Source organism: Callospermophilus lateralis, chromosome 15 (assembly GCF_048772815.1).
Source record: "Callospermophilus lateralis isolate mCalLat2 chromosome 15, mCalLat2.hap1, whole genome shotgun sequence".
NCBI lineage: Eukaryota > Metazoa > Chordata > Mammalia > Rodentia > Sciuridae > Callospermophilus > Callospermophilus lateralis.
Window position 1 is genome coordinate 3,225,218 of NC_135319.1, and position 72,089 is coordinate 3,297,306.

A 72,089-nucleotide genomic window follows, 5' to 3' on the forward strand; every position below is an offset into this window, starting at 1 on the left:
ATGAACACCGGTCCATTATCAGACCCTATTACCGGCTTAGCTTCCTCCAATGATAGAGAGGCTGAGTCAGCAGCACGGAAATCACTTATAGGGGGTTGTGGGTTAGGGGACAAGGGCAGCGGATAAGGAGGGGGAGAAGAGTCCTTTACAGTCAATTCTTTTGACTCAGGGAGAAAAGAGGGTGGAGAAGGTGGAGGAGGAGAGGGTTTGAGAGATCATGGGGGAAGTAGTAGGAGTGGAGACAGGGGCAAGGAAAGGCTTCACCCATGGAGGAGGAGATTTGCAGAGGTCCTGAGAAGTTAAGATATATCACTGTTTATCCAGATGGCTATGTGGCCCCTGCTGAAAGACAATATCTCTGACTTTTTAAATTAGTGGGAAGTAGAAAGATCCTTCTAGGGGCCATACGACTCCCAAGGTGGGTCATTCTGAAGCACCGAGAGTCTGCCTGGTCCAGCGTTTTACTAAAAAAAAGAAAGATTGTGAGCCCTTAAGCCGATTTTCGTCGAGTGATCAAGGGTCAGGGACAAAGGCATTAAAGTGCTCTGTCCCATAATGAAAGATACACAAACTGTAAATGCAACGACACATGACACAGATAAGACAAGACAATAAAGAACGGCAATGGACGTCCAACACTGGGACCAGGAATGAGTTGCCGGCAAAACCCGATGGGATGGCAATACTGAATCTGAAACAAAATATCACTGAGTCGAGGAGACAATTGTTCCTTGATTTCCCAAGTCCTCTGCGGCGTCCCTCAGTAAGGAGCCCTGTGTCTCTGTGAGATGTCTCTTAGCCACCATCGGAGAGAGCTCAGGCTCTTAATTGCAAGCGATATTGCAAAGCCCTAACATGAAACCTTAAACCAGAAAGAGGCGCCTGACTTGCTCCGAGAGGAGCCCGTTGGGGTCTCTCATCCGCCAGTGCCGGTATTCGGTGCAACCTCAATATGTAAAGGTCGGGCGAGTGTCGGAGGAAGAGACCACCAAGAGACTGTCTCATGCAACAGCAAAGGGTTTATTTGGGGTCCAGCATGCTGGGGCTCAGAGGTCACTTGAATAGAGCAGAGAGCCCTAAGAACAGCTTAAGCAGAGCTTATATAGTTTCCTTGGAGAGGGAAGGGAGGGAAATTTACTGATGGGTAAGGGCGAGTGGGCGGTTTGCGTGGCACCAAGTGAGGGAGTACATTCTGCAGTTTGGCAGTTAGGAACAGTACATTCTGGGAACAAGTTTAGCAAACATTTCTCAAGATTTCAACAGTGTTTGTTAAACAAACAGAAAAAAACAGGAAGTGAAAAGTACCTGTTTTATTAACCTTTCACTACCGACTATCCCTTTTTGACTGGATGTTCCTTCTACATTCAATCATCCAAGGTGTAAGGTCCTATGCCATTGTATATCGATTTATCTGAGACACCTCTGCAGCACGTAATTAAATGCTGTGTATCCCAATCAGGGGCCCAATGCCCTTCTGAGCTTCAAATCATACTTAGATTTCTGTTTTCATACATATATTTCACCTATATATTCTTATACACATAGCAAGTTCCCAAAACCATTATTCATCAAGCAGAATAAATTCTAACTCAAACAGAACATGTTATTAACCATAACCATAAACTCTTCCCTCAATCTACCTTTACTGAAGAGCAGGGAAAGAGTTGATCTTACAATACAGAAATGTAGGGAATCTTCCACCTGCTGAGAACCTCAAAGGTCCATGCAGAAATGATCCCTGGAAAAGATGTAGGCAGCTATGAAGGACCTGAGAGAACAAAAGTCATCTTCCATGGCAAACAACCTGGTCAGGATAAAAGGTTGTGTCTGAATCAGCTTCTCTTCTTAAAGTAGAGATGATGCACCAAACCAGGCCTGTTTGGAGATCTATTCCTGGGTGCCTATGGTTGATATACCATTCTAACTTGTGAAAGTGTCACAGGAAGTAGGGGCAGCCTCAATCTCATGGGACCCTTGAAAGCAACAGTTAGGACAAAGTGGTTGCCAAGACAGTGACCACATTCAGTTCCTGAAGGAAGTGACCTCACCTCACTTCCTTGGTGATAGAACTCTCTGAACTTGGGATCCTGGAAGCCAGGCACCCAGAGCCAGTCCCAGTCCCAGTCCCAGTTGTCTCACTTGTTTGGATTTACAAAGGACAGAGTCAGTCTTTCTTGGTACCTACAGATGTGAGTGAGGCCAAATGCCAGGAAAGCTCAGAAGTGGGGCTTTTCCTGAGAAAGCAGGTAGTGGCTCACCGCTGGCTCCTGAGAACTTCACAGAGTTGGCCAAGGAGACCAGATCTGAGACAGGACAGGCCATTTTGGGGAAACATATTATGGACCACAGGTCAGAGGACACTCCAGATAGTCACAGACCTACTTGGGGGAAAAAGCGGCCTTTTTGGGTGTGGTTCTGGGTTTGTGGTTTTGTCTCATTTTCTGAGAATAGGTAGGAAAATCGGTTTGTTTGGTTCAAAGTGGACTCTTTCAAGTAAGTCGTTTGACATGGCGAGTGTTTCTATGTCTGTGTATCCCACTGTGTCCGTGGTTGTAGACATTAGAAAAGAGAATGCATCAATGGATGTGACGTGTCTAGTAGAAAACTTTTCAGCATTCATATTGCCCTACTTATGAATGGACTGTAGCTTGCCCTATCTATGGGCAACACCTGCTATCTTCCTACATTCCTGTTTTCTTCCTGAATTCTGGCCACTCTCCAGAGTAGGTCCATCATCTTGTGTTCAAGATATGTACCACCTCCAAGCTCTGTGACATAGCCATGTACTGGATAGCTGAAGGGAATGGCGAGCATCTCAGAAAACACAGATATCAGTGTGACCAAGAAAGTCTCAGTGAAGAAACCCTGCTTTGGGCCTTTTGCTTACCTATTGTTCTGTTACTCTGAAAGTCAGGAAGGTCTTTGACTCAGGCCATACCTTTGTGAAGGCTGAAGAAAACAGTGTTCAAATGGAAATTAATGGGCATACCTGTGACTCTTTTCTTAATTGCTTTGGAGAGGGATGTGTCTGAATCAGCCCCTTGGCCCTGTGTGAGGCTGTTGCTTAGATTCTCAGCACCTGATGGATCTAAAGAATGTTCCCATGTGTGCATCCAAAACCAAAATGGCCAAAAGAGCCGTCATTGGGATGAAGTCTCTCGCCTTTCTCTGTTAGGTTCCTGACCTCCATCAAGTGAGAATAGGGATACTTTGTGTCAAATGAGTTCTTCTAAACCTACAGAGGCTACACATAGGTGCTTGCTTTTTCTCATGACTCCAATTCACATAAAGAATCTAAACGTCACAGTCATTAGGCCTCAAATTGGAGAATTGGAGCAGTATTAATGGCAGGCCTATTTAATCACTCCTCGTTCACAAGAAGGGTGTCCAGGCCACCCTGACTTTAGGCAAATGAGAGGCAAGGGAGATTATTTTGGACACTGTCTTGGTCTGCGCCCTTCATGGAAACCTGCAGCCAAGGTTAAGATGAGTGTCTATATGGAAGAAGATGAGGGCTATATGGGAGTGTTTTGGTTTTAATTGCGGTCATTTGTGTGGTAGTTTGAAGAGAAGACTGGGTCCACCTGGGCTTGAACTCTGGTGTGATTCCCCTTAGAGACTGTTTTCTGGAACTGAACTCAGAGAAGTACTGCCATGAATTGTGTTGGGATTTAATTGGTCACGCATGAGAGTCGCCCTTGGAAAGTGAGATCTAGGCCCAGGATGGCTTTCCTCAGAGCTCGGGGATCCTGAACCAGGATATCACATGATTTAATTCTTAAAGACTTGGCAGCCATAGTTGAGAGTCCAAACACACATGGACATCACATTTTAGACCTCACTGTTCCTGGATTCATGTGACATTTTGGCCACGCTTTGTGAAGGCTTGCTGTGAGTGTTCTCCAAAGCTTTCATTGAAATGAGCTTCCTCACCATTTAATGGTTCCTGAATTTATTGAAATCCGCAGTGCCTCCAACCTCATCTTTGAAAAATGGCTAGATAAATACCATAAAATTTTTGAAATTCCCATGATGAGGTGGCAGTGGATAATCTTTGGATGTCCTGTTGCTGATCATGAGTGTACCAAACAGTGCCTTGATTGACTGGGTTTCGTGAAAATGATATAGAACAGAGATGCCAGTAAGTTGGAGCCTGCTGAGTAGTGAGCGTAGAGCAGTGGACAGTAGTTGTGTAAATGAATATTTTTTGTCAGACCACCTGGATCTTACATTGGCTTCCAAAAGAATTGTGACTGACATGGTGCAGGCAGCAGATCCTACTATGTAAAGACATCTTGTTATATGGAGAGGTTTCAGGGCAATGTTTAGAATCAGGTTGCTATAGTCAAGGGAGAAATATATGTGTTATATAAGCCTGATTCGTACATTCTCTTGGAGACCATGATCAACCACACATGATAGAACTCCCTCCAGCATTGTGCCCCAGTTGAACTCCTTGTATTTTGTGATGGCAATACCAAACTCCAAGTGCAGCAGCAAGAAACACTTTGAAAAGTGGAGGTTGACCAAATGGTTTCACAGACCAAACGGGAAGACACTTAGCTCCCAGTGGCCACAGTTTACCTACAAAGAGAGAATTCAGAACTGCTGCCTCATGTTCATTAGAAAATAAGGAACCATGTTCTCCAGGTCACATAGATGCATTGCCAGATTTCATGGTGTCACTACAAATGAAGCAAAATCTCCGGACAATTACATATATTTCCTGTGCCCAACCTCAGAGAAAGTTTCTCAAGAAGTCTTTAGGCCAGCAGAGCTCCATGTTTGTGGAGTGTTTACCCTCTCCCTTACTTTTGGAAACTGCTCTACCACCTCCAGTCTTGTGAACTCCTGAGCGTTTTCCATACCTCATATGTATTCATAGAATTTCTAACTCCTCTCCTCTAATTGTGTCTTATTTTGAGCAATGGTTATTTCAAGGCATTGTTCTGGATGAGAGTGGAAAGATTTTTGTGTAACACATACTTGCATACACATTAGATTCATTTTCTTATTTTCCATTTAAAATACTGAATCCCTGACACTAACCCATACCCTACTAGACTCTGACTACTAATCCTAATATCATGGAGAAAAAGAAACCTAACTGAATAGAAATACAGGCCTTTCAAAGGAAGTATGGCGTATACTTGGATTTGCCTTCTGCTTTATCAAGAGTATATGTTTTAAATCTAGTCAACTTTTCATTGTAATATTTCTCCATGAGTTTTTAAAGTTATCACATATGTAAATTCCTGTCTCCCTTTCTCTGTAGCCTATTCAACACATGCATTTTTTATGCATATATAGTATCATACCTGGTATCACACGTACATTCTTGTGAGCTCAATGACTTTGGAATATAAAAATTGTGAGAAGAGATGACTCCCCCTAAATACTGATGGAACTGAAAATTCAACCTTTGTGTGAGCTTCCTATTGAAAACCATATAGATAAATCCATGTTCAGTAAAATGAATATTTTTGGATATGTGGATGAACTATATTTCATGATGAATTTCGATTGGCATATATATTGCTACATATTAATGTAGGTGTATGTGTGTGCGTGTGTGTGTGTGTGTGTGTGTGTGTGTGTGTGTGTGTGTATATATATATATATATATATATATATGTATTATCCAGATTTTCCAAAATATGAAATATATGTGTCTTATTACCTAAATTCATTCGTATTCATGTACGTGGATTTATAATCAACTTTTCACAAGATTATTCTCAGAAATACTCAACCACCTGAAATACATATTGGTTTCCTACTACTGAAAACTCACTTCAGTGAATGGTGCTTAGGAATCCTAATATTTCTACAGTAACAGACCCAGGTTAACATCAATTCAAGTAGAATCCTATGGGACATGATGTGTATTTGAAGTTCATTTCTATTCAACACTGGTACATTACAATTTCTTCAGTTGATGGACATCAGAGGATATATTTTTTCATCCACAAGTTCACAGATTTATAGGCATTTGGTTCACTTTCAATTACTTACTACTTCAGAACACATGAATTCCTCCATGATTCTTTACTGGTCTTTTCACTAGACTTCTTTCTAAACACATTATTTTCGATTCCATAATCATATTTGAAGCAAAACTCACATTTCATGATAAACTGCAACCATTATATTATCATTAGATATATAACTGGATGGAATGAATGTATATATATATATATATATATATATATATATATATATATATATATATATATATATATGTCAATATAAATTTTCCTATACGTTTTTAGATGCAAATTCAATCCATTATTTAAAGTTGGAACCAGTTATATACTTTATTCACAGTATGGTCTATTCATGCATCATCTCAATAATCATCAACACAGGGTACACCTATTTGTATCCCCAGTACTAATTTATAAGTTTTCAGAATATTGCTCCCCGTAATGGTGGAAGAAATACTCATGTCACCTGATCTACATATACATTTTACCACAGTAGTATTCTGGACACAAAATGTCAAGGTCACAATTATGATTGTACCAAAGCCTAAATGGAAAGTGAGCATGGATTACTAAAAACATCCATGTCCAGGTTGCCTAATGCTCTCAAATGTCAATCCTATTGGTTACTACATATTTGTTTCTTCCTAAGATTATATATTCAACCTCAAGCCTGTTGAAAATATCTAATCTTATCACTCAATTTATTCTTTGCCTGATTCCCTAATGTCCCTATTGATGTCTGCTTTCCTACATATTTTCCCCAGTTCATCATTGTGACTGTCTCTTCACATTTGCTGACATTTATACTCACTCTCCAACTGGAACCCTATTGCTAAAGAACTATTGGAGCAATTCCTAGATTCACTATTCTTCCTAAACCTACTGACTATCTTCCTAATCTTACAGACTATCCCTTTTTGAATGGATGTTCTCTTCTACATTCAATCATCCGAGGTACACTGTCCTATGCCATTGTATATCGATCTATCTGAGACCTTGGTGCAGAACATAATTCAAGCTAAGTATACCAATCAAGGGCCCAATTTTTTTCTGGGCTTCAAATCTTTTCTTGATCTGTGATCTCATACATATATTTCACGTCTATATTCTTATAAATATCACAGGTTCCCAATACCATTATTCATCCAGCAGAATGATTCCTAACCCAAATCGAACATCCTATTAACCATAACCATACACTGTTCCCTCAATCTCACTTTACAGAAGAGCAGGGACAGAGTTGGTCTTACAATACAGGAAGGTAGGGGATCTTCCACCAGCTGAGAACCTCAAAAGTCCATGCAGAAATAATCCCTGGAGAAGTTGTAGGCAGCTATGAAGGACCTGAGAGAGCAAAAGTCATCTTCCATGCCAAACAACCCGGTCAGGATGAAAAGATGTATCTGAATCATCCTCCCTCTTCTTAATGTAGAAAAGATGGACCAAATCAGGCCTGTGTGGAGAGCTGATCTTGGGTGCCTATGGTTGATATACCATTGTAACTTGTGAAACTCTCAGAGCAAGTAGGTGCAGCCTCCATCTCATGGGACCCTCGGAATGAACTGTTAAGACAAAGTGGTTGCCAAGGTAGTGACCTCATTCAATTCCTGAACGAAGTGACCTCACCTCACTTCCTTGTTGATGCAACTCTCTGAACTTGGGATCCAGGAAGCCAGGCACCCAGAGCCAGTCCCAGTCCAAGTCCCAGTGGTCAAACTTGTTTTGATTTACCCAGGACAAAGTCAGTCTTTTTTGATACCCACTGATGTGAGGATGGCCAAATGCCAGAAAGGTCTGAAGAGGGGCCTTTCCTGAGAAAGCAGGTAGTGGCTCACCGCTGGCTCCTGACAGCATCACAGAGTTGGCCATGTAGACCAGATCTGAGACAGGACAGCCCATTATGGGGGAATATATTATGGCCCATCAGTCAAAGGACTCTCTGGATAGTCACAGACCTACTTGGGAAGGAGTTGCCTTTGTGGGTGTGGTTGAGGGCTTGTTGTTTTGTCTCAAGTTATGAGAATAGGTAGGAAAATTTATTTGTTTTGGAGTGGACTGTTTCTAGTAAGTCATTTTACAAGGCAAGTGTTTTTGTGTCTATATATCCCACTGTGTCCGTGGTTGTAGACATTAGAAAAGAGAATGCATCAATGGATGTGTCCTGTCTACTAGAAAGCTTCCCAGTATTTATCCTGAGCAATTTATGAATGGACTGCAGCTTGCCATATGGATGGGCAACACCTGCCACCTTCCTAAGTTCCCATTTTCTTCCTGAATTCTGGCCACTCTCCAGAGTACGCTCATGGTTTTGTGTCCAAGATATGTACCATATCCAAGCTCTGTGACATGGCCGTGTACTGTATAGCTGAAGGGAATGGCGAGTATCTCAGAAAACTCAGATATCAGTGTGACCAAGAAAGTCTCACTGGAGAAACTCTCCTTTGGTCCTTTTGCTTATGTTTTCCTCTGTTGCCCTGAATGTCAGGAAGGTCTTTGCCTCAGGCCACCCCTTTTTGAAGCCTGAAAAAAAAACAGTTTTCAAATGGAAATAAATGGGCATCACCTGTGGCTCTTTGTGTAATTGCTTTGGAAAGGAATGTGTCTGAATCTGCCTCTTGGCCTTGTGTGAGGCTGTGGCTTAGATTCTCAGCACCTGATGGATCTAAAGACAGATCCCATGTGTGCATCGAAAATCAAATAGGCAAAAAAAAGCCATCATTGTGAATGAAGACTCTTGCCTTCCTCTGTTAGGTTTCTGTCCTCCAACAAGTGAGAATAGGGATCCTTTGGGTTAAATAAATTCTTCAATGCTCTGCAGATGTGCTTGCGTTTTCTCATGACTCCAAATTACATAAATAATCTATACCTGACATTTAGTAGGCCTCAAATAAGAGAAACAGAGCGGTATTAATGGCAGGCCTTTTTGATCACTCCTGGTTCACAGGAAGGGTGTGTAGGCCACCCTGACTTTAGGCTAATGAGAGGCAAGGGAGCTTATTTTGGACACTGTCTTTGGTTGCGACCCTCATGGAAACCTCCATTCAGAAGTAATGATGAGTGTCTAAATGAACGAAGATGAGGGCATGTGGGAGTGTTTGAGTTTTAATTGTGGTCATTTGGGAGGGGTTTGGAAGAGATGACTGGGTCCACCTGTTCTTGAACTCTGGTGTGATTCACCTTAGAGCCTGAGTTCTGGAACTAACCTCATAGAAGTATTGCCATGAATTGTGTTGGTATTTTAGGAGGCCACTCTTGATAGTCGCCCTTTGAAACTGAGATCTAGGCCCAAGGTGGCTTTCCACAGAGCAATGGGAATCTCAGCCAGGATATCACATGATTTTATTCTGAAAGACTTGGCAGCCATAATTGGCCCTCGGAAGCAAGCAGGAGTGGCCATACTCATATCGAATAAAATCAACTTCAAACCTAAGTTAATGAAAAGTGATAAAGAAGGACACTATATACTGTTACAAGGAACCATTCACCAACAAGACATAACAATTATCAATTTGTATGCACCAAACAATGGTGCTGCAAAGTTCATAAAACAAATTCTCCTCAAGTTCAAGAGTCAAATAGGCTATAACACAATAATTGCGGGTGACTTCAACACACAGCTCTCGCCATTACACAGATCCTCTAGACAAAAGCTGAATAAAGAAACTATAGAACTCAATAGCACAATCAATAACCTAGACTTAAGCAACATATATAGAATATATCAACCACCATCAAGTGGTTACACGTTCTTCTTAGCAGCACATTGATCCTACTCAAATATACACCATATATTATGCCTTAGGGAAACTCTTAGTAAATATAAAGGTATGGAGATAATACCAAGCAACATATCAGATCATAATGGAAGGAAACTTGAAATCAATGATAAAAGAAGCAAGAAAAAATTCTACATCACATGAAAAATGTACAATATTTTACTGAATGATCAATGGCTTACAGAAGACATAAAGGAGTAGATAAAAAAATTTTAGAGACAAATGACAATACAGACACAACATTCCGGATTCAGTGAAAAACAATGAAAGCAGTTTTAAGAGGGAAATTCATTTCTTGGAATTCTTGCCTCAAAAAAGGAAAAACAAACAAACAAAAAAATGAACTCACACTACACCTCAAAAAACTAGAAAAGGAAGAGCAAAACAACAGCAAATATAGTAGAAGACAAGAAATAATTAAAATTAGAGGAGAAATCAACCAAATTGATTCAAAAAAATTTGAAAAAAATTGAAAAAAATAAAAGTTGGTTCTTTTAAAAAATAAATAAGATCGACAGACCATAAGCCATGCTAAAGAAAAGAAGTAGAGAGAGAAATAAAATTACTAACATATGGGATAAAAAAGGCAATATCAAAACACAAACTATGAAAATACAGAAGATAATTAGAAAGTATTTTGAAACCCTATATTCCAATAAAATAGAAGATAATGAAGATATCCATAAATTTCTTAAGTCATATGATCTGTCCAGATTGAGTCAGGAAGACACACACAATTTAAAAACACCAATAACAAAGGAAGAAATAGAAGAAACCATCAAAAGACCACCAACAAAAAAGCCCTGGACCGGATGGGTGTACAGTGGAGTTCTACAAAACCATCAAAGAAGAGATAATACCAATACTTTTTAAGCTATTTCAAGAAATATAAAAAGAAGGAGTTCTTCCAAATTCATTCTATGAGGCCAACATCACCCTGATCCCAAAACCAGACAAAGACACTTCAAAGAAAAAAAACTACAGACCAATATCTCTAATAAACTTGGATGCAAGAATTCTCAATAAAATTCTGGCGAATTGAATACAAAAACAAATCAAAAAAATTGTGCTTCATGATCAAGTAGGATTCATCCCTGTGATGCAAGGCTGGTTCAATATACGGAAATCAATAAATGTAATGCACCACATCAATATACTTAATGATAAGAACCATATAATTATCTTGATAGATGCAGAAAAGCATTCAACAAAGTACAGGATCCCTTTATGTTTAAAACACTATAAAAACTAGGGATAACAGGAACTTATCTCAACATGGGAAAAGCTATATATGCTAAACCTCAGGCTAGCATCATCCTAAATGGAGAAAAACTGAAGGCATTCCCTCTAAAATCTTTGACAAGACAGGGATGCCCTCTATCACCACTTCTATTCAAATTAGTTCTTGAAATACTAGGCAGAGCAATTAGACAGACAAAAGAAATTAAAGGCATAAAAATAGGAAAATAAGAACTTAAATTACCGCTATTTGTGGATGACATGATAATATATTTAACAGACCCAAAAGGGTCTACAAAGAAAATGCTACAGTTAATAAGTGAATTCAGCAAAGTGGCAGGATATAAAATCAACACGCATAAATCAAAGGCATTCCTATATATCAGCAACAAAACTTTTGAAATGGAAATGAGGAAAACCACTGCATTCACAATATCCTCAAAGAAAATAAGATACTTGGGAACAAACTAACAAAAGAGATAAAAGATTTATACAATGAAATCTACAGAACCCTAAAGAGAGAGATAGAAGAAGATTTTAGAGGATTTAAAAATGTACCCCGTTCATGGATAGGCAGAACTAACATCATCAACATGGCGATATTACCCAAAGTTCTCTACAGATTTAATGCGATGCCAATCAAAATCCCAATGGCATTTCTTGTAGAAATAGATAAAGCAATCATGAATTTCATATGGAAAAACAAAAGACCCAGAATAGCAAAAGCAATTCTAAGCAGGAAGTGTGAATCTGGAGGTATAGCGATACCAGAGTTCAAACTGTACTACAAAGCAATAATAACGAAAACAGCGTGGAACTGGTATCAAAACAGGCAGGTGGACCAATGGTAGAGAATAGAGGACACAGAAACCAATCCACAAAAGTACAACTTTCTTATATTTGAAAAAGGGGCTAAAAGCATGCAATGGAGGAAGGATAGCATCGTCAAGAAATGGTGTAGGGAAAATTGGAAATCCAAATGCAAGAAAGTGGAACTGAATCCCTTTCTCTCACCATGCACAAAAGTTAACTCAAAATGGATCAAGGAGGTAGTTATAAAATCAGAGACACTGCGTCTGATAGAAGAAAAGTTGGCTACGAGGTACATACTGTGGGGTCGGGCTCCAAATCTCTCAAATAGACACCCATAGCCCAAGAGTTAATAACAAGAATAAACAAATGGGACTTACTTAAACTAAAAAGTTTTTTATCAGCAAGAGAAACAATACGAGAGGTAAATAGAGAGCCTACATCCTGGGAACAAATTTCTACCCCTCACACTTCAGATAGAGCCCTAATATCCAGAATATACAAAGAACTCAAAAAATTAAACAATAAGATAACAAATAACCCAATAAACAAATGGGCCAAGGACCTGAACAGACACTTCTCAGAAGAGGAAATACAATCAATCAATAAGTACATGAAAAAATGCTCACCATCTCTAGCAGTCAGAGAAATGCAAGTCAAAACCACCCTAAGATACCATCTCACTCCAGTAAGATTGGCAGCCATTATGAAGTCAAACAACAATAAGTGTTGGTGAGGATGTGGGGAAAAGGGTACACTTGTACACTGCTGGTGGGACTGCAAATTGGTGATTAGACCCAGCAATCACCCTTCTAGGACTATTTCCTGAGGGTCTTAAAAGAGCGCACTATAGGGATACTGCCACATCAATGATCATAGCGGCACAATTCACAATAGCTAGACTGTGGAACCAACCTAGATGCCCTTCAATAGACGAATGGATAAAAATAAAGTGGCATCTATACACAATGGAGTATTACGCAGCACTAAAAAATGACAAAATCATAGAATTTGCAGGGAAATGGTTGGCATTAGAACAGATTATGCTAAGCAAAGCTAGCCAATCCTTAAAAAACAAATGCCAAATATTTTCTTTGATATAAAGAGAGCAAATAAGAACAGAACAGGGAGGGAGAGCATGAGAAAAATATTAACACTAAACGGAGATGAGTGCAGGAGAGAAAGGGAGAGAAAAGGGAAAGCATATGAAAATGGTAGGAGACACTCAATGTTACACAAAATTACATATAAGAGGTTGTGAGGGGAAAGTTGGGGAAACAAGGGAGAGAATTGAATGATAGCAGATGAGGTAGAGAGGGAAGATGAGAGGGGATGGGAGGGGGGATAGTAGGCGATAGGAAAGGTAGCAGAATACAACAATCACTAATATGCTATTATGTAAAAACGTGAGTGTGTAACTGATGTGATTCTGCGATTTGTATTTGGGGTAAAAATGCGAGTTCATAACCCAATTGAGTCAAATGTATAAAAGATGATATATCATAAGCTTTATAAAGTTTTGAACAACCAAAAATAAAAGGAAAAAAAAGGAATTGAATTTCCAATAATTGAGTCATTTTACTACTTTAATTTTCAATAAAATTGGCTTTTATTTGTTATCTTACTTGCTGTTATCTGCCTTTCAGTTTTAAAAAACTATGTACTGTAGCCATTCATCCATGTAGTATATAACAGAAAATTTTGAGTGTCTCCCTATAACCAGATTGGCAAGGCATCAAGGTTTCCTTCACAAACAAGATGAAGGCTTTTCCATAAGAAATTTAATATTCTGCAACACAATCTTTTTTCTTTCCAATTAAATTTCCAAAAAAAATTTTTAAAAAAAGAAGAATCTAAACCCCACAGTAAGAATGCCTCAAAGTGAAGAAGTGGTGCAGTATTAACGGTAGGCCTATTTGATCACTCCTGGTTCACAGGAAGGGTGTCCAGGCCAACCTGACTTCAGGCAAATGAGGGACAAAAGAGCTTATTTTGGGCACTGTCCTGGGCTGCGCCCCACATGGAAAACTCCAGCCAGAGGTTATAAGGATTGTCTATATGGAAGAAGATGAGGGCCATGTGGGAGTGTTTTGGTTTTAATTGTGGTCATTTGTGTGGCAGTTGGAAGAGATTACTGGATCCAACTGAGCTTGAACTCTGGTGTGATTCCCCTTAGAGAATGAGTTGTGGAACTGACCTCAGAAAAATATTGCCATGAGTTGTGTTGGGATTGTAGGAAGCCACACATGAGAGTCGCCCTTGAAACCTGAGATCTAGGTCCAGGATGGCTTTCCACAGAGCACTGAGAATCTCAGCAAGGATATCACATGATTTTATTCTGAAAAACTTGGAGCCATAGTTAAGAGTCAAAACACACATGGACTTCACATTGTCGAACTCAATGGGCCTGGCTTCATGTGACCTTTTGGCCACTCTTTGGGAAGACTTGCCTGTGAGAATTCTCCAGATCTTTCATTTAAATGAGCTTCCTCAACTTTTAATGGTTCCTGAATGAATTGAAACCCATAGTGCCAACAACCTCATCTGTGAAAAATGGCTAGATAAATACCATGAATTTTTAGAAATTCCCATGACTCAGTGGCACTGGAGAACTATTGGAAGTCCAGTTGCTGATTATGAGTATAACAGACAGTGCCTTGATTGACTGGGTTTCATGAAAATTGTGTAGAGCAGAGATGCCAGTAAGTTGGATAGTGCTGAGTAGTGGGCCTAGAGCAGTGGTGGGCAGGTATGTGATAAAACATCTGTGGTGGGGCCATGTGGATCTGCCATTGACTTCCAAATGGCTTGAGACAGACATGGTGCAGCCAGAAGACCCTTCCATATAAAGGCATCTTGTTATATGGAGAGGTGTCAGTGCAATGTTCAGAATCAGGTTGCTATGGTCAAGGGGGCAAGCTATGTGGGATAGAAACCTGGTTGGTGCAAACTCCTGCAGACCGTGAAACACCACACGTGACAGAATTCCCTCCAGCACTGTGTCCCAGTTGAACTCATTGTATTTCATGAAGCAAATACCAAACTCCCAGTGCAGCAGCAAGAAACACCACGAAAAATTGAGGATGACCAAATGGCTTCAAAGTCCACATGGGGAGACAATTAGACCCCAGTGGCCACAGTTATCCTACAAAGAGAATTCAGCACTGCTGCCCCATGTGCATTGGAAAATAAGAAACCATGTCCTCCAGGTCACATAGATGCAGACCCAGGTTTGATGGTCTCACTACAAAGGAAGCTAAAGCTCCTGACAACTACATATATTTCAAGTGCCCAACCTCAGAGGCAGTTTCTGAAGAAGTCTTTAGGCCGGAGGAGCTCCATGTTTGTGGAGTGTTTACCATGTCACTTAGTTTTGGAAACTCCTCTATCACCTTTAAGGTTTGAATTCCTGAGAATTTTCCATTCCAGTTATGTATTCACTGATTTTCTAACTCTTCTCCTCTAATTGTGACTTACTCAGGGCGAAGGTAATGTCAAGTCATTTTTCTGGATGAGACGGGGAAGATTTGTGTGTAGCACATACTTGCATACACATTGGATTCATTTTCCAATTTTCCATTCGAAAAACTGAATCCCTGACACTAACCCCTACCCTACTAGACTCTGACTACTAATACTAATATGATGAAAAAATAACCCAAACAGAATTGAAATACAAGCAGTTCAGATGAGTCATGGTGTATAGTTGGGCTTGCCTTTTGCATGATAAAGTGTAGGTGTTATAAATCTATTCAATTTTTATTTGAAATAGTTCTCCATGTGTTTTTTTCCTTTAATTTTTATTGTTGGTTCTTCAAAACATTACATAGTTCTTGACATATCATATTTCACAGTTTGATTCAAGTGGGTTATGAACTTCCATTTTTCCCCGTATACAGATTGCAGCATCCCATCAGTTATATATTCACTTTTTTACATATTGCTATACTAGTGTCTGTTGTATTCTGATGCCTTTCCTGTCCTCTACTATCTCCCATCCTCTCCCCTACAATCTTCTCTCTCTACCCCATCTACTGTAATTCATTACTTCCCCTCCTTTTTCCCCTTTCCCCTCACTTCCTCTTGTATTTAATTTTGTATAACCATGAGGGTCTCCTTTCATTTCCATGCAGTTACCCTTCTCTTTCCTTTTCCCTCCCACCTCTCACCCCTGTTTAATGTTAATCTTCTTCTCATGCTCTTCCTCCCAACCCTGTCTTAGTTACTCTCCTTATATCAAAGAAAATATTTGGCATTTATTTTTTAGGGATTGGCTATCTTCACTTAGCATTATCTGTTCTAATGCCATCCATTTCTCTGCAAATTGTATGATTTTGTCATTTTTTAATGCAGAGTAAAACTCCATTGTGTATAAATGCCACATTTTTTATCCATTCATCTATTGAAGGGCATCTAGGTTGGTTCCACAGTATTTCTATTGTGAATTGTGCTGCTATGAACATCGATTTATCAGTGTCCCTGTAGCATGCTCTTTTTGGGTCTTTAGGGAATAGACCGAGAAGGGGAATAGCTGGGTCAAATGGTGGTTCCATTCCCAGCTTTCCAAGAAATCTCCATACTGCTTTCCAAATTGGCTGCACCAATTTGCAGTCCCACCAGCAATGTACAGGTGTACCCTTGTCCCCACAACCTTGCCAGCACTTGTTGTTTGACTTCATTATGGCTGCCAATCTCACTGCAGTGAGATGGTATCTTAGGGTGGGTTTGTTTTGCATTCCTCTGACTGCTACAGATGGTGAGCATTTTTTCACGTACTTATTGATTGATTCTGTGTCCTCCTCTGTGAAGTGTCTGTTCAGGTCCTTGGCCCATTTGTTGATTGGGTTATTCATTTTCTAATTGTTCAATTTTTTTGAGTTCTTTGTATACTCTGGATATTAGGGCTCTATCTGAAGTGTGAGGAGTAAAGATTTGTTCCCAGGATGTAGGCTCCCTATTTACCTCTCTTATGGTTTCTTTTTTTTTAGAGAGAGAGAGAGAGAGAGAGAGAGAGAGAGAGAGAGAGAGAGAGAGAGAGAGAATTTTTAATATTTATTTTTTAGTTTTCGGTGGACACAACTTCTTTGTTTTTATGTGGTGCTGAGGATTGAACCTGGGCCGCACGCATGCCAGATGAGCGCGCTACCACTTGAGCCATATCCCCAGCCCTCTTATGGTTTCTTCTGCTGAGAAAAATCTATTTAGTTTGAGTATGTCCCATTTGTTGATTGTAGTTATTAACTCTTGTGCTATGGGTGTCCTATTGAGGAATTTGGAGCCCGACCCCACAGTATGTAGACCATAGCCAAAGTTTCTGTCTCTGATTGACATGAAGCTCCTTGATCCATTTTGAGTTAACCTTTGTGCATGGCGAGAGAAAGGGATTCAGTTTCATTTTGTTACATATGGAATTCCAGTTTTCCCAGCACTATTTGTTGGAGATGCTATCTTCCCTCCATTTCATGCTTTTAGCCCCTTTATCAAATATATGACAGTTGTAGTTTTCTGGATTGGTTTCTGTGTCCTCTATTCTGTACCATTGGTCCACCCGCCTGTTTTGGTACCAGTACCATGCTCTTTTTTTTTTTTTTTACTATTGCTCTGTAGTATAGTTTGAGGTCTGGTATTGCAATACCACCTGATTCACACTTTCTTCTTAGAGATGTTTTTGCTATTCTGGGTCTTTTATTTTCCCATATGAACTTCATGATTGCTTTATCTATTTCTACAAGAAATGCTCTTAGGATTTTGATTGGCATTGTATTAAACCTATAAAGAACTTTTGGTAATATCGCCATTGTAATGATGTTAGTTCTGCATATCCATGAACAAGGTATATTTTTCCATCTTCAAAGATCTTCTTCTATTTCTCTCTTTAGGGTTCTGCAGTTTTCATTGTATAAGACTTTCACCTCTTTTGTTAGGTTTATTCCCAAGTATTTCATTTTTTTTTTGAGGATGTTCTGAATTGAGTGGTGTCCTTATTTCCATTTCAGAGGATTTGTCGCTGACATACAGGAATGCCTTTGATTTATGCGTGTTGATTTTATATCCTGCCACTTTGCTGAATTTATTTATTAGCTCTAATAGTTTCTTTGTAGACCCATTTGGGTATGCTAGGTATAGAATCATGTCACGTGCAAATAGTGATAATCTAAGTTCTTCTTTTTCTATTTTTATGGCTTCAATTTCTTTTATTTGTCTAATGCTCTGGCCAGTGTTTCGAGAACTATGTTGAACACAAGTGTTGAGAGAGGGCATCCCTATCTTGTTCCAGATTTTAGAGAAAATGACTTCAGTTTTTCTCAATTAAGAATGATGCTAGTCTGAGGCTTAGCATAGATTGCTTTTACAACATTGAGATATGTTCCTGTTATCCGTAGTTTTTATAGAGTTTTGAACATAAAGGGATGCTGTACTTAGTTGAATGCTTTTTCTGCATCTATCGGGATGATCATATGGTTCATATTTTTAAGTCTATTGATGTGGTGAATAACATTTATTGATTTCCTTATATTGAACCAGCCTTGTATCACAGGGATAAATCCTACTTGATCTTGTTGCACAATTTTTTTAAATATGTTTTTGTATTGGATTCGCCAGAATTTTATTGAGGATTTTTGCATCTAGGTTCATTAGAGATATTGGTCTGTAGTTTTTTTTCTTTGAAGTGTCTTTGTCTGGTTTAGAAATCAGGGTGATACTGGCCTCGTAGAATGAATTTTAAGTTCTCCCTCTTTTTCTATTTTCTGAAATATCTTGAAAAGTATTGGTATTAGTTTCTCTTTAAAGGTTTTGTAAAACTCTGCTGTATACCCATCCGGTCCTGGGCTTTTCTTAGTTGGTAGTCCTTGGATGGCTTCTTCTATTTCCTCAATTGATATTGGTTTGTTTAGGTTGTCTAAATCCTCCTGACTCAATCTGGGCAGATCATATGACTTAAGAAATTTATCGATGTCTTCACTATCTTCTAATTTATTTGAGTATAAGGATTCAAAGTAATTTCTGATTATCTTCTGTATTTCTGAAGTGTCTGTTGTGATATTGCCATTTTCATCCCGTATACTAGTAATTTGAGTTCTCTCTCTTCTTCTGTTCGTTAACATCGCTAAGGGTCTGTTGATTTTATTTATTTTTTGAAAGAACCAACTTTTAGTTTTGTCAGATTTTTCAATTGTTTCTTTTGTTTCGATTTTATTAATTTCAGCTCTGATTTTAATTATTTCTTGCCTTCTTCTTCGTTTGCTGTTGTTTTGCTCTTGTTTTTCTAGGATTTTGAGATGAAGTATGAGATCATTTATTTGTTGGTTTTTTTTTTTTTTAAGGAAAGAACTCCAAGCAATGAATTTTTCTCTTAGATCTGCTTTTAATGTGTCCCATAGATTCCGATATGTTGTGTCTGTCTATTCATTTATCTCTAAGAATTTTTTATTTTTTTTGATGTCTTGTATAACCCATTGATCTTTCATTAACCTATTCATTCTCCAAGTGATGCATAATTTTTCCTTCCTTTTTTTTATCGTTGATTTTCAGTTTCATTCAATTATGATCAGATAAGATGCCTGGTATTATCTGTACTCTTTTATATTGTCTAAGAGTTGCCCTGTGACATAATATATGATGTATTTTTGAGAGGTATCCATGTGCTGCTGAGAAAAAAGTGTAACTGCTTGATGTTGGTTGGTATATTCTATATATGTCAATTAAGTCTAGGTTATTAATCATGTTATTCAGTTCTATAGTTTCCTTATTCAACTTTTGTTTGAAAGATCTGTCCAGTAGTGAGAGAGGTGTGTTGAAGTCTCCCATGTTTATTGTATGGTGGTCTATTAGACTCTTAAAATTGAGAAGAGTTTTTTTTTTTTTGATGAACATAGCTGCACCATTGTTTGGGGCATATATATTTATAATTGTTGTGTCTTATTGGTGGATGGTTCCCTTGAGCAGTATGTAGTTTCCCTCTTTATCCCTTTTGATTAACTTTGGCTTGAAATCTATTTTATTTGATATGAGTATGGACACTCCTGCTTGTTTCTGAAGTGCATATGAGTGATATGATTTTTCCCAACCTTTGACCTTCAGTCTATGTATGTGTTTTCCTATCAAATGCATCTCCTGTAGGCAGCATATTGTTGGGTCTTGTTTTGTGATCCATTCCACTAGCCTGTGTCTCTTAATTGGTGAGTTTAAGCCATTAACATTCAGGGTTATTATTGAGATATGGGTTTTTCTTTCAGTCATATTTGTTTATTTATGTTTCTAAACATGGTTTGTTTTCCTCTTTGATTATTTTTCAACCCTTTACTGTACTACCTCCCACTATTGGTTTTCATTGTTATTTTCCATTTCCTCTTCCTATAATGTTTTGCCGAGGATGTTGTGAAGAGATGGTTTTCTAGCTGCAAATTCTTTTAACTTTTGTTCATCATGGAAGGTTTTAATTTCATCTTCCTTCCTGAAGCTTCATTTCACTGGATACACAATTCTTGGTTGGAACCCATTTTTTTTCAGTGTTTGAAAAATCTAATTTGAGTATCTTCTAGCTTTCAGAGTTTTTGTTGAAAGACCAGCTGTTATCCTGATTGGTTTACCCCTAAATGTAATCTGCTTGCTTTCGCTTGTAGCTTTTAAAATTCTCTCCTTATTCTCTATATTTGGCATCTTCATTATAATATGTCTAGGTGTGGATCCCTTATGATTTTGCACATTCGGAATCCAGTAGGCTTCCAGGATTTGGGATTCTGTCCCATTCTTCATGTCCTGGAAGTTTTCTCGTATTATTTCATTGAATAGATTGCTCATTTTTTTGGATTAGAACTCTATACCTTCCTGTATCCCAATGACTCCTAAATTTGGTCTCTTTATGTTATCCCATATTTCTTGGATGTTCTGCTCATGTTCTGCTCATGGTTTCTTAACAGTCTTGCTGAGCTGTCTTTGTTCTTTTCAAGTTGAAATACTTTGTCTTCATTGTCTGGTGTTCTATATTCAAAGTGTTCTACTCTGCTGGTAGTATTGTCAATTGAGTTTTTAAGTTGCCTTATTGCTTCCTGCATTTCTAGGATTTCTGTTTGTTTGTTTTTGATAACCTCTATCTTCCTGCATAATTGATCTTTTGCTTCTTAGGGATTTGTTTATGTAATTTATTGTCAAGGTGATCTTTCATGGTCTGATTTTGCTGTCTAATGTCTTCCTTGAGACTCCAGATCATCTGAAGCATATATATCCTGAATTCTTTATCTGACATTCCATCTGCTGCAGGTATTACCTCTTCTAATGTTGAGTTGACCTGCATTGCTTATGGTCCTTTCTTTCCTTGTCTTTTCATACTGTTCGCGTTTCTTTCTGCTTGGTGAAACTGTTGTGTTATTGAATTTTACCCCTAAATATTTATATTGCTCTTGTATAGTTGCAAAGTCTCCCTCACAGGCGCGGGCGGTGGCTCTGCCCCTCCTCCAATTGGGGCAATGTGCCTACCACACCAGCAGGCTGCTGGGCCTGTTCTGCCGGTCGGTAGCAGGTCCACCTACCATGCAGGAGCGGGCAGTGGCTCTACCCCCCTATGGGCACTGGGCCTGTTTTGCCAGTGGGTCACAGGTCCGCCTAACTTGCAGGCGCAGGAGTTGGCACTGGCACTCCACACGCCACTGGGCCTCTTCTGTCTGTGGGTTGCAGGTCTGTCTACCTTGCAGGCACGGGTGGCGGCACTGCCCCTCCCCCAACCGGGGCGATGTGTCTACCACGCTGGCAGGTCGCTGGCCCTGTTCTGCCGGTGGGTCAGAGGTGCACCTGCCTTGGAGTTACGGGTGGTGGCTCGGCCCCTCCCGCAACCTGGGCATGTGTCTACAACCCTGACTGGCCCCAAGGCCTGGTCTGTCGGTGTTCACAGGTCGGCCTACTTCGCAGGCGTGGGGAGCGGCTCTGCCCCTCTGAAGGCCGCTGGGCCTGTTCTGCAGGTGGGTCGCAGGTTCACCTACCTTGAATTAGCAAGGGGCGTCTCTGCCTCTTCGTGTGTTGCTGGGCCTGTTCTGCTTGTGGGTCACAGGTCTGCGGAACTTGCAGGCGCAGTTGGCGGCTCTGCCCCTCACCATCTCCATGTGTTTTTAAAGTTAACAAATATGTGAATTCCTGTCTCCATTTCTCTATACCTTATTCAACACATGTATTTTTATATGCACATATAGAATCTTACCTGGTATCACACGTACATACTTGTGAGGTTGCTGACTTGACAGATACAAATTGTGAGAAGAGATCACTCCTCCTAAATGCAGTTGGAACTGAAAATTGAAACTATGGGTGAGCTTCCTAGTTGAACAACATTATACATAAATTGAGGTTCAGTAAAATGAAGATTTTTGGATTTGTGGATGATATATATTTCATGATGTATTTCGATTGGCATATGTATTGCTACTTTTTAATGTCTGTGTGTGTGTGTGTGTGTGTGTGTGTATATATATATATATATATATATATATATATATATATATATATTTCACTCTCAAGATTTTTCAAATTATGAAATATATGTGTCTTATTTTACACTCCCAAAATTCATTCATGTTTATGTATGTGGATTTAAAATCAACTTTTCACAAGATTATTCTCAGAAATATTCATCCACCTGAAATACATATTTGTTTCCTACTACTGAAAATTAACTTCAGTGAATGGTGCATACAAATCCTGATATTTCTACAGTAAATGACCCAGTTTAACATCAATGCAAGTAGATTCCTATGGGAAACGATGTGTATTTTGACGTTCATTTTTATTCAACACTGGTACATTAATATTTCTTCAGTTTTTGCACATAATAGGATACATATTTCATCCACAAATTCACAAATTTATAGGCAATTTTTTTATTTTCAATTTTTTCCTGCTTCAGAACACATGTATTCCCCCAGGTTTCTTGATTGCTCTTTTCATGAGACTTCTTTCCAAACACATTTTTTTTTCCGATTTCCATAATCATTTTAGAAGCAAAACTCACACACACTTCATGATAAACCATAAGACTAATATTACCATTAGATGTATAACTGGTTGGAATGTATGTATGAATATCAATGTAAGATTTCCTGTATATTTTCAGATATCAAATCAACCCATTATATAATTTGGAACCAGTTATATTATTTATTCACAGTATGGTCAATTCATGCATTATCTCTATATTCATATAACACAGAGTACACCTATTTGTCCCCCCAATACTAATTTATACGTCTTCAAAATATTGTTCCCAGAAATGGTGGAAGAAATACTCATGTCACCTGATTTATATATACATTTTATCACAGTAATATTGTGAAAACAAAAAGCAAGGTCACACTTATGATTGTACCAAATCCTAAATGGAAAGTGTGCATGGATTACTAAAATCATCCATGTCCAGGTTGCCTAATGCTCTCAAATGTGAATCCTATTGGTTTCTACATATTTGTTTCTTCCTGAAATTTCATATTCAACCTCAACCCTGTTGAAAATGTCTAACCCTATCACTCACGTTATACTTTGCCTGATTTCTTAATGTCTCTATTGATATCTGATTTCCTATATATTTTCCCCAGTTCATCATTGTGACTGACTCTTCACATGTGCTGACATTTACTTTCACTCTCTACCCAAAACCCTATTGCTGAAGATCTTTTGGTCCAAAACCTATACACACTCTTCATTCTAAACCTACCAACTATCTTCCTAATCCACCAACTATCCCTTTTTGACTGGATCTTCTCTTCGACATTCAATCATCCAAGTGACAAGATCCTATGCCATTGTATATCAATTTATCTGATACACCTGTTCAGAACATAATTCAAAGCAAAGAATACCAATCATGGCCCCAATGCCCTTCTGGGCTTCAAAAATTACCTAGATTTCTGTTTTCATATTTATATTTAACCTATATATTTTTATAAATATGACAAAATTCCAATAATACTATTCATCCCACAGAATGATTCCTAACGCAACTTGAACCTGTTATTAACCTCAACCATACAATGTTCCCTCAATCTAACTTTACAGAAAAGGAGGGACAGAATTGGTCTTCCAATACAGTAATGTAGGGGATCGTCCACCTGCTTATAACCTCAAAGTTTGATGCAGAAATGATCCCTGGAGAAGATATTCCATGGCAAACAACCTGGTCAGGATGAAGGGATGTGTCAGAATCAGCCTCATTCTTCTTAATATAGAGAAGATGGACCAAACCAGGCCTGTGTGGAGAGCTGTTCCCGGCTTTCTATAGTTGATATACAATTCTCAGTTGTGAAAGTGTCACAGGAAGTAGCGGCAGCCTCCATCTCATGGGACACTTGGAAGCAAATGTTAGGACAAAGTGGTTGCAAAAGCAGTGACCTCATTCAATTCATAAAGGAAGTGACCTTCCTCACTTCCTTGTTGATAGAACTCTCTGAATTTAGAATCCAGGAAGCCAGGCACCCAAAGCCTGTCCCAGTACCATTCCCAGTGGGTTCACTTGTTTGAATTTACCAAGAACAGAGTCAGTCTTTCTTGGTACCTACTGTTTTGAGAATGGCCAAATTTCAGGAGAGCGCTGAAGAGGGGCCTTTACTGAGAAAGCAGGTAGGGGCTCACTGCTGGCTCCTGAAAACTTCACAGAGTTGGCAAAGGAGACCAGATCTGAGACAGGACAGGCCATGTTGTGGGAACATAATATGTCACACCAGTCAGAGGACACTCTGGATAGTCACAGAACTACTTTGGGAAAGGAGGTGCCTTTGTGAGTTTGGGTATGTTTTTTGTTTTTTTTCTCATATTCTGAGAATAGGTAGGAAAGGCGGTTTGTTTGGTTTGGAGTGAACTGTTTCTAGTAAGTCGTTGGACAAGGCGAGTGGTTCTATATCTGTGTTTCCCACTGTGTCCGTAGTTTTAGACATTAGAAAAGAGTATGCATCATTGGATGTGTCCTGTCTAGTAGAAAGCTTCCCAGCATTCATCCTGCCATTTTGATGAATGGACTGTGGCTTCCCTTATGGATGGGCAACACCTACTATTTTCCTAAGTTATTGTTTTATTCCTGATTGTGGCCACTCTCCAGAATAGGCTCATGGTTTTGTGTCCAGGTTATGTACCACCTCCAAGCTCTGTGACATGGCCATGTACTGGATAGCTAAAGGGAATGCCTAGCATCTCGGAAAACTCAGATATCAGTGTGACCAGAAAAGCCTCAGGGAGAAACCCTGCTTTGGGCCTTTTGCTAGCCAATTCTTCTCTTCCCCTGAATGTGAGGAAGGTCTTGGCCTCAGCCCACCACTTTGTGAAGCCTGAAGAAAACACTTTTCAAATGGAATTGAATGGGCATCACCAGTGGCTCTTTCTTTAATTGCTTTGCAAAAGGATATGTCTAAATCAGCCTCTTGGCCCTGTGTAAGGCTGTGGCTTAGATTCTCAGCACCTGATGGATCTAAAGAAAGATCCCATGTGTGCATCCAAAACCAAAATGGGAAAAAGATCAGTCATTGTTGATGAAGTGTCTTGCCTTCCTCTGTTAGGTTCCTGACCTCCATCAAGTGAGAATAGGATCCTTTGAATGAAATGAGTTCTTCAAAGCCCTGCAGAGGCTAGCCCATACAAGCTTGTGTTTTCTCATGACACCAAATCACATAAAGAATCTCTACCGGACAGTCAGTAGGCCTCAAATTGGAGAAGCAGAGCAGTATTATTGGCAGGCATATTTGATCACTCCTGGTTCACAGAAAGGGTTTCCATGCCACCCTGACTTTAGGGAAATAACGGGTAAGGGAGCTTATTTTGGACACTGTCTTGGGCGGCGCCCCTCATGGAAACCTCCAGCCAGATGTTCTGAAAAGTGTCTATAAGGAAGAAGATGAGGGCCATGTGGGAGTGTTTTGGTTTTAATTTTGGTCATTATTGTTGTGATTGGAAGAGATGACTGGGTCCACCTGGGCTTTAACTCTGGTGTGATTCCACTTAGAGACTGAGTTCTGGAACTGCCCTCAGAGAAATATTGCCATGATTTTTGTTGTGATTTTAGAAGGCCAAGCATGACATTCTCCCTTGGAAACTGAGATCTATGCCCAGGGTGGCTTTCCACAGAGCACTAGGAATCTCAGCGAGGATATCCCATGATTCTATTCTGAAAGACTTGGCCGCCATAGTTGAGAGTCAAAACACAAATGGACCTCAAATTGTATACCTAAATGGGCCTGGCTTCATTTGACCTTTTAGCCACTTTTGGGGAAGCCTTGCCTGTGAGAGTTTTCCAGAGTTTTCGTTGAAATGAGCTTCCTCAAAAATTAATGGTTCCTGAATGAATTGAAAACCACTGTGCCTCCAACTTCATCCTTGAAATATGGCTAGATAAATACCATGAAATATTTCAAATTTCCATGATCAGGTGGCACTGGATAACCTTTGGATGTCCTGTTGCTAATCAAGAGTGTACTAGACAGTGCCTTGAAGGTGTAGAACTGAGATGCCAGTAAGTTGGAGCATGCAGGGTAGTGGGGCTAGAGAAGTTTTGCGGAGGTGTGTGATTAACCATCTGTGGTGGGTTCATGTGGATCTGCCATTGGCTTCCAAATGGCTTGTGACTGACAGGGTGCAGCCAGCAGACCCTTGTATATAAAGGCATCTTATTATATTGAGAATTTTCAGGGCCATGTTCAGAAACAGGTTGCTATGGTCAAGGGGGAAAGCTATGTGGGATAAAAACCTGGATGGTGCATTCTGCTGCAGATCCTGACCCACCACACGTGACAGAACTCCCTCCAGCTGTATGTCACAGTTGAACTCCTTGTATTTGGTGTAGCAAATAGCAAATTTCCAGTGCAGCAGCAAGAAACACCTTAAAAAGTGGAGGATGGCCAAATGGCGTCACAGTCCACACAGGGAGACACTCAGCCCCCAGTGGCAACAGTTTACCTACAAAGAAAGTATTCAGCACTGCTGCCTCATGTTCATTGGAAAATAAAAAAAAACATGTCCTCCAGGTCACATAGATGCAGACCAAGCTTTTATTTTATTACTAGAAAGGAAGCTAAAGCTCCTGACAACAGCATATACTTCAAGGGCCCAACCTCAGAGGCAGTTTCTCTAGAAATCTTTAGGCCAGCAGAGCTCCATGTTTGTGGAGTGTTTACCCTGTTTCTTTCTTTTGGAAACTCCTCTACCACCTCCAAGGATGTGAACCCCTGAGCATTTTCCATTCCAGATGTGTATTCACAGATTTTCTAACTCTTCTCTTCTGGTGTGTCTTACTTGGGGGAAAGGTAATGTCAAGGCATTTTTCTGAATGAGAGTGGGAAGCTTTCTGTATAGCACATATTTGCATACACGTTGGATTCATTTTCCAATTTACCATTTGAAATACTGAATCCTTGACACTAACCCATACCCTACTAGACTCTTACTACTCATTCTAATATGATAGAGAAAAATCAACCAAACAGAAATGAAATAAAAGTAGTTCAGAGGAGGCATGGTATAGTTGGACTTGCCTTTTGCATGATAAAGTGTAGGTGTTATAAATCTAGGCAATTTTTAAATGAAATATTTCTCCATGTGGTTTTACAGTTAACAAATATGTGAATTTCTGTCTCCCTCTCTCTGTAGCCTATTAAGCACATGTGTTTTTATATGCACATATAGAATCCTATATGGTATCACCCGTATATTTGTGTGAGGTGGCTTATTTGTCAGATACAAATTGTGAGAAGAGATCACTCCTCCTAGAAGCTGTTGGAACTGAAAATTCAAACTATGGGTTAGCTTCCTAGTTAAACAATATTATACATAAATCCATATCCAGTAAAATAAATATTTTTGCATCTGTGGATGATATATATTTCATGATGAATTTCGATTGGAATATACTGCTACTTTTTAATGTCTTTGTATGTATTATTTTATATATATATATATATATATATACATATATATATATATATATATATATATACACTCCAGATTTTTCAAAATATGAAATATATATCTTAATACACTACCTATATTCATTCATGTTCATGTATGTTAACTTATAATCAAATTTTCACAAGATTATTCTCAAATTATTCATCCACCTGAAATACATATTTGTTTCCAGTACTGAAAACTAAGTTCAGTGAATGGTGCATACATATCCTAATATTTCTACAGTAACTTACGCAGTTTAACATCAATGCATGTACATTCCTATGGGACATGATATGTATTTTGACAATCATTTTTATTCAACACTGGTACATTACTATTTTATCAGTTTATGCACATCATAGGATATATATATATATATATATATATATATATATATATATATATATATATATTTCATCCACAATTTCACAAATTAATAGGCATTTGTTTCACTTCAAATCACTTCCTGCTTCAGAACACATGTATTCCTCCATGTTTCTTTACTGGACTTTTCATGAGACTTCTTTCCAAACACATTATTTTCAATTTCCATAATCACTTTTGAAGCAAAACTCACACACCCTTCATGATAAACTATAACTCTAATATTAACATTAGGTATATAACTGGTTGGAATGAATGATTGTATATCAATATAATATTTCTTATGTATTTTCAGATATAAATTAAATCCATTATATACCTGAAACCTGTTGTATTATTTATTCACTTATATGGCCTATTCATGCATTATCTCTGTACGCATAGACACAGGTTACAGCTATTTGTAACCCCAATACAAATTTTATGTCTTTAATATATTGCTCCCAGAAATGGTGGAAGTTATACTCATGTCACCTGATCTACATATATATTTTATCACAGTAATGTTGTGAAAACAAAATGCAAAATTCACACTTATGATTGTACCAAAGCCTAAATGGAAAGTGAGCATTGATTACTAAAAACATTCACGTACATGATGCCTAATGTTCTCATATGTCAATCCTATTGGTGATTACATAATTGTTTATTCCTGAGATTATATATTCAACCTCAAGCCTGTTGAAAATGTCTAATCCTATCACTCACTTTATATTTTGCCTGATTTCCTAATGTTTCTATTGATATCTGCTTTCCTACATATTTTCCCCAGTTCATCATTATGACTGACCCTTCACATGTTCTGAAATTTACATTCACTCTCTACCCGAAACGCTATTGGTAAAGAACTTTGGGCAAATCCTATACTCACTCTTCTTTCTAAACCTACCAACTATCTTTGGAATTCTACCGAGTATCCCTTTTTGACTGGATGTTCTCTTCGACATTCAATCATCCAATGTACAAGATCCTATGCCATAGTATATTGATTTATCTGAGACATCTGTGAAGAACATAATTCAAAACTAAGTATCCCAATCAAGGGCCCAATGCCATTCTGGGCTTCGAATCTTACCTAGATTTATGTTTACATACTTATGTTTCACATATGTATTCTTATGAATATTTCAGGTTCCCAGTACCATTATTCACCCCTCAGAATGATTCCTAACCCAAATCGAACCTGTTATTAACCCTAACCATACACTGTTCCCTCAAACTAACTTTAATGAAGAGCAGGGACAGAGTTGGTCTTACAGTACAGGAATGTAGGGGATATTCCACCTGCTGAGAACCTCAAAGTTTTTTGCAGAAATGATCCCTGAAGAACATGTAGGCAGTTATGAAGAACCTGAGAGAGCAATAGTCATCTTCCATGGCAAACGACTTGGTCATGATGAAGGGATGTGTCTGAATGAGCCTCTGTCTTCTTAATGTAGAGAAGATGGACCGAACTTGGGCTGTCTGGAGAGATTTTCCTGGGTGCCTATGGTTGATATACCATTCTAACTTGTGAAATTATCACAGGAATTATGGGCAGCTTCCATCTCATGGGACCCTTGGAAGCAACTGTTTGGACAAAGTGGTTGCCAAGGCAGTGACCTCATTCAGTTCCTGAAGGATGGGACCTCACCTCACTTTCTTGGTGATGAAACTCTCTGAACTGGGGATCCAGGAAGCCAGACACCCAGAGCCAGTCCCAGTACCAGTCCTTTTTTGATTTACAAAGGACAGAGTCAGTCTTTCATGGTACCTACTGAAGTGAGGATGGCCAAAGGCCAGGAGAGCTCTGAAGAGGGGCCTTTCCTGAGAAAGCAGGTAGTGGCTCAAAGCTGGCTCCTGACAACTTCACAGGATTGGCCAAGGAGACCAGATCTGAGACACGGCAGACAATTTCGTGGGAACATTTTATGGCCCACCAGTCTGAGGACACTGCGGAGAGTCACAGACCTACTTGAGGGAAAGAGGTTACTTTGTGGGTGTCCGAGTGAGTTTGTGGTTTTGTCTCTGAGAATAGGTAGGAAAGTCAGTTTGTTTTGTTTGGAGTGTACTGTTTCTCGTAAGTCTTTTGACAAGGTGAGTGATTCTATGTGTGTTTATCACACTCTGTCCGTTGTTGTAGACATTAGAAAAGAGAATTCATCAGTGGATTGTCCTGTCTAGTAGAATGCTTCCAAGCATTCATCCTGCCCAATTTATGAATGGACTGTGGCTTGCCTTATAAATGGGCAACACCTACTATCTTCCTAAGTTACTCTTTTCCTCCTGAATTCAGGCCACTCTCAAGAATATGCTCATGGTTTTGTGTCCAAGATATGAACCACCCCCAAGCTCTGTGACGTGACAATGTACTGGATAGTTGAAGGGAATAGGAGCATCTCAGAAAAATTATATATCAGTGTGACCAGGAAAGTCTCAGAGGAGAAACCCTGCTTTGGGCCATTTGCTTACCTATGGTTCTGTTGCCCTGAATGTCAGGAAAGTCTTTGCCACAGGCCAAACTTTTTAAAGCCTGAAGAAAACAGTTTTCAAATGGAAATGAGTGGGCATTACCTGTGGATCTTTGCTTAATTGTTTTGGAAAGGGATTTGTCTGAATCAGCCTCATGGCCCTGTGTGAGGTTTTGGCTTACATTCTCAGCACCAGATAGATCTAAAGAAATATCTCATGTATGCATCCACAACCAAAATGTGAAAAAAATCAGTCATTGTGAATGAAGCCTCTTGCCTTCCTCTTTTAGGTTCCTGACCTCCATCAAGTGAGAATAGGGATCCTTTGTGTCAAATGAGTTCTTCAAACCACTGCAGAGGAGCTTGGGTTTTTTTATGCATCCAAATCACATAAAGAATTTATTCCTGACAGTCAGTATGCCTCAAATTGGTGAAGCAAGGTAGTATTAATGGCAGGCCTATTTTATCACTCCTGATTCACAGGAAGGGTGTCCAGGTCACCATGATTTTAGCCAAATGAGGAGCAAGGGAGCTTACTTTGGATACTGTCTTGGTCTGCACCTCTCATGGAAACCTCCATCCCGAGGAAATAATGAGTGTCTATATGGAAGAAAATGAGGGCCATGTGGGAGTGTTTTGGTTTTAATTGTGGTCATTTGTGTGGAAGTTGGAAGAGATGAATGGGTCCACCTGGGTTTAAACACAGGTGTGATTCCCCTTAGATTCAGAGTTGTGGAACTGATCTCAGAGAAGTATTGCCATGAAATTGATTGAGGTTTAGGAGGCCACACAGGAGAGTCACCCTTGAAAACTGAGATTGATCCCAGGGTGGCTTCCCACAGAGCACTGGGAATCTCAGCCAGGGTATCACATGATTTTATTCTGAAAGACTTGGCAGCCATAGTTGAGAGTAAAAAGATACATGGACCTCACATTGTAGACCTCAATGGGCCAGGCTTCATGTGACATTAGGCCACTCTTTGAGAAGCCTTGCCTGTGAGAGTTCTCCAGAGGTTTTATTGAAATGAGCTTTCTCAACATTTAATGGTTCCTGAATGAATTGAAACCCACAGTGCCTCCAACTTCATTTTTGAAAAAGGGCTAGATAAATACTATGAATTTTTTGAAATTCCCATGAACAGGAATCTTTGGATGTCCTGTTGCTGATCATGAGTGTAACAGACAGTGCCTTGATTGACTCGGTTTCATGAAAATGGTGTAGAACAGAGATGCCAGTAAGTTGGAGCCTGCTGATTAGTGGGCCTAGAGAATTGGTGTGCAGGTGTGTTATAAAACATCTGTTTTGTTTTCATGTGGATCCACCATTGGCTTCCAAATGGCTTGTGACTGACATGGTGCAGCCAGCCGACCATTGTATGTAAAGGCATCTTGTTATATGGAGAGGTTCCAGGGCAATGTTCAGAATCAGTGTGCTATGGTCAAGCGAGCAAGCAATGTGGGATAGAAAACTGGTTGTTGAATTCTCCTGCAGACCCTTACCCACCATACGTGACAGAACTCCCTCCAGCACTGTTTCCCAGTTGAACTCCTTGTATTTCATGAAGGAAATACCAAACTCCCAGTGTAGCAGCAAAAAACACCACGAAAAGAGGAGGATGACCAAATGGCTTCGCAGTCCACACGGGGAGACACTTAGCCCCCAGTGGAAACAGTATACCTACAAAGAGAGAATTCAGCACTGCTGCCTCATGTTCATTGGTATATAAGAAAACATGTCATCCACGTCTCATGGATGCAGACCCAGCTTTGATGGTCTCATTAAAAAGGAAGCTAAAGCTCCTGACAACATCATATATTTCAAGTGCCCAACCTCAGAGGCAGTTTCTCATGAAGTCTTTAGCCAGGCAGAAGTCCATGTTTGTGGAGTTTTTACTCTGTCCCTTACTTTGGAAACTCCTCAACCACCTCCAAGGTTGTGAACTCCTGAGCATTTTCCATTCCAGAAATGTATTCACAGATTTTCTAACACTTCTCCTCTAATTGTGTCTTACTCGAGGAGAAGGTAATGTCAAGGCAGTGTTCTGAATGAGTGTTGGAAGATTTTTGTGTACCACATATTTGCATACACATTGGATTCATTTTCCCATTTTCCATTTTAAATACTGAATCCCTGAAACTAACCCATACCCTTCTAGACTCTGACTACTAATCCTAATATGATGAAGAAAAATAACCCAAACAGAATTGAAATACAAGGAGTTCAGATGAGGCATGTTGTATAGTTGGACTTGCCTCTTGCATGATAAAGGGTAGTTAATTTTTAGTTGAAATAGTTCTCCATGTATTTTGAGGAGTGGGGCTAGAGCAGTGGTTTGCAGGTGACCTGACTTCACTTCCTTGGTGATGGAACTATCTGAACTTGGGATCCAGGAAGCCAGGCACCCAGAGCCAGTCCCATTCTCAGTCCCAGTGGTCTCACTTGTTTTGATTTACCAATGACAGAGTCAGTCTTTCTTGGTACCTACTGATGTGAGGATGGCCAAATGCCAGGAATGCTCTGAAGAGGGGCCTTTCCTGGGATAGCAGGTAGTGGCTCACCACTGCCTCCTGAGAACTTCACAGAGTTTGCAAAGAGACCAGATCTGAGACAGGACAAGCGATTTCAGTGAAACATATTATGGCCCACCATTCAGAGTACACTCTGGATAGTCACAGACCTACTTGGGGGAAGGAGGTGCTATTGTGGGAATGAGTGTGGGTGTGTGGTTTTGTGGAGTTTTTACCCTGTCCCTTACTTTTGGAAACTGTTCTACCAATTCCTTGTTGTGAACTCCTGAGAATTTTCAGTTCCACATATGTAATCACAGGTTTTCGAACTCCTCTCCACTAACTGTGTCTTACGTGAAGCGATATTAATGTCAAAGAATTGTTATGGATGAGAGTGGCAAGATTTTTGTGTAGCACATATGTGCATACAGAATAGATTCATTTTCCTATTTTCCATTTGAAATGCTGATCTGTGACACTAACACATACCCTACTAGACTCTGACTAATAATCCTAATATGATGGATAAAAAGAAACCTAACAGAATAGAAATACAGGGCTTCCAGAGGAGGCATGGTGTATACTTGGATTTGCCTTCTGCTTTATCAAGGGTATGTGTTATAAATCTTGTCAAATTTTTATTGTAATATTTCTCCATGAGTTATATATATATATATATATATATATATATATATATATATATATATATATATATATATATTTATATACTCTCTAGATGTTTCAAAATATGAAATGTATCTGTATTATTAAACACTCCCTAAATTCATTCATGTTCCTGTATGTGGATTTATTATCAACTTTTCACAAGATTATTCTATGAATTATTCAACCACCTGAAATTCATATTTGTTTCCTAGTACTGAAAACCAGCTTCAGTGAATGGTGCTTACTAATCCTAATATTTCTACAGTGACTGACCCAGTTTAACATCAATGCAAGTAGATTTTTATGGGACATGATGTGTATTTTGAAGTACATTTTTATTCAACACTGGTACATTATTATGTCTTTGGTTTATGGACATCAAAGGATATATCTTTCCATCTACAAGTACACAAATTTACAGGCATTTGATTCACTATCATTCACTTCCTCCTTGAGAACACATGTATTCCTCTTTGTTTCTTTATGGTCTTTTCACTAGACTTCTTTCTAAACACATTATTTTTGATTCCTTAATCATTTTTGAAGCACAACTCACACACTCTTCATGATAAATCGTAACCTTAATATTACCATTAGATATATAACTGGTTGGAATGAATGTATGTATATCAATATAAGATTTTCTATTTATTTTCAGAGGTAAATTCAATCTATTATTTAAAGTTGGAAATAGTTATATAATTTATTCACAATGTGGTCTATTCATGCATCATCTCTATATTCATCAACACAGGTACAACTATTTGTATCCCCAGTACTAATTTTTAAGTTTTCAAAATATTGCTCCCCTTTATGGTGGAAGAAATACTCATGTCACCTGATCTACATATACATTTTATCACAGTAATATTCTGGACACAAAATGCAAAGGTCACACTTATGTTTGTACCAAAGCCTTTATGGAAAGTGTGCATGGATTACTAAAAACATCCATGTTCAGGTTGCCTAATGCTCTCAAATGTAAATTTTTTTGGTGATTACATATTTGTTTCTTCCTAGGATTATATATTCAACCTCAACCCTGTTGAAAATGTCTAATCCTATCACTCACTTTATAATTTGCCTGATTTCCTAATGTCTCTCTTGATATCTGCTTTCCTACATATTTTCCTCTGTTCATAATTGTGACTGACTCTTCACCTGTGCTGACATTTACATTCACTCTCTAAACGAAACCCAATAGCTAACGAACATTTTCTCCAACTCATAGACTCACTCTTCTTCCTAAATTTACTGACTATCTTCCTAATCCTAGGGACTATCCCTTTTTGACTGGATGTTCTCTTCTACATTCAATAATCTGAGGTTCAGGGTCCTATGCCATTGTATATCGATTTATCTGAGACCTTGGTGCAGAACATAATTCAAGGTAAGTATCCCATTCAATGGCCAAATGCAGTTCTGGGTTTCAAATCTTTCCTAGATTTCTGTTTTCATACTTATATTTCACGTCTATTTTCTTAAAATATCACAGGTTCCTAACAAAATTATTCATCCAGCAGAATCATTCCTAATCCAAATCGAATATGCTATTAAACCTAACCATACACTGTTCCCTCAATCTCACTTTACAGAAGAGCAGGGACAGAGTTGGTCTTACAATACAGGAAGGTAGGGGATCTTCCACCTGCTGAGAACCTCAAAAGTCCATCCAGAAATTATCCCTGGAGAAGATGTAGGCAAATATGAAGGACCTGAGAGAGCAAAAGTCATCTTCTATGGCAAACATCCTGGACAGGATGAAGGGTTGTGTCTGAATCAGCCTCTCTCTTCTTAATGTAGAGAAGATGGACCAAACCAGGCCTGTGTGGAGAGCTGTTCCCGGGTGCCAATGGTTGATATACGATTTGAACTTGTGAAAGTGTCACAGAGAGTAGGGTCAGCCTCCATCTCATTGAAATCTTGGAAGCAATTGTTAGGACAAAGTGGTTGCCAAGGTAGTGACCTCATTTAGTTCCTGAAGGAAGTGACCTATCTAACTTTCTTGGTGATGGAATTCTCTGAACTTGGGATCCAAGAAGCCAGGCACTGAGAGCCAGTCCCAGTCCAAGTCCCAGTGGGCTCACTTGTTTGGATTTACCAAAAACAGATTAAGTCTTCTTGGTACCTAAACTAATGTGAGGATGGCCAAATGCCAGGAATGCTCTGAAGAGGGGCCTTTCCTGAGATAGCAGGTAGTGGCTCACCCCTGGCTCCTGACAACTTCAAAGAGTTGGCCAAGGAGAATATTTCGGAGGCAGGTCAGTCCATTTTGTGGAAAAATAGTATGGCCCACCAGACACAGGACACTCCGGATAGTCACAGACCTATTTGGGGGAAGGAGGTGCCTTTGTTGGTTTGGGTGTGAGTTTGTGGTTTTGTTTCATGTTCTGAGAATAGGTAGGAAAGGCAATTTATTTGTTTTGGAGTGGACTGTTTCTAGTAAGTCGTTTGACAAGGCAAGTGTTTCTATGTCTGTGTATCCCACGGTGTCCGTGGTTGTCGACATTAGAAAAGAGAATGAATCAATTTATGTGTCCTGTCTAGTAGAAAGTTTCCCAGCATTCAACCTGCCCAATTTAGGAATGGACTGCTGCTTGCCTTATGGATGGGCAACACCTACCATCTTCTTAAGTTTCTATTTTCTTTCTGAATTCTGGCCAATCTCTAGAATAGGCACATGTTTATGTGTCCAAGATATGTACCACCTCCAAGCTCTGTGACATGGCCATGTTCTTGAAAGATTAAGGGAATGGGAACATCTCAGAAAACGCAGATATCAGTGTGACAGGTAAAGTCTCAGTGAAGAAACCCTGCTTTGGTCCATTTGCTTACCTATGGTTCTGTTGCCTTGAATGTCAGGAAGGTCTTTGCCTCAGGCCATCCGTTTTTGAAGCCTGAAGAAACAGTTTTCAATGGAAATGAATGGGCATCACCTGTGGCTCTTAATTGCTTTGGAAAGGGATGTGTCTTACTCAGACACTAGGCCCTGTTTGAGGCTCTGGCTAAGATTCTCAGCTCCTGATATATCTAAAGAAGATTCTGTATGCATCCAAAACCAAAATTGCAAAAAGATCAGTCATTGTGGATGAAGTCTCTTTCCTTCCTCTGTTAGGTTCCTGATCTCCATCAAGTGAGAATATGGATCCTTTGGGTCAAATGAGTTCTTCAAAGTCCTGCAGAAGTGTTTGGGTTCTCTCATGATGCCAAATCACATAAAGAATCTATACCTGACAGTCAGTAGGCCTCAAATTGGAGAAGCAGAGCAGTATTAACGGCAGGCCTATTTGATCAATCCTGGTTCACAGGAAGGGTATCCAGGCCACCCTAACTTTAGGCAAATGAGGGGCAAGGGTGCATATTTTGGACACTGTCTTAAGCTTCGCCCATCATGGGAACCTCCAGCCAGAGTTTATGATGAGTGTCTATATGGATGAAGATAAGGGCCATGTGGGAATAACCCCTGCAAATAACAAGATGCTTTTACATATAAGGGTCTGCTGGCTGCACCATGTCAGTCACAATCCATTTGGAAGCCACTGGACAATCCACATGGCCCCACCACAGAGGTTTTATCACACACCTGCCCTCCACTGCTCTAGGCCAACTACTGAGCAGGCTCCATCTTACTGGCATCTTTGTTCTACACCATTTTCATGAAACCCAGTCAAACAAGGCACTGTCTGATATACTCATGATCAGCAACCGGACATCCAAACTTTCTCCAGTGCCACCTGGTCATGGGAATTTCAAAGATTTCATGGTATTTATCTAGCCATTTTTCAATGGGTTTCAATTTATTCAGGAACCGTTAAATGTTGAGAAAGCTCATTTCAATGAAAGCTCTGGAGGACTCTCACAGGCAAAGCTTCCCAAAGACTGGCCAAAAGGTCACATGAAGCCAGGCCCATTGAGGTCTACAATGTGAGGTCCATGTGTGTTTTGAGTCTCAACTATGGCTGCCATATCTTTCAGAATGAAATCATGTAATATCCTGGCTGAGATTCACAGTGCTCTGTGGAAAGCCACACTTGGCCTAGATCTCAGTTTCGAAGGGCGACTCTCATGCGTGGCCTAATAAAATCCCAACACAATTAATGATAATACTTCTCTGAGGTCAGTTCCAGAACTCAGTCTCTAAGGGGAATCACACCAGAGTTCAAGCCCAGGTGGACCCAGTCATCTCTTCCAACCGCCACACAAATTAATACAATTAAAACCAAAACACTCCCACATGGCTCTCATCATGTTCCATATAGACACTCATCATTACCTCTGGATGGAGGTTTCCATGAGTGGCGCAGCCCACGACAGTGTCCAAAATAAACTCCCTTGCACCTCATTTGCCTAAATTCAGGGTGGCCAGGACACCATTCCTGTGAACGAGGAGTGATCAAATAGGCCTGCCTTCATGCTACTCCGCTTCTTCAATTTGAGGCCTAATGAGTGTGGGGTTTATATTCTTTATGTGAATTGGAGTCATGAGAAAACCCAAGCACCTATAGGCTAGCCTCTGCAGGGCTTTGAAGATCTAATTTGATCCAAAAGATCCCTATTCTCACTTAATGGAGGTCAGGGACTTTACATAGGAAGGCGAGAGACTTCATCCAGAATAACTGGTATTTGGGCCATTTTGGTATTGGATGCACAGATGGGATCATTCTTTTGATCCATCTGATGCTGAGAATGTAAGCCACAGCCTCACACAGGGCAAAGAGGCTGATTCAGACACATCCCTTTCTAAAGCAATTAAGCAAAGAGACACAGGTGATGCCTATTCATTTCCATTGAAAACTCTTTTCTTCAGGCTTCACAAAGGTTGGCCTGAGGCAGAGACCTTCCTGACATTCAGGGCAATAAAACAATATGTAAGCAAAAGGACCAAAGCAGGGTTTCTCCACTGAGACTTTACTGGTCACAGTGATATTTGAGTTTTCTAAGAAGCTCGCCATGCCCTTCAGCTATCCAGTTCATGTCCATGTCACAGAGCTTGGAGGTGGTACATATCTTGCACACAAAACCATGAGCCTATTCTTTAGAGAGGCCAGAATTCATAAAGAAAACAGAAACTTTGGAGCATAGCAAGTGTTGGCCATCCATTAGTCAAGCTGCAGTCCATTCATAAATTGGGCAGTATGAATGCTGGGAAGCTTTCTACTAGACAGGACACATCCATTGATGCATTCTCTCTTCTCATGTCTACATCCACGGACACCGTGGGATATACAGTCATAGAAACACTCACCTTGTCAAAGGACTTACTAGAAACAGTTCACTAAATCCAAACAAACCACCTTTCATACCTATTCTCAGAACAAGAGAAAACCACAAACCTACACCCACACCCACAAAGGCACCTCCTTTCCCCAACTAATTCTGAGACTATCCATAGTGTCCTCTGACTGGTGGTCCACAGTATGTTCCCCCAAAATGGCATGTCCTGTCTCAGATCTGTTCTCCTTAGCCAACTCTGTGAAGTTGTCAAGAGCCAGTGGTGAGCCCCTACCTGCTTGCTCAGGAAAGGCCCCTCTTCAGAGCTCGGCTGGCATTTGGCCATCCTCACATCAGTAGGTACCAAGACAGACTGACTCTCTCCCTGGAAAAAGCAAACAAGTTAGCCCACTGGGACTGGGACTGGGCCTGGCTCTGGGTGCTTGGCTTCCTGGATCCCAAGTTCAGAGAATTCCATCACCAAGGAAGTGAGGTAAGGTCACTTCCTTCAGGAACTGTATGAGGTCACTGCCTTTTAAACCACTTTTTCCTAACAGTTGATTCCAAGGTTCCCATGAGATGGAGGCTGCCCTACATCCTGTGACACATTAAGAAGTTAGAATTGTATATCAACCATAGGCACCTGGGAACTGCTCTCCAGACAGGCGTCGTTTGGTCCATCTTCTCTACAAAAAGAAGAGAGAGGCTGATTCAGACACATCAATTCGTCCTGACCAGGTTGTTTTCCATGGAAGATGACTATTGCTCTCTCAGGTCCTACATAGCTGCCTACATCTTCTTGAAGGATCATTTCTCCATGGATCTTTGAGGTTCTCAGAAGGTGGAAGATCACCTACATTCCTATATTTAAAGACCAACCCTGTACCAGCTCTTCTGTATGTTATAATAAAGGAAGAGTGTACGGTTAGGTTTAATAACAGCTTCAATTTGGGTTAGGAATCATTCTGCGGGATGAATAATGGTATTGGCAACTTGCGATATTTACAAGAGTATATAGGTGAAACATAAGTATGAAAGCAGAAATTTAGGTAAGATTTGAAGCCCAGAAGAACACTGGGCACTTGAGTGGGATACTTAGCTTTGAATTATGTGCTGCACAGTTGTCTCAGATAATCAATATACAAAGGTGTAGTACCTTGTACCTTGGATGATTGAGTGTTGAAGAGAACACCCAGTCAAAAAGCGATAGTCGGTAGGATTAGGAAGGTAGTTGGTAGGCTTAGAAAGAAGAGTGAGTATAGGATTTGGACCAGAAGTTCTTTAGAAATAGGGTTTCTGGGAGAGAGTGAATGTAAATGTCAGCACCTGTGAAGAGTCAGTCACAATGATGAACTGGGGAAAACGTGTAGGAAAGCAGACATCAATAGAGATATTAGGAAATCAAGCAAAGTATAAAGAGAGTGATAGGATTAGACATTTTCAACAGGCTTGAGGTTGAATATATAATCTTAGGAAGAAACAAATATGTAGTCACCAATAGGATTGACATTTGAGAGCATTAGGCAACCTGTACATGGATAATTTTAGTAATCCTTGATCACTTTCAAATTAGGTTTTGGTACAATTGTAAGTGTGACCTTTGCTATTTGTGTCCAGAATATTTCTGTGATAAAATATATATGTAGATCAGGTGACATGAGTATTTCTTCCACCATTTCTGGGAGCAATATTTTGAAGATGTATAAATTAGTATGGGGGTACAAATAGGTGTACCCTGTGTCTATGAATATAGAGATAATGCATGAATAGACCATACTGTGAATAAATAATATAACTGGATCCACTTTAAATAATGGATTGAATAGATATCTGAAAATATATAAGAAATGTTATATTGATATACAATCATTAATTCCAACCAGTTATATATCTAATGGTCATCTTAGGGTTATGGTTTATCATGAAGGGTGTGTGAGTTTTGTTTCTAAAGTGATTATGGAATTCGAAAATAATGTATTTGAAAAGAAATTTCATGAAAAGACCAGTCAAGAAACATAGAGAAATACATGTGCTCTGGAGCAGGAAGTGATAGAAAGTGAAACAAATGCGTATAAATTTGCTGATTAGTGGATGAAATATATATCCTATGATGTTCATAAACTGCAGAAATAGTAATGTACCAGTGTTGAATAAAAATGAATGTCAAAATACACATCATGTCCAATAGGAATCTACTTGCATTGATGTTTAACTGGTTCAGTTACTGTAGAAATATTAGGATTTGTATGCACCTTTCACTGAAGTTAGTTTTCAGTACTAGGAAACAAATATGTATTTCAGGTTGATGAATATTTCTGAGAATAATCTTGTGAAATGTTGATTATTAATCCACATACATGAACATGAATGAATTTAGGGAGTGTATATAAGACACGTATTTCATTATTTGAAAAATCTGGAGAGTGTATATATATATATATATATATATATATATATATATATATATATATATATATACAGACACACACACACACAAACAAACACAGACATTAAAAAGTCGCAATATATATGCCAATCGAAATTCACCATGAAATATATATCATCCACAGATCCAAAAACATTCATTTTACTGAACATGGATTTATGTATAATGTTGCTCAACTAGGAAGCTTCCCTTAGTTTGAATTTTCAGTTCCAACAGCGTTTAGGAGGAGTGATCTCTTCTCACAATTTGTATCTGCCATGTCAGGCACCTCACAAAAATATACGTGTGATATCAGATAGGAGTCTCTATGTGCATATAAAAATACATGTGATGAATAGGCTACAGAGAAAGGGAAACAGGAATTCACTTATTTGTTAAATTTAAAAACGCATGGAGATCTATTTCAAATAAAAATTGACTAGATTTATATCACCTACCCTTTATCTTTCAAAAGGCAAGTCCAATATACACTTTGCCTCCACTGAACTGTTGTATTTCAATTCTCTTTGGGTTATTTTTCTCCATCATATTAGTATTAGTGGTTAGAGTCTAGTAGGATATGGGTTATTGTGAGGGATTTAGTATTTTGAATTGAAAATTCGAAAATGAATCCAATGTGTATGCAAATATGTGGTATAAAATAATCTTCCCACTCTCATCCAGAACAATCCCTTGACATTACCTTCACCCCAAGTAAGATACAATTAGAGGAGAAAAGTTAGAAATTCTGTGATTATATATCTGGAATGGAAAATTCTGAGAAGTTCACAACCTTGGAGGTGGTAGAGGTTTTTCCAAAAGTAAGGGACAGGGTTGATCACCCAACCTGATCTTTCATTAAAATTGGGAGCCATCTTGCCACAAAGCCATGAAAAGATAATTTTTCTTTACTATATATTACTGCAAATTCAGAACCTGCTTGGAATGCCTGCCCATGCTTTGAACTCACCCATGCCTGGCTTTCTGACCAGATTGCAGCCCTCTCTGAAACTTTAGTGACACCTCATAAATTTTGGCCTTCCCTGGCCAGAAAACGACCCTCTCTGAGGCTCTAATGGTCCTCATAATTTCTGATGCTGGGGCCAGCAAAAAAAAAAAATGTAAACTACAATTAGTATGATGCTTGTCAAATTTCTGTTTTGTGTAACCCCCCTTTTGTGTAACTTTCTGGGATATAAAGCTGGTCTCTAGGAAAGGTGGAGATGTTGTCTTGTTCCTGCCATTTTGAGAGGGAGAGGCAGCCAGGCCGGTTGAAATAAAAGCTTTCCTTAATTTGATTTTAATTGGAGTCAGTGGTCTTTTCTTGTGTCCTGGTCTAACATTTTGGAGTTCCCCAGCGAGATGACCTGACCAGATCACAAGACCAGACTGCTGGAAATTGTGAAGCTGGCTTTTCTTCCAGGGCTCTGGGCTTTAGAACCAAGTTGCAAGGCCTTGGAGTGAGCCTTCAGTCTGGGGAGCACTGCAGTGAACCATCGTACTAAAACTATTAGCAAGCACCTGGTGGAGGAGGCCTCTATAGGTAAGTGGTGCATTTATAACATCTGATATCAGGTTAAGAGAAATCTCTTCTGATGACAGAGAGGTGGCCTGGGGAGGCTCACATATACTACTGCCCAGGACAGTAACAAGAATCATTCTGTCCTCTGTTCTGTTCTGTAGGGAATTCCTCTGAAAGGGTAGAGAGGTGCCGACGGGCATGCAGGAGCTACTAGCCTGGAGCTTTAGCAAGGCGTTGGATTGCTCCTCTGTTTTTCTGTTTCAGCGCCGGGTTTCTGTTTCTTTGTGTTTTGTTCTGTGTTCTGTATTTTTGTTTGTTTGTTTGTTTTTGTGCATCTTGTTGTGTGATTTCTGTGGTAAAAACTTAAGGATATTGGACATGAAAAAGGGTAATAAAGCAAGTGAGCCTGACACCATTTTTGGAATGTGTTTTAAAAAACTGGCATGAACTTTACCCCCATTTGTTAAGCAGGATAAGAGAATCCCCTAGCTGGCTGCCTGGAGCACACCCACTGCAGAGGGCAATGACTGCTGGCGACCTAAGAACTGAGTATCTCTCAGGTTAACCAGTGAAACTCCTTTAAAACCCCTTGTCCCTCCAGATCAAGAGAGTCACCACAATGGGCAGAGTCCCCTGTATTTCTCCTTCATTAGCAAAGCAGTAAAAGTCCCATTTTATGACTGATCTGAGGCCTAGGGGGGGGGGAAAGGGTAAATTGAATGGTATTTACTAATTACTGGCGAGTCATTTTTTTCTAGGACTCTTATTTTTTTCCTTATTTTTTTGAAATCATGATTTTGATCCTACAAACCTAGATTAATGTTTTTCTGATAAGTTCTATCTTTCACCAACAGTGGAGTTTTGAAACATTGCAATGGAGATTTCACCTGCAAAAAGCTACAAGTCTTTACTATTATTATGTGTGCACACTTTGGTATGTGTTGTATGTCTATATATACATATATTCGTATATCATATATATGATAAACAAATTAACATATATAAGGAGTGCTCATAAAAAAGGAGCACTCATAAAAACAAATTTTAAAAAGTGAATCCAAAGATCTTTAATTCACATGATTTAAATGGTTCAATTTAAATTGGATAAACAGATAAAATAAATGTCTTTACATTTAAGCTTACAAGTTTTTTTAGGTGTTCAAAAATCTAATAAAATATTAATGTCAACAAAAGGTCTAATATGCCTTGGTTCTAGGACTTTTCCTTCAACAACAAAAAAATGGTTTACACTGTTCAATACATTTGTCTAATATTTTGATAAATAAGTAAAGTAAATTTGATATGGGATTACTCATTTATGAGTACTTTTGATAGATATCTGATTGATTTTCTAAGGTCTGAATCAGTTTGTTCTAAAGTCTGTATAAGATTGTAAAAATCAGTCATGTGTTAAAGAGACAAAAATTTCTTAAAACATAAGTTTACCCATTATATTATGTTTATTAAGTTTTATTTTTCTAGAGCAAGCAACCATAAAAATTGAACAACTGATTAAATAAGAACTGTTATTTGGAGCACTGTACTACCATTTCTTTAAAAGCTAAACTTGGTTCATGTAGAAATATCAATGTAATTGTGATGCTATTAATGTGCTCATATCTTCCAGGTGTACAAGCCTGTAAGGTAGAAACTTTAGAAGAGCATTTTATCAAGCTGGTGTTCTGAAGTTGTATGGTAAATATATATATATATTGGGGATTTATTTACCTGTTATCAATAAGATATGTAAAGTTTTATGTTAGTTTTTTACATTGGGGAGCAATTTAAATGTATTTTTAAGTTTATGAGAGCCTAATCTATGTAAAGTATAAAAACTTTCAGCCTTTCTTTAATTCATGTTTTAAATGTTATATCATATGGTGTTAGCTAATGTTCATGTGACATCAAACAATTTATGTAAAATATGTAAAATGATACTTATAAAAACAAAGAATAGCTATAGAACTAAAACACTTAAGATTTTTAAAGAGCCCTGCCTTATCTGAGATACGGCTCTGTGTCCAATCTTACTACATGTGAGAATGACTACAAAAGCAGAAGGTGATATGTTATTTCATTTAAAGTTATATTCAAAAGTTTTTTTTTCTGTCTAAATTACTAGGATCTCATACACGAAATAAAATGTGTGATTCAGACACATCCCTTTCCAAAGCAATTAAGCAAAGAGCCACAGGTGATGCCCATTCATTTCCATTTGAAAAATGTTTTCTTCAGGCTTCACAAAGGGGTGGCGTGAGGCAAAGACCTTCCTGACTTTCGGGCAACGGAACAATAGGTAAGCAAAATGGCCTAAGCAGGGTTTTTCCACTGAGATTTTTCTGGTCACACTGATATCTGAGTTTTCTGAGATGAAGGCCATTCCCTTCACCTATCCAGTACATGTCCACGTCACAGACCTTGGAGGTGGTACATATCTTGGACACAAAATAATGAGCCTATTCTGGAGACTTCCCACAATTCAGGAAGAAAACAGGAACTTATGAAGATAGCAGGGTTTGCCCATCGATAAGTCAAGCTACAGTCCATTCATAAATTGGGCAGGATAAATGCTGGGAAGCTTTCTACTAGACAGGACTCATCAATTGAAGCATTTTCTTTTCTAATGTCTACAACGAGCGACACAGTGGGATACACAGACCTAGAAACACTCGCGTTGTCAAAAGACTTACTAGAAACTGTTCCCTCCAAACCAAACAAACCGCCATTCAAACCTATTCTCAAAACATGAGACAAAACCACAAACTTACACCCACACCCACAAAGACACTTCCTTCCCCCAAGTAGGTCTGTGACTATCCGGAGTGTCCTCTGACTGGTGTGATCTTCTATGTTTGAACGAAATGGCCTGTCCTGTCTCAAATCTGGTCTCCTTGGACAACTCTGTGAAGTTGTCAGGAGCCAGCAGTGAGCCACTACCTGCTTTCTCAGAAAAAGTTCCTCTGCAGAGCTTTCCTGGCTTTTGGTCATCCTCACATCATTAGGTTTCAAGAAACACTGACTCTGTCCTTGGTAAATCCAAACAGGTGAGACCACTGGGACTGGGACTGGGACTGGCTCTGGGTGCCTGTCTTCCTGGATCCCACGTTCAGAGAGTTCCATCACCAGAGAAGTGAGGTGAGGTCACTTCCTTCAGGAACTGAATCAGATCACTGCCTTGGTAACCACTTTGTCCTAACAGTTGCTTTCAAGGCTACCATGAGATGGAGGCTGCCCCTACTTCCTGTGACACTTTCACAAGTTAGAATGGTATTTCAACCATAGGCACCCAGGAACAGCTCTCCACAACAGCCTCGTTTGGTCCATCTTCTCTACATTAAGGAGAGAGAGGCTGATTAAGAAACAACCCTTTATCCTGACCAGGTTGTTAGCCATGGATGATGACTTTTGCTCTCTCAGGTTTTTCATAGCTCCCTTCAGGGATCATTTCTGCATGGACCTTTGAGGTTCTCAGCAGGTGAAAGATCCCCTACATTCCTGTATTGTAAGACCAACTCTGTCCCTGATCTTCAGTAAAGTTAGATTGAGGGAACAGTGTATGGTTACGGTTAATGACATGTTCAATTTGGGTTAGGAATTATTCTGCTGGATGAATAATTGTATTGGGAACCTACGACATTAATAAGTATATATAGGTGAAATATATGTAAGAAATCAGAAATCTAAGTAAGATTTGAAGCCCAGAAGAGGATTGGGCCTTTGATTGTGATACTGAGCATTGAATTATGTTCTGCACAGATGTCTCAGATAGATCGCTACACAATGGCATAACACCCTGTACCTTGGATTATTGAATGTAGAAGAGGACATCTGTGAAAAAGGAATAATGGGTAGAATTAGGAAGATAGTCAGTAGGTTTAGGAAGAAGAGTGAGTATAGGTTCTGGAACAAAAGATCCTTTGCAATAGGGTTTCAATTACAGTGTAAATGTAAATGTCAGCACATGTGAAGTGTCATTCACAATGATGAACTGGGGAAAATATGTAGGAAAACTGATATCAATAAAGATATTATTAAATCAGGAAAAGTGTAAAGTGAGAGATAGGATTAGATATTTTCAACAGGGTGAGTTTGAATATATAATCTTAGGAAGAAACAAATATGTTGTCACAAATAGGCTTGACTTTTGAGAGCATTAGGCAACCTGGACATGGAAGTTTTTAGGAATCAATGTTCACTTTACATTTAGGCTTTGGTACAAACATAAGTGTGACCTTTTCTTTTTGTTTCCAGAATATTACTGTGATAAAATATATACGTAGATCAGGTGACATGAGTTTTTTTTCCACCATTTCTGGGAGCAATATTTTGAAGATGTATAAATTAGTATTGGGTTTACAAAGAGGTGTACCTTGTGTCTTTGTAGAGATAATGCATGAATAGACCATACTGTTAATAAATAATGTAACTGGTTCCACTTTAAATAATGGATTGATTTGATATCTGAAAATATAAAGAAATCTTATATTGATATACAGTATTTCATTCCAACCAGTTATACATCTATTGGTAATATTAGGGTTATGGTTATCACGAAGGGAGTGTGAGTTTTGTTTCAAAAGTGATTATGGAAATCGAAAATAATATGTTTGGAAAAAAGTCTCAAAAAAATACCAGTAAAAAACATGGAGAAATACATGTGTTCTGAAGCAGAAAATGATTGAAAGTGAACCAAATGCCTATAATTTTGCTAACATGTGGATGAAATATATATCCTGTAATGTGCATAAACTTAAGAAATAGTAATGTACCAGTGGTGAATAAGAATGAACTTCAAAATACACATCATATACCATAGGAATCTACTTGCATTGATGAGAAACTGGGTCAATTATTGTAGAAATATTAGGATTTGTATGCACCATTCACTCAAGTTAGTTTTCAGTACTAGGAAACAAATATGTATTTCAGATTGATGAATATTTCCGAGAATAATCTTGTGAAATGATTATATGACTGTAAAAGATTAAATGACTATAAATCCACAGTCATGGATATAAATGAATTTAGGGATTGTATAATAAGACACATATATTTTATATTTTCAAAAATCTAGAGTATATATATATATATATATATATATATATATATATATATATATATATACAAACACACACACAGACATTAAAAAGTATGAATATTTATGCCAATCGAAATTCATCATGAAATATATATCATCCACAGATCAAAAAATATTCATTTTACTGAACATGGATTTATGTATAATATTGTTCAGCTAGGAAGCTCACACATAGAACGAATTTTCAGATCCCACAGCGTTTGGAGGAGTGATCACTTCTCACAATTTGTATCTTCCAAGTCAGACACCTCACAAGAATGTACTTGTGATACCAGGTAGGATTCTATATGTGCATATAAAAATAGATGTGCTGAGTACGCTACATAGAAGGGGAGAGAGGAATTCACATATTTGTTGTTCTGGAGAACTCTCACAGGCAAGGCTTCCCAATGAGTGGCCAAAGGGTCACACGAAGCCAGGCCCATTGAGGTCTATGATGTGAGGTCCATGTGTGTTTTGACTCTTAACAATGGCTGCCAAGTTATTCAGAATAAAATCATGTGATATCCTGGCTGAGATTCTCAGTGCTCTGTGGAAAGCCACGCTGGGCCTAGATCTCAGGTTTCAAGGGCGACTCTCATCCATGGCCTCCTTAAATCCCAACACAATTCATGGAAATACTTCTCTGAGGTCACATCCAGAACTCAGTCTCTACGGGGAATCACACCAGAGTTCAAGCCCATGTGGACCCAGTCATCTCTTCTAACCGCCACACAATTGACCACAATTAAAACCAAAACACTCCCACAGGGCCCTCACCTTCTTCCATATAGACACTCATCATAACCACTGGCTGGAGTTTTCCATGAGGGGCAAAGCCCAAGCCAGTGTACAAAATAAGCTCCCTTGCCCCTCATTTGCCTAAAGTCATGGTGGCTTGGACACCCTTCTTTTGAACCAGGAGTGATCTGTAAGGGTAAAAAAAAATAAAATTAACGTGTAAAAGTTAAAGTGTGAAAGACCGGGTGTTGTAAAGTTTCTAAGCTGCAAGGTCTGAGTTAAAATGTAAAGGACCAGGTATTGTTAAGTTCCCATGCTACACGCAAAACCTGAAATTCCTGCAGCTTGTACAACAATTCCCGGACTGCCCAGTAAATATTCCCCCTGACCGCCTGGTTGTTTAATAACCTAGGACTCTGTGTGGCCTGGCACATAGGCATCACAGCGCCTAAACCAATCTGTTTGAATGTGTACCCCACTTTAGAAGTGACCTATCACTCCCGCCCGACCTGTTCCCACCAATGAATGAACTAATCATGTTTAGGAATTGTTGTTTGATTTTCTCTCGGTGTATGATTTGTTTAAGTAGACTGTGATGTATGTAAAGTCCCGCCAACTCCAAAAAGTGTACTTAATCACTGCTCAACCCCTACTCGGGGCTCTGGGCTGCTCTCCCTTATTAGTGAGCATGGAGCCCCAGCATGCTGGATTGGATCCTCAAAAAACACCTTTTGCTTTTGTATGAGCCGCTGTCTCTTGGTGGTCTCTTCCTCCGACGTTCGCCGGAACCTTAGATTTGGTGTGTTGGCCAGGAATCGCACAGCGCCGGACAAGGAGACCCCAACGGACCCCTCTGGGGGTAAGTAAGGGCCCTCTTTCCACTTTTCCTTGCAATCGCTCAGAGCTTATTGTTCAGATTCGGGTTTTCGGTTTTCGGTTTGGATTGGCAGAGTGGCTACGAGCGGAGAGCGTAAGTTCCCCATGGCGGTGGTGGACAAACGTTTTCTGAAGCCACAGGCCACGTCCTTGCAAGGGACGCCTTGGAGGTTTCAGGGAGGGACGCATGTGCCCTCATTAGGTGAGGAGGGACGGAAGTGCCCTGATTAGGTGAGGAGGGACGGATTAGCCCTCATTAGGTGACTCTGCTGCCAACCCATCAGGTCTTGCTGGCTACTTTTTTATTCTCAGGTTGAATTCACTGTATGTCTTTGTGGTCTAACCCATCAGGTTTTGCCAGTTACTAGGTTCTAATCTTTACTTCTGAACTCGTGTTAAACGTTAACTGTGTGTCCGTGTTTGTTTCATGTTTGTATTGTCCTTGTCTCTTTTTTTTTTAATTTTTATTCTTTTTGGTTGATCAAAACATTGCAAAGCTCTTGATATATCATATTTTATTCATTAGATTCAAGTTGGTTATGAACTCCCCATTTTACCCTAAATACAGATTGCAGAATCACATTGGTTACACATCCACATTTTTACATAATGCACTATTAGTAACTGTTGTATTCTGCTACCTTTCCTATCCTCTACTATCCCCGCTCGCCTCCACTCCCATCTTCTCTCTCTACCCCATCTACTGTAATTCATTTCTCTCCTTGTTTTTTTCCCATTCCCCTCATATATGTAATTTTGTATAACAATGAGTGTCTCCCCCAATTACCATGCAATTTCCCTTTTCTCTACCTTTCCCTCCCACCTCCTGTATCTGTTTAATGTTAATCTTTTCTTCCTGCTCTTCCTCCCTGCTCTGTTCTTAGTTGCTCTCATTATATCAAAGAAGACATTTGGTATTTGTGTTTTAGGGATTGGCTAGTGTCACTAAGCATAATCTGCTCTAGTTCCATCCATTTCCCTGCAAATTCCATGATTTTGTCATTTTTTAGTGCTGTGTAATACTCCATGGTGTATAAATGCCAAATTATTTTTATCCATTCATCTATTGAAGGGCATCTGGGTTGGTTTCACAGTCTAGCAATTGTGAATTGTCCTGCTATGAACATCAAAGTAGCAGTATCCCTGTAATACACTCTTTTAAGGTCTTAAGGGAATAGTCTGAGAATGGCAATAGCTGGATAAAATGGTGGTTCCATTCCCAGCTTTCCCAGGAATCTCCATACTGCTTTCCAAATTGGCCGCACCAGTTTGCAGTCCACCAGCAATGTACAAGAGTTCGCTTTTCCCCACTTCCTCTTCAGCACTTGTTGTTGTTTGACTTCATAATGGCTGCCAATCTTACTGAAGTAAGATGGTATCTTAGGGTGGTTTTGATTTTCATTTCTCTGATTGCTAGAGATGGTGAGCATTTTTTCATGTACTTGTTGATTGATTGTATGTTCTCCTCTGACAAGTATCTGTTCAGGTCTTTGGCCCATTTGTTGATTGTGTTATTTGTTTTCTTATTGTAATTTTTTTGAGTTCTTTGTATACTCTGGATATTAGGGCTCTATCTGAAGTGTGAGGAGTAAAAATTTGTTCACAGGATTTAGGCTCCCTATTTACCTCTCTTATTGTTTTTCTTGCTGAGAGAAAACTGTTCAGTTTAAGTAAGTCCAATTTGTTGATTCTTGTTATTAACTTTTTTGTTCTATGTGTGTCCTATTAAGGAATTTGGAGCCCGAACCCCCAATATGTAGATTGGAGCCAACTTTTTCTTCTATCAGTCGCAGAGTCTCTGATTTGATATCTAGCTCCTTGATCCACTTTGAGTTAAATTTTGTGCCTGGCGAAAGGACAGGATTCAGTATCATTTTGTTGTGTATGAATTTCCAGTTTTCCCAACACCATTTGTTGAAGATGCTATCCTCTCTCCATTGCATGCTTTCAGCTCCTTTATCAGATATGAAATAGTTGTATCTCTGTGGATTAGTCTCTGTGTCCTCTATTCTGTACAATTGGTCAACCCCCCCTGTTTTGGTAGCAGTACCATGCTGTTTTTGTTACTATTTCTCTGTAATATAGTTTTAAATCCGGTATCGCTCTACCGCCAGATTCAGACTTCCTGCTTAGAATTGCTCTTGCTATTCTGGGTCTTTTATTTTTTCATATGAATTTCATGATTGCTTTATCTATTTCTATAAGAAATGCCCTTGGGATTTTGATTGGTATTGCATTAAACCTAGAGAGAACTTTTGGTAATATCACCATTTTGATGATATTAGTTCTGCCTATCCATGAACAAGGTATATTTTTCCACCTTCTAAGATCTTCTTCTACTTCTCTTTTTAAGGTTTTGTAGTTTTCATTGGATAAATCTTTCACCTCTTTTGTTAAGTTGATTCCCAAGTATTTTTTTTTTTTTGAGGATATTGTGAATGGAGTGTTTTTCCTAATTTTTGTTTCAGAAGTTTTGTCACTGATATACAGAAATGCCTTTGATTTATGCATGTTGATTTTATATTCTGCCACTTTGCTGAATTCATTTATTTGTTTTACTAATTTTCTTGTAGACCCTTTTGGGTCTTCTAGGAATAGAATCATGTCACTTTCAAATAGTGATAATTTAAGTAATTCCTTTCCTATTTTTATGAATTTAATTTCTTTCATTTGTCTAATTGCTCTGGCCAGTGTTTCGATCACTATATTAAATAGAAGTGGTGATAGAGGGCATCCCTGTCTTGTTCCAGATTTTAGGGTCAATCTCTTCAAATTTTCTCCTTTGAGAATGATGCCAGCCTGAGGTTTAGCATAGATAGCATTTACAATGCCGAGGTAAGTTCCTGTTATCCCTAGTTTTTCTAATGTTTTGAATATAAAGGATGCTGTACTTTGTCGAATGCTTTTTCTGTGTCTATTGAGATGATCATATGGTTCTTATCTTTAAGTATATTGATGTAGTGAATAACATTTATTGATTTTCGTATATTGAACCATCTTTGCCTCCCAGGGATGAATCCTACTTTATCATGGTGCACAATTTTTTTCATGTGCCTTTGTATCTGATTCACCCGAATTTTATTGAGAATTTTTGCATCTAAGTTCATCAGAGATATTGGTGTGTAGTTTTCTTTCTTTGAGGTGTCTTTTTCTGGTTTCGGAATCAGGGTGATGTTGGCCTCATAGAATAAATTGGCAGAGTTTCCTCTTTTTCTATTTCCTGAAATAACTTGAAAAGTTTTGGTATTAATTCTTCCTTAAAGATTTTGTAAGACTCCGCTCTATACCCATCTGGTCCTGGGCTTTTCTTGGTTGGAGTCTATTAATATTGGTCTGTTTAAGTTGTGAGTATCCTCCTGACCCAGTCTGGGCTAATCATATGACTTAAGGTATTTATCGATGTCTTCACTATCTTCTATTTTATTGGAATATAGGTTTTCAAAATAATTTCTAATTTTTTCTGTATTTCTTTAGCATCTCTTGTGATATTGCCTTTTTCATCCCGTATGTTAGTAATTTGAGTTCTCTCTCTTCTACTATTCTTTAGCATGACTAAGGGTCTCTCGATTTTATTTATATTTTCAAAGAACCTACTTTTAGTTTTGTTAATTTTTTCAATAGTTTCTTTTGTTTGAATTTCGTTTATTTCCACACTGATTTTAATTATTTCTTGCATTCTGCTACATTTGCTGTTGTTTTGTTTTGCTCTTCTTTTTCTAGGGCTTTGCAATGAAGTGTGAGCTCATTTACTTCTTGGTTTTTCCTTTTTTTTTTTTTTTTTTTTTTGAGGAATGACCTCCAGGTGATGAATTTCCCTCTTAAAAATGCTTTCTTTGTGTCCCATTGATTCCGATATGTTGTGTCTGTATTTTCATTTATCTCTAAGAATTTTTGATTTCCTCTTTTATGTTTTCTGTAACCCATTGATCATTCAGTAACATATTGTTCATTTTCCATGTGATGTAGAATTTTTCCTTTCTTCTTTTATCATTGATTTCCAGTTTCATTCCATTATGTTCAGATAATATGCATGGTATTATCTCCACCCCTGTATATTTACTGAGGGTTGCCCTATGGTATAATATATGGTCTATTTTTGAGAAGGATCTATGTGCTGCTGAGAAAAAAGTATATCCACTTGATGATGGTTGATATATTCTATATATGTCAGTTAAGTCTAGGTTGTTGATTGTGATATTGAATTCTATAGTTTCTTTATTGAACTTTTGTTTGGATGATCTGTCCAATGGTGAGAGAGGTGTGTTGAAGTCACCCATAAATATGGTGTTGTGTTCTATTTGATTTTTGAACTTGAGGAGAATTTGTTTAATGAACATTGCAGCACCATTATTTGGTACATAAATATTGATAACTGTTATGTCTTGTTGGTGAATGGTTCCTTTTAACAGTATATAATGTCCTTCCTTATCCCTTTTGATTAACTTAGTCTTGAAGTCAATTTTAGTCGATATGAGGATGGCCACCCCTGCTTGCTTACGAGGACCGTGTGTGTGGTATATTTTTCTCCCAAACTTTCACCTTCAGCCTGTGTATGTCTTTTTCAATCAGATGTGTCTGCTGGAGGCAGCATATTGTTGAATTTGTTTTTTTTAATACATGTTACCAGCTTCTGTTGCTTTATTGTAGAGTTTAAGCCATTAACGTTTAGAGTTACTATTGATATATGGTTTGTACTTCCAGCCATGTTTCACTATTTATCTTCTTTTTTTTTAAATTAGTTTATTTCTCCATGATTAGCTATCCCCCCGCCCTCTGTCTTTATAGAGGCACTTCCCACTGATTTTTTTTTTAAATTCTTCCTCGTGTAGTGTTTTGCTCAAGATGCTTTGCAATGCTGGTTTTCTGGATGAATAAGAAGAGAGATGCTGATTCAGACACATCAATTCATCCTGACCATGTTGTTTTCCATGGAAGATGACTATTGGTCTCTCAGGTCCTACATAGCTGCCTACATCTTCTCCAAGGATCATTTCTCCATATATCTTTGAGTTTCTCAGCAGGTGGAAGATCAACTACATTCCTATATTGTAAGACCAACTCTGTCCCTGCTTTCTGTAAGTTATATTAAGGGAAGAGTGTATGGTTATGTTTAATAACAGCTTCGATTTGGGTTAGGAATCATCCTGCGGGATGAATAATGTTATTGGCAACCTGCGATATTTACAAGAGTATATAGGTGAAATCTAAAGATGAAATCAGAAATTTAGGTAAGATTTGAAGCCCAGAAGGGCAATGGGCCCTTGAGTGGGATACTTAGGTTTGAATTATGTGCTGCACATTTGTCTCAGATAAATCAATATACAATGGCATAGGACCTTGTACCTTGGATGATTGAATGATGAAGAGAACCTCCAGTCAAAAAGCGATAGTCAGAAGGATTAGGAAGGTAGTTGGTAGGCTTAGAAAGAAGAGTGAGTATAGGATTTGGACCAAAACTTCTTTAGCAATAGGGTTTCGGGTAGAGAGTGAATGTAAATGGCAGCACATGTGAAGAGTCAGTCACAATGACGAACTGGGGATAACATGTAGGAAAACAGATATCAATAGACACATTAGGAAATCAAGCAAAGTATAAAAAGAGTCATAGGATTAGACATTTTCAACAGGCTTGAGGTTGAATATATAATCTTAGGATGAAACAAATATGTAGTCATCAATTAGATCGACATTTGAGAGCATTAGGCAACCTGGAAATGGATGTTTTTAGTAATCCATGTTCACTTTCCATTTAGGCTTTGGTACATTCACAAGTGTGACCTTTGCTTTTTGTGTCCAGAATATTCTGTGATAAAATGTATATGTAGATCAGGTGACATGAGTATTTCTTCCACCATTTCCGGGAGCAATATTTTGAAGACGTATAAATTAGAATGGGGGTACAAATAGTTGTATCCTGTGTTTATGAATATAGAGTTAATGCATGAATAGACCATACTGTGAATAAATAATATAAATGGTTCCACTTTAAATAATTGATTGAATAGATATCTGAAAATATATAAGAAATGTTATATTGATATACTGTCATTCATTCCAATCAGTTATATATCTAATGGTCATCTTAGGGTTATGGTTTATCATGAAGGGTGTTTGAGTTTTGTTTCAAAAGTGATTATGGAAATCAAAAATAATGTATTTGAAAAGAAGTCTCATGAAAATATCAGTCAAGAAACACAGAGAAATACATGAGTTTTTGAGCAGGAAGTGATTGAAACTGAAACAAATGCCTATAAATTTGCTAAATAGTGGATGAAATATATATCCTATGATGTGCATAACCTGAAGAAGTAGTAATGTACCAGTGTTGAATAAAAATGAACGTCAAAATACACATCATGTCCCATAGGAATCTACTTGCATTGATTTTAAACTGGGTCAGTTACTGTAGAAATATTAGGATTTGTATGCACCTTTCACTGAAGTTAGTTTTCAGTACTAAAAAACAAATATGTATTTCAGATTGATGAATATTTCTGAGAATAATCTTGTGAAATGTTGATTATTAATCCACACACATGAACATGAATGAATTTAGGGAGTGTATATAAGACACATATATTTCATATTTTGAAAAATCTGGAGAGTATATATATATATATATATATATATATATATATATATATATACACATACACACACACACAAACAAACACAGACATTTAAAATTAGTAATATATATGTCAATCGAAATTCACCATGAAATATATATCATCCACAGATTCAAGAACATTCATTTTACTGAACAGGGATTTATGTATAATATTGTTCAACTAGGAAGCTCACCCATAGCTTGAATTTTTATTTTCAACAGCGTTTAGGAGGAGTGATCTCTTCTCACCATTTGTATCTGGCAAGTCAGGCACCTCACAAAAATATCCGCGTGTTATCAGGTAGGATTCTATATGTGCATATAAAAATACATGTGCTGAATCGGCTACACAGAAAGGGAGACAGGAATTCACATATTTATTAACTTTAAAAACACATGGAGAACTATTTCAATTAAAAATTGACTAGATTTATAACACCCACCCTTTATCTTGCAAAAGGCAAGTCCAATATACACCATGCCTACTCTGATCTGCTTGTATTTCAATTCTGTTTGGGTTATTTTTCTCCATTATATTAGTATTAGTAGTTAGAGTCTAGTAGGATATGGGTTATTGTCAAGGATTTAGTATTTTGAATGGAAAATTTGAAAAAGAATCCAATGTGTATGCAAATATGTGGAATACAATAATCTTCCCACTCTCATCCAGAACAATGCCTTGACATTACCTTTGCCCCAAGTAAGACACAATAAGAGGAGAAGAGTTAGAAATTCTGTGAATACATATCTGGAATGGATAATGCTGAGGAGTTCACAACCTTGGAGGTGGTAGAGGAGTTTCCAAAAGTAAGAGACAGGGGTGATCATCCAACCTGTTCTTTCATTAATATTGGGAGCCATCTTGCCACAAAGCTATGGAAAGATAATTTTTGCTTTACTATAAATTACTGCAAATTCTGAACCTGCTTGGAATGCCTGTCCATGCATTGAGCTCACCCATGCCTAGCTTTCTATGAGATCGCAGCCCTCTCTGAAACTTTAGTGACACCTCATAAATATTGGCCTTCCCTGGCCAGAAAACGACTCTCTCTAAGGCTCTAATGGTCCTCATAATTTCTGATGCTGGGGCCAGCAAAAAAGAAAATGTAAACTAAAATTAGTGTGATGCTTGTCAATGTTCTGTTTTCTAAAAATCCCCTTTTGTGTAACTTTCTGGGCTATAAAGCTGGGGTGTAAAAAAGGTGGGGATGCTGAATTGTTCCCGCCGTTTTGAGAAGAAGAGGTGGCCCGGCCTGTTGAACTAATAAGCTTGCTTTAATTTGATTTTAATTGGAGTCAGTGGTCTTTTCTTGCGTCCTGGTCTAACATTTTGGAGTTCCCCAGCGAGATGACTCGACCAGATCACAAGACCAGACTGCTGGAAATTCTGAAGCTGGCCTTTCCTCCAGGGCTCAGGGCTGGAGAGCAAAGTTCCAAGGCCTTGGAGTGAGACTTCGTTCCGGGGATCACTGCAGTGAACCATCGCACTAAAACTATTAGCAAACACCTGCTGGAGGAGGCCTCCATAGGTAAGTGGTGCTTTTATAACTTCTGATATCCGGTTAAGGGAGATGTCTTCTGATGACAGAGAGGTGGCCTGGGGAGGTTCACATATACTCCTGTCTGGGACAGTAACAAGAATTGTTCTGTCCTCTGTTCTGTTCTGTAGGGAATTCCTCTGAAAGGGTAGAAAGGTGCAGCCGGGCACGCAGGAGCTCCTACCCCGGAGCTTCAGCAAGATGTTGCATTGATCCTCCGTTTTTCTGTATCTTCGCCAGGTTTCTGTTTCTTTGTGTTTTGTTCTGTGTTCTATATGTTTTTTGTTTGTTTGTTTTTGTGCATCTTGTTGTGTGATTTCTGTGGTAAAAACTTAAGGTTATTGGACGTGAAAATGGGTAATAAAGCAATTAAGCCTGACACCCCTTTGGACTGTGTTTTACGGAACCGTTAAGCAGCTCTTAACTTTGTTAACCAGGATGAGAGAAGCCCCTAGCTGGCTGCCGGGAGCACACGCACTGCAGAGGGCAAAACCTGCTGGCGACCTAAGAACAGAGTATCTCCCAGGTTAACAATGGAAACTCCTTTAAAACACCTTGTCGCTCCAGATCAAGAGAGTCACAACCTTTGGGCAGAGTCCCCTGAGTTTCTGCTTTGTTAGCAAAGCAGTAAACCTCCCTTTTTATTTTTCTCAAACCCTGTCCTCATTATTAAATAGGTATTAATTCGCCTCAAGGTCAGGAACCGAAATTTAAGTTACAAATTTTGATACCCCCTCCCCTAACCCCGGAACTTTTTGAGAGCTGACTACTGAAATGTTTGGAGATGGAGCGTGCTTGGGGTGGAACCGAACCAGAGGAGCTAATCCTGTAAGTAACAGGAGGGACTGAGGGACTCCCAGCAGCTGCCAAATCCCTGTTGCTTCAGGGAATTCCCTCATTCGTTCCCTGCACTGTAAGGGTTATGCCACCTCTGTCTTCTTAAAAAACAGAAAAAGAAAAAGGGGACACTAAATGCAGTAAAGGCACCATGGAAACCCTAGATATTACATTTCAGGTTGCCCCTCAGTGAAAACATATCATCCTCTTGTGGGGACATCTATTGTTCCACTGCTGTAGGAGATTTTTCTCTTATCTTATCTGTTTTAAAGGCTTCTGTCTGTCAGCCATAGTCTGGAGCTCCTTTCTTTCTGTCTTGTGTCTTTGTTTCTGCCCCTTTAAGACATGTGCAATAATGTGCTGATATTATAAATTGTTTCTTGGGAATGATCTTAGCTCAATGTGTGTCTGAATGATGATGTTTTATTGTAACAATCTGGTATCTGAATGGGTTTTTGAAGCATTGCTCAATCTTGCAGTTAAAAGTCGGGTTTAGGTAATTCTTTAGTTTATGATTTCAGAAAATTCATGCCAGAGAACTTAAATACTTAGGATGGAAAACTAAAGAACTCTACTTCCAAGTTGGCAATAACTTCCCAAACATTCAGTCTTATTTTTCACCAATTTTGAATTGGGTAGACTGGGAAAATAACACAGTGTGTACCAGTGCATTAATTTGGACAAGGATAGTAAATCATAGTAAGGTATCTGTTGACAAAACAAGATGTCAAGATATGCAATTTTGTGAATTTTATCTTAAAATTGTATCATAATTTTCAACATCCGAACCTGAAAATTATGGTTAAAATGCCTTAGGCCTGAGGTGTGTACTCAGAATAGCAGTTTTTTCCAGCTCCTTCCAGACCTCAGCCAGGACTTATGTTGAAATGCAAATGAAAGAAGCGTGCAAGCTCAGTAGGAGACTGATCTGAGGCCTAAGGGGGGAAAAAAAGATAAGTTGTAAGGTATTTACTAATTACTGGCCACTCATTTTTTCTAGGACTCTTATTTTTTTTTCTTAGATTCTGTTTTTTTTTTTTTTTTGAGCTCCTAATTTTGATACTACAGACATAGGTTAATGTTTTTCTGATCAGTTCTATCTTTGACCAACAGTGGAGTTTTTGGAACATTGCAATGGAGATTTCACCTGCAAAAAGCTACAAGGCCTTTACTATTATTATGTGTGCACACATATGTTATGTGTTGTATTTCTATATATGCATATATCCGTATATGATATATATGATATACAAATTAACATATATAAGGAGCGCTCATACAATAAAAAAAAAACACTCATAAAAACTAGTTTTAAAAAGTGGATCCATAGATTTTTAATTCACGTGATTTAATTAATTCAATTTAAATTGGATAAACAGGTAAAAATAAATGTCTTTAAATGTGAGCTTACAAGTTTTTCTAGGTGTTCAAAAATCTAATAAATTATTAATATCGACAAAAGGTCTAATATGTTTTGGTGTAGGACTTTTTTTTTAACAAAAAAATGGTTTACACTATTCAATACATTTGTCTAATATTTTGATAAATAAGTAAATAAATTTGATATGGGATTACTCATTTATGAGTACTTTTGTTAGATATCTAATTGATTTACTAAGGTCTGTATAAGTTTTTCCTAAAGTCTGTATAAGATTGTAAAAATCAGTCATGTGTTAAAGAGACAAAAATTTCTTAAAACATGAGTTTACCCATAACATTGTGTTTATTTAGTTTTATTTTTCTAGAGCAATCAACCATATATTTAAACAACTGATTAAATATGATCTGTTATTTTAAAACAGATATCAATAGAGACATTATGAAATCAGGCAAAGTATAAAGTGAGTGATAGGATTAGACATTATCAACAGGGTTGAGTTTCAATATATAATCTTAGGAAGAAACAAATATGTAGTCACCAATAGAATTGATATTTGAGAGCATTAGGGAACCTGGACATGGATGTTTTTAGTAATCCAGGATTGATTTCAATTTAGGCTTTGGTACAATCATAAGTGTGACCTTTGCATTTTGTGATCTTAATATTACTGTGATATAATGTATATGTAAATCAGGTGACATGAGTATTTCTTCTATCATTTCTGGGAGCAATATTTTGAAGATGTATAAATTAGTATTGGGGGTACAAAAGTTGTACACTGTGTCTATGAATACAGAAGTAATGCATGAATTGACAATACTGTGAATAAATAATATAATTGTTTCAACTTTAAATAATGGATTGAATTGGTATCTGAAAATATATAAGAAATCTTATATTGATATACAATCATTCATTCCATCGAGTTATACAGCTAATGGTAATATTAGGGTTATGTTTTATTATGAAAGATGTGTGAGTTTTGCTTCAAAAGTGATTATGGAAATGGAAAATAATGTGTTTGGAAAGAAGTCTCATGAAAAGACGAGTAAAGAAACATAGAAGAATACATGTGTTCTGAAGCAGGAAGTGATTTTAAGTATAACAAAAGCCTATAATTTTCCTAACTTGTGGATGAAATATATATGCTATGATGTGCAAAAACTGAAGAAAGAGTAATGTAACAGAGTTTAATGAAAATGAACGTCAAACTACACATCATGTCCTATAGGAACCTACTTGCATTGATGTTAAACTGGGTCAGTTACTGTAGAAATAATAAGATTTGTAAGGACCATTTAATAAAGTTAGTTTTCAGTACTAGGAAACAAATATATATTCCAGGTGAATGAATATATCTGAGCATAATCTTGTGAAAATTTGATTATAAATCCACATTAATTAACATGAATGAATTTAGGGAGTGTATATATGACACATATATTTCATATTTTTAAAAGTCAGGAGAGTATATATATATATATATATATATATATATATATATATATACAAAAAACACACGCAGACACATTAAAAAGTAGCAATATATATGCCAATCAAAATTCATCATGAAATATATATAATTCACAGATTCAAGTGTATTCATTTTACTTAACATGGATTTATGTATAATGTTGTTCAACTAGGAAGCTCACCCATAGGTTGAATTTTCAGTTCCAAAAGCGTTTAGGAGGAGTTTTCTCTTCTCACAATTTGTTTCTGCCAAGTCAGCCACCTCACAGAAATGTATGTGTAATACCAAGTAGGAATCTATATGTGCATATAAAAATACATGTGCTGAATAGGCTCCAGAGAAATGGAGACAGGAATTCACACATCAGTTAACTTTCAAATCAATGGAAAAATATTTCAATTAAAAATTCACTAGATTTGTAACACCTACCAAAAATCATGCAAAAAGCCAGTCCAACTATACACCATGCCTCCCCTGAACTGCTTGTATTTCTATAGTGTTTGACTTATTGGCCTCCATCATATTAGGATTAGTAGTCAGAGTCTAGAAAGGTGTGGGCTAGTGTCAGGGATCCAGTATTTCGAATGGAAAATAGGAAATTAATCCAATGTGTATGCAATTGCATGCTACACAAAAATCTTCCCACTCTCATTCAGAACAATGCCTAGACATCACCTTCGCTCCAAGTAAGACACAATTAGAGGAGAAGAGTTAGAAAATCAGTGAATACATATCTGCAGTGGAAAATTCTCAGGAGTTCACAATCTTGGATGTGGTAGAAGAATTTCCAAAAGTAAGGGACAGGGTAAACACCCCACAAACATGGACCTCTGCCTTCCTAAAGAGTTCTTGATAAACTGCCTCTGAGGTTGGGCACTTGAAATATATGTTGTTGTCAGGAGCTTTAGCTTCCTTTCTAGTGAGACCATAAAAGCTGGGTCTGATTCTCTGTGACCTTGAGGATATGTTTTTTTTTATTTTCCAATGAACATGAGGCAGCAGTGCTGAGTTCTCTCTTTGTAGGTAAACTGTTGCCACTGGGGGTAAGTGTATCCACATGTTGACTGTGAATGCATTTGGTCATCCTCCACATTTCGTGGTGTTTCTTGGTGCTGCACTGGGAATTTGGTATTTGCTTCACGGAATACAATGAGCTCAACTGGGACACAGAGCTGGAGGGAGTTCTGTGTCGTGTGGTGGGTCAGGGTCTGCAGGAGAATGCACAAACCAGGCTTCTATCCCACATAGTTTGCCCCCTTGACAATAATAACCTGATTGTGAACATTTCAGTTAAACCTCTCCTTATAAAGAGATGCCTTTACATATAAAAGTCTGGAAGATGCACCATGTCAGCCACAAGCCATTTGGAAGTCAAAGGCAGATCCGCAAAGCCCCAGGACAGAAATATTATCACAAACCTGCAAACCACTGCTCTAGGTCCACTACTCAGTAGGCTCCAACTTACTGGCATCTCTGTTCTACACCATTTTCATGAAACCCAGTCAATCAAGGCACTGTCTGGTACACTCAGGATCAGCAACAGTACATCCAAAGGTTCTCCCGTGCCACCTGATCAAGGGAATTTCAAAAATTTCATGGTATTTATCTAGCCATTTTTCAAGGATGATATTGGAGGCACTGTGGGTTCCAATTCTTTCAGGAACCATTAAATGGTGAGGAAGCTCATTTCAATGAATGCTCTGGAGAACTCTCACAGGCAAGTCATCTGGAAGAGTGGCAAAATGGTCACGTGAATCCAGACCCATTGAGGTCTACAATGTGAGGTCCATGTTTGTTTTTACTCTCAACTATATCTGCCAAGACTTTCAGAAAAAAATCATGTGATATCCTGCCTGAGATTCCCAGTTCTTTGTGGAAAGCCACCCTGAGCCTAGATCTCAGTTTCCAATGGCGACTCTCATGCGTGGCCTCCTAAAATCCCAAAGCAATTCATGGCAATACTTGTATGAGCTCAGTTCCAGAACTCATTCTCTAAGGGGAAACACAATGGAGTTCAAGCCCAGGTGGACCAAGTCATCTCTTCCAACCGCCACACAAATGACCACAATTAAAACCAAAACACGCCCACATGGCCCACATCTTCTTCCATTGAGACACCCATCAAAACCTCTGGCTGAATGTTTACATGATGGGAGAAGCCCAAGACAGTTTCCAAAATATGCTCCTTTGCCCCCTCTTTTGCCTAAAGTTAGGGTGGCCTGGACCCCTTTCCTGTGAACCTGGAGTGATCAAATAAGCTTGCCTTTAATACTGCTCTGCTTCTCCAATTTGAGGCCTACTGACTGTCAGGTATAGATTCTTTATGTGATTTGGAGTAATTTGAAAACCCAAGCACCTATTGTCTAACCTCTGCAGGACTTTGAAGAACTCATTTGAACAAAAGGATCCCTATTCTCACTTGATGGAGGTCAGGAACCTAACAGAGAAAGGCAAGAGACTTCTTCCAGAATGACTGATATTTTTATCATTTTGGTTTTCGATACACACATGGGAACGTACTTTAGATCCATCAGGTGCTGAGAATCTAAGCCATAGCCTTACACAGGGACAAGAGGCAGATTCAGACACATCCCTTTCCAATGCAAATAACCAAAGAGCTACAGGTGATGCCCATTAATTTCCATTTGAAAACTGTTTTCTTCAGGCTTCAAAAAGGGGTGGCCTGAGGCAAGGAACTTCCTTACATTCAGGGCAACAGAACAATAGGTAAGCAAAAGGGCCAAAGCAGAGTTTCTCCACTGAGACTTTCCTGGTCACACTGATATCTGCGTTTTCTGAGATGCTCTCCATTCCATTCCGCTATCCAGTACATGGCCATGTCACAGAGCTTGAATGTGTCACATATCTTGGACACAAAAACATGAGCATATTCTGGATAGTGGCCAGAATTCAGAAAGAAAACAGGAACCTAGGAGGATAGTAGGGGTTGCTCATTAATAAGTCAAGCTGCAATCCACTCATAAATTGGGTAGGATGAATGCTGGGAAGCTTTCTACTAGACAGGACATATCCATTGATGCATTCTCTTTTCTCATGTCTACAAACACGGACACAGTGGGATACACAGACATAGAAACACTCGCCTTGTCAAACGACTTTCTAGAAGCACTCAATTCCAAACAAAACAAACTGCCTTTCCTACCTATTCTCAGAACATGAGTAAAAACCACAAACTTACACCCACAACCACAAAGGCACTTCCTACCCCCAATAGGTCTGTGACTATCCAGAGTGTCCTCTGACTGGTGGACCATAGTATGTTACCCTGAATTGGCCTGTCCTGTCTCAGATCTGGTCTCCTTGGCCAATTCTGTGAAGTTTTCAGGAGCCAACTGTGAGTGACTACCTGCTTTCTTAGGAAAGGCCCTTCTACAGAGCTCTTCTGGCATTTGGCCATCTTCACATCATTAGATACCAAAAAAGACTGTCTCTGTCCTTGGTAAAACGAAACAAGTGATCACACTGGGACTGGGACTGGGACTGGCTCTGGGTGCCTGGCTTCCTGGATCCCAAGTTAAGAGAGTTCCATCACCAATTAAGTGAGGTGAAGTCACTTTCTTCAAGAAATGAATGAGGTCACTGCCCTGGCAACCACTTTGTTCTAACAGTTGCTTCAAAGGGTCCCATGAGATGGAGGTTGCTCCTACTTCCTGTGACAGTTTCACAAGTTAGAATGGTATATCAACCATAGGCAACGGGGCACTTCTCTCCACACAGGCCTGCTTTGGTTCATCTTCTCTACATTAAGAAGAGAGACGCTGATTCAGACACATCCTTTCATCCTCTCTATGTTGTTTGCCATGTAAAAGGACTTATGCATTCTCAGGTCCTTCATAGCTGCCTACAACTTCTCCAAGGATCATTACTGCAGGGAACTCTGAGGTTCTCAGCAGGAGGAAGATTACCTACATTCCTCTATTGTAAGACCAACTCTGTCCATGCCCTTGTGTAAAGTTAGATTGAGGGAACAGTGTATGGTTAGGGTTAACAACAGGTTCGATTTGGGTTAGAAATCATTTGTGGGTGAATAATGGTATTGGGAACCTGCGATATTTAAAAGAATATACAGGTTAAATATAAGTATGAAAACCAAAATGTACGTAAGATTTGAAGCCCAGACGGCTATTGGGCCCTTTATTGAGATACTTAGCTTTAAATTATGTTCTGCACAGATGTCTCTGATAAATCGATATACATTGGCATAGGACCTTGTGCCTTGGATGATTGAATGTGGAAGACAACATCCAGTCAAAAAGTAAGAGTCGGTAGGATTAGGAAAATAGTCAGTAGGTTTAGAAAGAAGAGTGAGTCTAGGATTTAGACCAAAAGTTCTTTAGCAATAGGGTTTCGGGTAGAGAGTTAATGTAAGTATCAGCACATGTGAGGAGTCAGTCACATTGATGAACTGGGGAAAATATGTAGGAAAGCAGATATCAATAGAGACATTAGGAAATCAGACAAATTATTAAGTGAGTGATAGGATTAAACATTTTCAACAGGGTTGAGTTTTAATATATAATCTAAGGAAGAAACAAATATGTAGTCACCAATAGGATTGACATTTGAGAGCATTAAGCTACCTGGACATGGATGTTTTTACTAATCCATGCTCACTTTCCATTTAGGCTTTGTTACAATCATCAGTGTGATCTTTGCATTTTGTGTCCAGAATATTTCTGTGATAAAAGGTATATGTAAATCAGGTGCCATGAGTATTTCTTTCACCATTTCTGTGAGCAATATTTTGAAGATGTATCAATTAGTATGGGAGTACGAATAGGTGTACTCTGTGTACATCTAATGGTAATATTAGGGTTACGGTTTATCATGAAGTGTGTGAGAGTTTTGCTTCAAAAATCATTAAAGAATCGAAAATAACATGTTTAGAAAGAAGTCTAGTGAAAAGACCACTAACTAATCATAGAGGAATACATGTTTTCTGAAAGAGGAAGTGATTGAAAGTGAACCAAATGCCTATAAATTTGTGAACTTGTGGATGAAAGAAAGTATCCTATGATGTCCATAAACTGAAGAAAACGTAATGTACCAGTGTTGAATAAAAATGAACTTCAAAATACATATCATGTCCCACAGGAATATAAGTGCATTGATGTTAAATCTGGTCAGTTACTATAGAAATATTAGGATATATAAGGACCATTCACAGAAGTTAATTTTCAGTACTAGGAAACAAATATGTATTTCAGGTGGATGAATATTTCTGAGAATTATCTTGTGAAATGTTGATTATAAATCTACATACATGAACTAGAATGAATTTAGGGAGTGTATAATAAGACACATATATTTCATATTTTGGAAAATCTGGAGATTTATATATATATACATACACACACACACACACACACATTAAAATGTAGCAATATATATGCCAATCAAAATTTATCATGAAATATATATCATCCATATATCTAAAAATATCAATTTTACTGAACATGGATTTATGTTGAATGTTGTTCACTAGGAAGCTCACCCATAGGTTGAATTTTCACTTCCATCAGTATTTAGGGGGAGTGAATTATTCTCATAATTTGTATATTCCAAAGTCAGTGATCTCACAAGAATGTACGTGTGATACCAGGTAGAAGTCTATATATGCATAAAAATATACATGTTCTGAATAGGCTACACAGAAAAGGAGACAGGAATTTACATATGTGTTAACTTTAAAAACTCATGGAGAAATATTACAATGAAAGGTTGACTAGATTTATAACACATACCCTTGATTATGCAGAAGGAAAATCCAAGTATACACCATGCCTCCCACAAAAGGCCTGTATTTCTATTCTGTTAGGTTTCTTTTTCTCCATCATTTTAGGATAAGTAGTCAGAGTCTAGTCGGGCATGGGTTAGTGTCAGGGATTCAGTATTTCAAATGGAAAATAGGATAATGAATCCAATGTGTATGCAAATATGTGCTACACAATTAACTTCCCACTCTCATCCAGAACAATGCCTTGACATAACCTTTGGCCCAGTGAGACACAATTAGAGGGGAAGAGTTAGAAAATCTGTGAATACATATCTGGAATGGAAAATGCTCTGGAGTTTCCAACCTGGGAGCTGGTAGAGGAGTTTCCAAAAGTAAGGGACAGTGTAAACACTTCACAACCATGGAGCTCTGCTGGCCAAAAGAATTCTGGAGAAACTGCCTCTGAGGTGTGGCACTTGAAATATAAGTTGTTGTCAGGAGCTTTATCTTCATTTGTCATGAAACCATCAAAGCAGGGTCTGCATCTATGTGACCTGGAGAACATGGTTTCTTATTTTCCAATGAACATGAGGCAGCAGTGCTGAATTCTCTCTTTGTAGGTAAACTGAGGCCACTGGGCCTAAGTGTATCCCCGTGTGGACTGTGAAGCCATTTGGTCATCCTCCAATTTTCGTGGTGTTTCTTGCTGCTTCACTGGGAGATTGGTATTTGCTTCACAAAATACAAGGAGTTCAACTGGGACACAGTGTTGGAGGGAGTTCTGTGACATGTGGTGGTTCAGAGTTTGCAGGAGAACGCACCAACCAGGCTTCTATCCCATATAGCTTTTCCCCTTGATCATAGCAATCTGATTCTGAACATTGCCCTGAAACCACTCCATATAACAAGATGCCTTTACATATAAGGGTCTGCTGGGTGAACCATATCAGCTAAAAGCCATTTGGAAGTCAATGGCAGATACACATGGCACCACCACAAATATTTTATCACACACCTGCACACCACTGCTGTGGGCCAACTACTCTGCAGTCTCCAACTAACCGGCCTCTCAGTTCTACACCATTTTCATTATACCCAATCAATCAAGGCACTGTCTGGTACACTAATGATCAGCAACAGGACATCCAAAAGTTCTCCATTGCCACCTCGTCATGCGAATTTCAAAAATTTCATGGTATTAATCTCTCCATTTTACAAGGTTGAAGTTGGAGGCATTGTGGATTTCAATTCATTCAGGAACCATTAAATGGTGAGGAAGCTCATTTCAATGAAAGCTCTGGTACAATCATAAGTGTGAACTTTGCTTTTTGTGTCCAGAATATTACTGTGATAAAATGTATATGGAGATCCGGTGACATGAGTATTTCTTCCACCATTTCTTTGAGCAATAGTTTGAAGACATATAAATTATTATTGGGGATACAATAGGTGTACCCTGTGTCTTTGGATATAGAGATAATGCATGAATAGACCATACTGAGAATAAATAATATAACTGGTTCCAATTTTAATTAATTTTTTGAATTGATATCAGAAAATATACAGAAAATCTTATATTGATATACAATCATTCATTCCAGCCAATTACACATCTAATGGTAATATTAGGGTCATGGTTTATCATGAAGAGTGTGTGAGTTTTGCTTCAAAAGTGATTATGGAAATCAAAAATTATGTGGTTGGCAAGAAGTCTCATGAAAAGACCAGTCAAGAGACCTGGAGGAATACATGTGTTCTGAAGAAGGAATTGATTGAACGTGAAACAAATGCCTATAAATTTGTAAAATTCTGGATAAAAAAAAAATATATATATATATATATATATATATATATATATATATATATATATATATATATGTGACTTAGGTGAAATATATTATAAAAACAGAAATATAAATAAGATTTGAAGCCCAGAAGGGCATTGGGCCCCTGATATACTTAGCTTTGAATTACTTTCTTCAAAGTTGTCTCAGATAAATCGATATACAATGGCATAGGACCTTGTACCTTGAATGATTGAATGTAGAAGAGAACATCCAGTAAAAAAGGGATAGTCGGTAGTGAAAGCTTAATAAAATAGGTACTTGTCACTTCCTGTTTTTCTGTATGCTTAACAAAACACTGTTGAATTCTTGAGAATTATTTGCTAATCTTGATCCCAGAATGTGCTGTTCCCTACTGCCAAACTACAAAATGTACTCCCTCACCTGCTTGCACGCAAATCGCCCACTCGCCCAGACTCATCAATAAACTTCCCTCCCTGCCATCTCCAAAGAAAGTATATAAGCTCTGCTTAAGCTGTTCTCAGGGGTCTCTACTCTCTTCAAGTGAGCTCTGAGCTCCAACATTTTGGACCCCCAGTAAATCTTTTGCTGTTGCATGATAAAGTCTCTTGGTTGTCCCTTCCTCCAACGCTAGCCTGACCTTTACATATGGAGGTCCCACCAAGATCCAACAGTTGTGGATGAGAGATCCCAAAGGATCCCTCTCAGGTAAGTAAGGCGCCTCTTTCTGGTTTCATGTTTCAGGTTAGGGCTTGGCAAAATGGCTGTCAATGAAGAGTGTGAACTCTCTCCGACCATGCCTGACAGTCATGTTACAGAACTCAGGCCACTTCTCTGGTGGACGCCACAGAGTACTCTGGAAATTGAGGAACAATAGTCTCCTCGACTCAGTGATATTTTGTTTCGGATTCGGTACTGTCAGCCCATCGGGTTTTGCTGGCAACACAATCCTGGTCTCAGTTTTGGACGTCCATTGCCTGTCTTTATTGTTTGTCATGTCTGTGTCATGTGTTGTTGCTTTCACTCTTTGTGTATCGTTCATTATGGGACAGCGCACTTCAATGCCTCTTTCCCTGACCTTTAATCACTGTACCAAAGTCCGCTTAAGGGCTCAGAATCTTTCTTTTTCAGTAAAGTGCCAGATGTGGCAGACTCTCTGTACCTCAGAATGGCCAACCTTTGGAGTTGGATGGCCCCTAGAAGGATCTTTCTACTTCCCACTAATTTAAAAAGTCGGAGATATTGTCTTTCAGCCAGGGAAACATAGCCATCCAGATCAACAGCCATATATCTTAACTTGGAAGGACCTCTGCAAATCTCCTCCTCCATGGGTGAAGCCGATCCTTGTCCCTGCCCCCGCTCCAACTACTTTCCCCAGGAACTCTCAAACACTCTGCTCCTCTTCCTCCTCCACCCTCTGTTCTCCCTGAGTCACCAGATTTGACTCTACTGGACTCTCCTCCCCCTCCTTATTCCCTGCCTTCGTCCCCCAACCTCCAACGCACTCTAAGTGATTCCCCTGGTGCTGACTCAGCCTCTCATCCATTGCAGGATGCTACGCAGACCAGGCGCCCTCCAGATCATTCCCCTGTGGCACACACAGCATCTCCTCCCATGGAGGAAGCTGGCCCAGCTAAAAGGAACTCGCTGGAGGCAAAAGATTGAAAACCCTGGAACTCTCGGGATGCTCCCCCTCTTTCCCTATAGGCTAATGATTTTTGATGGACATGGGGGAAAATTCAAGCCTACCAGTATTGGCCTCTCTCCTTTTCAGACCTATATAACTTAAAAAATTACAATCCCCCTTTTTCCGAGGACCCAACACGGCTCTCAGGTGTGGTTGAGTCATTAATGTTTTCACACCAGCCTACTTCGAATGACTGCCAATAACTCCTAGGAACTCTCTTCATGACAGAGGACAAAAGGGAATCCTCCAGGAATCTAGAAAAAAATATCCTCGGAGCAGATGTGCATCCGACACAACTTCCCAACATAATCAAAGCCGGCTTTCCCTTGAAACAACACAACAGGTATCCCAACAACTTTGAAAGTAGGGAGCATATGTCCACTTATGGCTGGGTTCTAATAGTGGGTCTCCGAGCAGCCGCTAGCGACCAAATAATTTGGCCAAGGTAAGAGAGAATTTTCAATGGCCTGATGAATCTCCCTCTATGTTTTTAGAGAGAATTATGGAGGCATATAAGAGATATATTCCTTTCGATTCTCAGGCAGAGAATCAAAAGGCATCTGTCATGATAGGCAAACTGCACTGGATATTAAAACAAATTTACAAAGCTTAGATTGATTACAAGACATCACTTTGAGAGATTTAGTCAGAGAAGAAGGGAAGGTATACTATAAGAGAGAAACTGAGAAAGAGAAGGGAGCAAAGGGAGGATAAAAGAAGCAAAAGGCAGACTAAGGCATTGACTAAGGTCCTGGTCACAACAACAAATAGGCCAGAAATTAAGAAACAGGGAGACAAGAAGGGATAAGTTGGCCCACAACAGAGGCCACCCCTGGCCTCAGATCAATGTGCCTACTCTAAAAAAAAGGACACTGGGTCAAAATTGCCTTAGAAAGTGACAGCCACACCAGCCAGCCATTCTGACTCTGGAGGATGACTAAGAAAGTCGGGTCTCAGATCCCTTCCCCAAGCTCAGGGTAACTTTTGAAGTGGAGGGGACCCCATTAAATTTTGAAGTGGATACAGGGGAAATATACTCAGCCCTTAAGTCCCACTAGGCCCTCTATCTAATGAAAGGTCTCTAGTTCAAGGGGCTAATGGCAGTAAAAATCGGGCTTGGACAACCAAGAGGACCATTGACCTGGGGAAAGGAAAAATCCATTATTCTTTCCCTTAATCCCAGAATGCCTGGCCCCACTGATGGGCAGAGATCTGCTCACCAAGCTCCGGGCCAAAATAACTTTAAACCCTGAAGGCCCCCAAGTGGAATTTCTAAATCCTTCAGTAAAAATTCCAAGAGTCACGGCTCTAACTATGTTAGTAGAAAATGTACATCAAATCATTCACCTTGGTTCAAAGAATCTGCAGGCATTCCTTAAGGATCAAGAACAGAGTTTTCCACTAACCGACTCACAGTGAAGGAAACAACTGAATGG